The 72089-nt window shown below is 45.1% G+C and overlaps 2 protein-coding genes and 1 pseudogene across 2 annotated transcripts in view; 2 read left to right on the top strand and 1 right to left on the bottom strand.

Annotated features, from left to right (window-relative positions):
* LOC111965490 (phospholipid-transporting ATPase 11C) overlaps positions 1-17532 on the top strand; it is a 71641-nt gene extending 54109 nt beyond the window's left edge. Inside the window, exons 24-43 of the mRNA XM_023989664.2 lie at positions 1838-2002; positions 2349-2546; positions 3841-4011; positions 4443-4642; positions 4778-4849; positions 4954-5027; positions 5122-5225; positions 5506-5687; positions 6104-6370; positions 6610-6781; positions 7031-7133; positions 7253-7398; positions 8669-8728; positions 10962-11089; positions 11260-11461; positions 11544-11647; positions 11803-11959; positions 14288-14390; positions 17086-17117; positions 17478-17532. Of these exons, the coding sequence (XP_023845432.2) occupies positions 1838-2002; positions 2349-2546; positions 3841-4011; positions 4443-4642; positions 4778-4849; positions 4954-5027; positions 5122-5225; positions 5506-5687; positions 6104-6370; positions 6610-6781; positions 7031-7133; positions 7253-7398; positions 8669-8728; positions 10962-11089; positions 11260-11461; positions 11544-11647; positions 11803-11959; positions 14288-14386 (2604 nt within the window). The 3' untranslated portion in view covers positions 14387-14390; positions 17086-17117; positions 17478-17532. The remainder of the gene's footprint in view (positions 1-1837; positions 2003-2348; positions 2547-3840; positions 4012-4442; positions 4643-4777; positions 4850-4953; positions 5028-5121; positions 5226-5505; positions 5688-6103; positions 6371-6609; positions 6782-7030; positions 7134-7252; positions 7399-8668; positions 8729-10961; positions 11090-11259; positions 11462-11543; positions 11648-11802; positions 11960-14287; positions 14391-17085; positions 17118-17477) is intronic.
* Positions 17533-23861: 6329 nt separating this feature from the next.
* LOC111965666 (proto-oncogene DBL) lies at positions 23862-48604 on the top strand. Its single transcript, XM_023989860.2, is given in 30 exon segments — positions 23862-24549; positions 30721-30789; positions 31044-31158; positions 31615-31705; positions 33456-33575; positions 33702-33818; positions 34051-34200; positions 34562-34677; positions 34987-35101; positions 35258-35377; positions 35614-35805; positions 35958-36149; positions 36440-36611; positions 37875-37954; positions 38326-38411; positions 38504-38570; positions 38654-38769; positions 41202-41271; positions 42274-42366; positions 42540-42632; positions 43148-43276; positions 43430-43651; positions 43896-43988; positions 44275-44353; positions 44586-44649; positions 45879-45914; positions 45916-45977; positions 46373-46485; positions 46697-46809; positions 47375-48604. Coding segments are annotated over 30 exon segments (3201 nt in total). The 5' UTR covers positions 23862-24434; the 3' UTR covers positions 47376-48604.
* On the bottom strand, positions 48357-51249 carry LOC139027962 (coagulation factor IX pseudogene; annotated as a pseudogene).
* Between the last annotated feature and the right edge of the window lie 20840 nt (positions 51250-72089).

The raw sequence follows: 72089 nt of genomic DNA, 5'->3' as shown, positions 1-72089 counted from the left end.
AAAGTTTAAACAACGTTTTAACTACTTTGCAGATATGAAACAGACAATCATAATATCAGTAAAAAAAAATATCAAATTCAGTTTCTGCTACAAAATCAACTTTATAAGAAGGTTCTATTTGACTCAGCGTTCCATAACGTACACTAAGGCATTGTTGGCAGAATAGATGGATGCAGTTCAATGCATGATTCATATAATTCAGCATTAGTTGATCTTGTTGTTGATGTGCATAACTGGGGGTGGGGGGGAGCCTACCTTTTCATGGTTGTTTGATCAACGGGACTGTAAAGTTCTCAAATGAAAGAGGACTCCTGTGGTGTTTACATATTTGCATAAATCCACTCGGATGAATTTTGTGGCTTTTGGCGAATGCGTTCTAATGATCTGAAGTCGCGCTGTTGTAACTGCCTGTAAATACACAGTCCTGTTCCAAGTGAATGATGGCAGCCCGTGTGGCTTGTTTGTGTAAAGGCCTACTGTAGTTCTGATCTGGCTATAGCGCACTGGTCTGTGTAGACTGCAGTGTCTATTAATTGTCCAAACGTATGGCCGCTTTCCCACTCTATATTGCTGTATAATTTTCACAAATGCCTTAGAACGTTTGGGAATTACGTATACGAAGAATTTATGAAAATTACCATATCTACAGTGATTTGGTCGCTTGTCATAAAATGTAAATTGTCATTCTTCCTGGGGGTGTATATGAACATATTGTAATAAGATGTAATGTTGTTAAAATGCTGTTAGTTCCACTGTAAATGCAACAATGTTTCACACAAGTTATTTTCAAAGAGATGGCTGACTACAGCAGGCTGCAATAAAAAACAGTTCCACTCACTAGATGATCATTTGAAACTTAACTTCTTGTTGAAAGTTATTCTTGAAAAGGGAGAAGCTAATAAATTAAAAACAACATCCTCTTTGATAACACCTGCTGCAGCCGCTGCACACTAGCTGACAACAAAATCTAGCTAGCTAGATCGCGGGAAACCTACTGCTCGCTATTGCACAGTGAAATGTTGGATTTCAAGGCAGATGTTTTTGTAAAAACGATCCCTTCCATTAAGTCAAAATGTGATTGGTTGATTCCACTGTCACTCCAAAATGTTGTCCTATTACAGTTGAATGGAAGATGCCTTTATCTAGCTTCTGATAGCCAATGGCTGACTTAGCTAGCTAGATTTATCTCCCCGGAGACCAGCAAAGAAAAATCCTGATTCAATCTTTTTTTTTTTTCTTCAGTGTTAACTCTTTCCTTTACAACCAAAAACTCACAAGATTAAATCAGAACATCATTGAAAATAATAATATAATTGTCATTTATTATATGAATCATTATTTTATAAATCCTTAGGCCTTCTCTGAAGGCGTAGGAGGGCTTGTTCCCCACTGTGTTTAGGTTAGTAATCATTTGTGACTGTTTTCCATCAGCGTGCATTTTTTCACTATTTTGAATGTCTAAAGAATCTGTATGTTCTGAAAGATGAACACAGAAATACTGGACATTTTCAACTCTTATGGTGCTGATTTGACAAAGGTTACTCGTGGTCTTGAATTGGACTTCATTTTTCTGGTCTTGACTCGGTCTCGGACCCCTTGTCTCGGAGGCTTGGTTTTGACTCAGACTTGATTTGCTCCGGTCTTGGTCTTGAATTGGTCTCGCTTTAGGTTGTCTCGAACACAGCACTGGAACAACGATCAGTTGAAGGAAGCTGCGGCAGTTTGATTAGGTGTCCATTCACACGGATATCAGAGGAATATGGGATTATATAGGAAGCAGATGTTTCACACAGTGGATGTATATTTTCAGTGTTGCTGAAGGGAGTTGGGTTGTTAATACTCGTGTTTCAGATCTATCAATGCCTTCCTGCTGGTGTACCTGTGTATCCTGGTGAGCAAGGCCCTGGTGTGCACCACRCTCAAGTACGTGTGGCAGAGCCAACCAGGCCAGGAAGAGCCCTGGTACAACCAGAAGACGCAGAAGGAGAAAGATGCCAACCTGGTGAGGCCTTCACTCAGCTAAAAAGACTTTGCGCAGACAAATACAGTTTAGCACTGTATAATGCAATCTGCTGACTGTAGTCAGTCTCAAATGCAACTTAATGCCTTATGTGGTGAGACTTTTAGGCACATTTCATTGACCCAGAGTCACATTACACCGATGGCTCGTAGCACTGCATTATACGAGTGTGTTATTTCTCCAAGGGCACTTCAGTTTGTGGAAGTGTGTTTTAACACTGTTCCCTGTGTTTACCCCTCTCTCCCCCAGTACCTAAAGATGTTTACTGACTTCCTGTTTTATCTGTGTATTTTAACCACGTTTAATTTTTGTTCCCTCTCTCCCCCAGTACCTGAAGATGTTTACTGACTTCCTGTCGTTCATGGTTCTGTTCAACTTCATCATCCCCGTGTCCATGTACGTGACGGTGGAGATGCAGAAGTTCCTGGGCTCCTTCTTCATCTCCTGGGACAAGGACTTCTTCGACCCCGAGATCCAGGAAGGGGCTCTGGTCAACACCTCTGACCTCAACGAGGAGCTAGGACAGGTCAGGCGTTAAAGCTATGGAACCAATTTAGCGTTGATAAGACCCTAAACCACTCTCCCAAAGGAGGTAGTTATCATCGCAGATTCCCACCATATTGCTGTAACTAGTTGGCCAGATATCCACCCTGTTTGAATACTTTGATGCATCATTCCTTTCTCCTTTTCTTGAAGTAATCACTTATCTTAAATGACTGGATTTGTGAAAAAGCTAGCTATATACTGCAATGGAACTCTGTTACCCAGTCATGTTAGATCAGTGATTACCTCAAAGGGAAGAGGGTAAGGGGAGATTACATTTCAGTATTCAAACGAGGCCGTAGGTTTATTAGAGGTCTTTGGTGGAGTGATGACCCTAAACCCACATGAACAACATTCCTCAAATGTCAGAATATGAAATGGTCTAACTGGTCTTAATATGCCTTGAATGGCTGTGCTTTCCCATCTCCAACCTCCGTCTCAAACAGGGGTGTTGTAGATCAGTCACAGTTGGTTTGCCCAATGATTACTTCAATTAAAGATGACGCTTGCTAAACTAGATTTATGCGGTGTAACTCTCAGGGATTAATTGCCCATTCTTATTGTTCACAGTTGTTAATTGTGCCAAGTGTTTTTTTTTTTACAACCCTGGAAGAGTCTCACATGCCTGTCCATTATGCCAATTCTGTTGCAAAACTTTTTTTTTTCTCCAATAGAAACCCTTGTTTTAGTTAAAAATGTTCTGTTTTGCAACTGTTTGGACTAATGAGTACACCCCTGATTCTCACTATAGATCTGAACCTGAAATGTAGTGTACTGGCGCAGATATTTTCTATTCACATTGTCCTCTCCAGCATGGTTCCAGGAACTATGGTAGATGCCTATCCAAGCCAGCCCAGTACAGATTGGCTAGGCTTGGTTTGGCTCGATGAAAAGCCAACTGACATTTACTCCTGAGACACTGACCTGTTGCACCCTCTACAACCACTGTGATTATTATTAGACCCTGCTGGTCATCTATGAACATCTAGAAGAACGATCTGGCCTTAATGGCCATGTACTCTTATCTCCACCTGGCACAGCCAGAAGAGGACTGGCCACCCCTCAGAGCCTGGTTTCTTCCTAGGTTCCTGACTTTCTAGAGTATTTCCTAGCCACCTTGCTTCTACATCGCCATTGCTTGCTGTTTAGGGTTTTAGGCTGGGTTTCTGTATAAGCACTTTGTGACATCTGCGGATGTAGAAAGGGCTTTATAAATACATTTGATTGTGTGAAAATTGTATTTGTCTGACCCTGCAGTTTCACATTGTGTCCTCTAGGTGGAGTATGTGTTCACGGACAAGACGGGCACTCTGACCCAGAACAGCATGGAGTTCATCGAGTGCTGCATCGACGGCTTCCAGTACAAGAACCGTGACTCGAGCACCGAGCTGGACGGCTTCTGTGTCACAGATGGACCCGTGAGCATGCTGCAGCAGAAGGCTGGCAGGGTGGGTGAATGACTAGTTATCTGCCCTCCCCCTCATCACTGTGTCAGTCAGGCATGCCAACATATGGGCATCAAATGGCCCAGTGTGCTGGCGGAATCACAGAGGTCACCTGAAAGAATAACAAGCATCACATGTGACCTAACATAACCTGCGACAGTTTGTGTGATTAATGGGGCCAGTAGTTTGTACTCTGCAGCCCATAGACACAGAGGTTGTTAGGTAGTGTAATAATGTAAACTGTTACTGTGCCATATAAAAGTACATACCAATGGTGTATTCATTCATTGCACACTGTAGAAAAACGTTTTGCAAAAAAACCCAATAGTTTCTGATTGGACAAGTTCAGCCCGTTTTGCATTTGGTTCTTAATGAATGCACCTCTGGTAAATGGCACACAGTACAATAAGTAACATGCGTCTGTGTGTTTTCAGGAGGAGGAGGAGCTGTTCCTGCGGGCTCTGTGTCTGTGCCACACGGTGCAGGTCAAGGAGTCTACGGGTCAGGAGGACGGGGTTGGGGACCAGGTGGACGGTGTCCTGGGGCTGGACGGAGAGATGGTCCACCCTGCAGAGCTCAGGGGCTTCATTGCCTCCTCACCCGACGAGGTGGCACTGGTCAAGGGAGCTATGAAGTAAGGGACTGGGCCTGTGCAACTGTTATTCATCAATCAATCCATCACACAAATGAACTTCTATGTGGATTTGGTTTGATTAGTGTGTTGTGTAATCAGTGCGGCTCACTTTCTTGTCTTTGTCGCCATCTATAGGTATGGTTTCACATTCCTAGGTATGGAGAGCAAGAACATGAGAGTGATGAACAGAGACAAAGATGTTGAAACGTAAGTCAACATGTGAAGAGTTTTGATTAATGTTATTAACGGGTTTAATTTATCATTCAACATTCTCCTTTTGATTGACATGGCCATCTGATTTCCCGTTGCAGGTACGAGCTGCTTCATGTGTTGAACTTTGACCCGGTGAGAAGGCGTATGAGCGTAATAGTCCGATCCAAATGCGGTGAGACAGAGATTTAAAATAAACGTCTATTAGTTTTAAGTTTTGTTTGTTGTAACCCCAGTCCTGACATGTTCCCATTGTGTTGGTTGCTCAGGGGACATCATGCTGTTCTGTAAGGGGGCCGACTCCTCCATCTTCCCCCGTGTCAGGCAGGAGGAGGTGGACAGGATATGCATGCACGTGGAGCGCAACGCTACGGTGGGTCTCTGCCCCATCCGCCTCACTAACTTCATGTTTATACAATGACTTTGTACGTCTGTGCATTTATGTCTAAGGTCTCCCAGGAAGGCTACCATTTTTTGTTTGTGTGTACATTGATTTAAGATGAACGTTTTACGGTCTTAGTTTATTTCCCAGATGCAACGGGTACATTGAAAGTCTAGATTTCGCACATTTATAAAAACGCACAGCGAGAGTGTTGTCTCGTGTTGACTGGTAACTTACGACGTGTGTGTGTGTGTTTTGTACCATATCTCAGGAAGGCTACCGGACGCTGTGTGTGGCCTACAAGCTGCTGAGTTCTGAAGAGTACGCCCAGGCAGACGCAGGGCTGAGGGATGCCAGGCTGGCCCTGGATGACCGAGAGGAGAAACTCATGGCTGTCTACAACCAGGTGGAGACTGGAATGAGCCTGATCGGCGCTACCGCCGTGGAGGACAGGTGGGTGGACACAGTCAGCTCAGGGTTAACTCTCAGGCTGTGTCCCAGATGGCACCCTATGGGCCCTGGTCACAGGTAGTGCACTAAATAGGGGAATAGGAGACGTTTTGGACACAGCCATTCTTTAGAGGCGAACAGATCATTAATGTGCAGAGGTAAAATTGTGGGTGCGGTGGGAGTTATGTGCGTTGGTTTTCTGTTCAATATGTATTCAGTCATTCTGTCAGACAGACACGCGCATTCACTGACTGTCTCACACACCGGSTCTCACACTCTGCYTCRTCTTTCTGTCTCRCTTAATCATCYCTCTCGCCCCATCACTCWTTCTCTCTGMMGYRMMMMKWTWMKWAWMKKKKYRCKKCAAACTGCCACTCATCATTCACGCTCCCTCTTTCTCTTCYTCCCTCTGTCGCCAGGTTGCAGGAGGAGGCAGCGGAGACCATGGAGGCCCTGCAGCGGGCTGGCATGAAGGTGTGGGTTCTTACRGGGGACAAGATGGAGACGGCCAAGTCCACRTGCTACGCCTGCCGGCTGTTCCAGAGGGGCACAGAGCTGCTGGAACTGACGGTGCGAACCCTGGAGGACGGTGGGAGGAGAAGAGAAGAGCGCCTGCATGAGGTGCTGTTAGACTACCACAAGAGGGCAGTGCAGGACACTCCACCGGTTAAGACTGGGATCACCAGGTCAGTGCTAAGTCTAGGGTTGGAGGTTTTGAAGGAGGGTCGTTGGAGTTACTTACAGTACAATGTTACTTCTATTGATCATTTTATTGGTAGTAAATTGATAATCATTGGTAGTAAATTGATGATAATTTGTCGTAAAATGATAACAATTGGGAGCAAATTAATCTTGGAACTATGAAATCGTTTTGCTCTCGTTTCGATTTGTCACAAGAAAGCTCTGCGTTCTCTTTCCCTCCCAGGAGCTGGACTTCAGCTAAGCAGGACTACGGCTTCATCATAGACGGAGCCACTCTGTCCTTAGTGTTCAACTCCTCTCCTGACTCCAGCCACTACAAGAGTCTGTTACTCCAGATCTGTCAGAACTGTACCACTGTGCTGTGCTGCCGTATGGCTCCCCTACAGAAGGCCCAGGTGAGGCGACGTCACGGGCTCTTGCTGATAGATTAAGTAGGTTTAACTGTAGATGGCTACATTAGTTAAAGATAAACCAGGTTGAGGTCTCACAACAAAAAAATCTATTTACCCACATTATACCTGGTAACGATATTACAAATGGCTGAATACGTTTGCATCTAGGCATCTTGTTTCGAACGCAGAACCAAGTGGGATTTCATGAACTTTTTTCCCTTACTCTCTTTCCGCTCTCTCGTTCCTATGTAGATCGTGAACATGGTGAAGAACTCTAAAGGCAGCCCTATTACCCTCTCCATCGGAGATGGCGCCAACGATGTCAGTATGATCCTGGAGGCACACATTGGCATCGGTAAGACGCTGTGATATCACTATAGATTCAAATTAGGAAATGTTTAATATTGAAGTTGTTTCAAATTAAATTCAGTGAGATGCAAAAGTGTGTGTTTTCCCTGGTCTTCCGTGTCTCAGGTATAAAAGGTAAAGAGGGTCGCCAGGCAGTGAGGAACAGTGACTATGCCATCCCTAAACTCAAGCACCTGAAGAAACTGTTACTGGGACACGGGCACCTCTACTACGTTCGGATCGCCCATCTGGTGCAATACTTCTTCTACAAGGTAGGGGGCAGCACCGAAATGTAGGCACCATAACTTACTGTGCTTATGTTAACTGAGGATCATAAGTATAGGTCATGGTTCGGTCATTGTTTGGTCATCAGATGAGGTCAAGGTTCGGTCATTGTTTGGAGCTATAAAACCTAATTCTGTGTTGCTGCCAAAAGAAAAAGCATTAGATATGAGGATTATGTGGAAGTAATATGCAGGGATTTTCCTGCCATTTTAAAACCTTGGGCGGGCCGCCTAAGCGTTTTTTCGGTAAGCCTAAATCCAAAGTGTAAAATAAAACATTTTGTTAATTTTCTGGATGTAAAAACGCTTTGTGTCAAATGAAACTACTAAAACCAGATATAAAGTATGTAGAAAAGATAATGAAACTACATATTTTTTAAATAATACAATCTTTAAGAACTAACAATCACCAAAATAAAAGCTAGACAGTCAGGGTGAATTGAAAATTCCATAAACAATGAATTTAGCAGTACTGATTTTGTTATTATCTTTGAGCAAAAGAACACCGAATTAGCCATGGCGAATTGCAGGAAAGTAGCTTTAAAACGGCAACATTTTCTCTCCGCTTCATGGAGAACTGTGTAGAATTGCAGGACGTTGGCGTAAACATGCTAATATTTCTCTACACCACCATGATGGGGGCCTCTAAAATGTTATSKTAAATTCAGCTGAATAGWGGATGTGAGCAGAGTGGAGTGTGCGTCATTTGACTGGAGCGGATTTTCAAAATGTTGGCGCGTCAGTCTTCTTGCTCCAATTTCACCATGGTACTACTCAGCCATGAACTSTGGGCATGCTCTGCCCAGCATTTTCCATTTCCTTCACCACTGTTCTTTTTAATTAGGYCTATTCTGTTGTATTTATTTATCCTACCCCACCGCTAATGTGCAGAGATGTTGATATGAGTCGACCGAGAAATAGATCACACAGCCTGTGTAATTTGATAGCAAGACGACGAATGAGTCCAGCAGCAGCATCGGACCCGTTTAGATCTTTAAAATAGGCTATTGCAAAAATAAATAAATAAATAAAGAGTAAGTTTGTAACTGTGCTAAAGTTGTATCAACTGTAAAATGTTAGCTCAACAGAGCCACAGATGTACAGAGTAAATCTTTCTGATGTTGATAAAGGACACTGCTCAAGCCCATGTGATTTAGATGACACCCAGACACCAAAGTTCTCCACCACCAAAGAACATGTCCATTACCTTTTGATGTGTCTAACCTCAGGTTCCTTTCCCCCTCTCACTTACTTACAGAACCTCTGCTTCATCTTACCTCAGTTCTTGTACCAGTTTTTCTGTGGATCTTCCCAGCAAGTGAGTACTGTACCGCGTCCTGCTGAGGCCCCTCTCCTCTCTCTGAGATTCAAAGATTCTCTAAACATGAAATAGCAGAGTATCTCATTGAATCCCAGCACCTTCTCCAGTTTACGCCCATATTCTTTCCCTCTGGTTGACCTGACACTCCCTCTCTCCTGGAGTGGCTGCAGTCTTATATTTATTTATTTATATATATATATATATATATGTATGTGTGTATGTGTGTATGTGTGTGTGTATGTGTGTGTATGTGTGTGTGTGTGTGTGTGTGTGTATATATATAGTACACAGTACCAGTCAAAAGTTTGGACACACCTACTCATTCCAGGGTATTTCTTTATTTTTTACTATGTTCTACATTGTAGAATAATAGTGAAGACATCAAAACTATGAAATAACACATGGAATCATGTAGTAACCAAAGTTTTAAACATTATATATTCTTCAATGTAGCCACCCTTTGCCTTGATGACAGCTTTGCACAATATTGGCATTCTCTCAACCAGCTTCATGAGGTAGTCACATGGAATGCATTTCAATTAACAGGTGTGCCTTGTTAGGTTGTGGAATTTCTTTCCTTAATGTGTTTGAGCCAATCAGTTGTGTTGTGACAAGGTAGGGGTGGTATACAGAAGATAGCCCTATTTGGTTTCAAGTGCAGTCGCAAAAACCATCAAGCGCTATGATGAAACTGGCTCTCATGAGGAACGCCACATGAAAGGACGACCCAGAGTTACCTCTGCTGCAGAGGATAAGTTCATTAGAGTTACCAGCMTCAGAAATTGCAGCCCAAATAAATGGTTCAGAGTTCAAGTAACAGGCACATCTCAACATCAACTGTTTAGAGGAGACTGCTTGAATCAGGCCTTCATGTTCGAATTGCTGCAAAGAAACCACTACTGAAGGACACCAATAAGAAGAGACTTGCTTGGGCCAAGAAAACGAGCAATCGACATTAGACCAGTGGAARTCTGTCCTTTGGTCTGATGAGTCCAAATTTGAGATTTTTGGTTTCTAACCGCCGTGTCTTTGAGACGCAGACTAGGTGAACGGATGATCTCCGCATGTGTGGTTCCCGCCGTGAAGCATGGAGGACTTGTGATGTTGTTTTGCTGGTGACACTGTCTGTAATCTATTTTGAATTCAAGGCACACTTAACTTAACCAGCATGGCTACCACAGCATTCTGCAGCGATACGCCATCCCATCTGGTTTGCGCTTAGTGGGACTATCAATTGTTTTTCTACAGGAAAATGACCCAACACACCTCCAGGCTGTGCAAGTGCTATTTGACCAAGAAGGAGATGGATGGAGTGCTGCATCAGATGACCTGGCCTCCACAATCACCCGACCTCAACACAATTGTGATGGTTTGGGATGAGTTGGACCGCAGAGTGAAGGAAAAGCAGCCAACAAGTATATGTGGGAACTCTTTAAGACTGTTGGAAAAGCATTCCAGGTGAAGCTGGTTGAGAGAATGCCAAGAGTGTGCAAAGCTGTCATCAAGGCAAAGGGTGGCTACTTTGAAGAATCTAAAATATATTTTGATTTGTTTAAACCTTTTTTTGGTTACTACATGAAACCCTTGCATGAGTAGGTGTGTATGTATATATGGAGTTCATATTACATGCACGTTATATATACAATATGACTAGTAAATCCCTTGGTTACATCAAGTAAGTCTTTGCCATTTTAGGCAATGTATTCATTCCTTTGGCACATGTTTAGCTCTCGCAGGAGAGGGTACACACCTCTTAGTATACACAGCTAACTTCTGATATGTAAACTCGGTCTAAGCATCTCCGTTTAAAAGATTCCCCCCAGCTTAGACCTGCTCTCTCAGAACCATCTGTGTGCATATATCAAAGGATGTCTTCGGCATGTAGCCACACACCAACAGGCTCGACGCTATAGAGCCCTCTTCCTGTGTTAGGTGGTGGTTGTGTGTTTGCCAATGCGTGTGTGCGAGAGTGAGCTCTCTCCTCTNTAGTCTCTCAGTAGCTCAGTGAAAAATATGCCCCTCATCTCAGTCCTGCTCTCTCAGGTCCGTCTGTGTGTGTATATATATCAAAGGATGGGTTGTTGCATGTGGCCACACGGCAACGGGCTCAAGGCTATAGAGCCCTCTTGCTGTGTAGCTAGTGTGTGTGTGTGCGCTCTCCTCTCCGTGTAATTAACCCCTTGGTTCCCAATCCCTCCACTCCCTTCCCCCTCCCTCCCGTCCTCCCCAGCCCCTCTACGACGCAGCCTATCTGACGATGTACAACATCTGTTTTACCTCAATGCCTATCCTGGCCTACAGCCTCTTGGAGCAGCACATCTGTATGGAGGTCCTGATGAGCAATGCCACCCTCTACAGGTAGGTCCGGGAACTACACTATTCATTCTGCACCTACATAGAAAATGCACTAGCTATGCTTCTAGTGTGATAATGACAACACAAGCAAGTGGTTTCAACCCTCCATCTTTGTGTTCTTGTGGTCCTCCCTTCCTACCCTATTTTCTCTCTCTCTCCTTTTCTCTCCTTAGGGACGTAGCAAAGAACGCCATGTTGCGTTGGGGCCCCTTCCTGTACTGGACCCTACTTGGGGTCTACCAGGGCCTCCTGTTTTTCTTTGGGGTCCGCTTTCTCTTTAGTAACCCCGCCCTGCAGGACAATGGCCAGGTGTTTGGGAATTGGTCGTACGGAACAATTGTTTTTACTGTCCTCGTCTTCACCGTTACGCTAAAGGTGAAGCACATTTGAACTTAATAGTGTTATTGAAATACATTTTCAGACCAGTGATACCACTTTCTTCTGTTTGTGGTTCTAGCTGGCTATGGACACGCGCCATTGGACGTGGATCAATCACTTTGTCATCTGGGGCTCGCTGGCCTTCTACGTGTTCTTCAGCTTCTTCTGGGGAGGAATCATATGGTGAGGACGGGAGCATCTGACACATACGTCAATCAGTGTTAGTGGTGGGCTGGAGCAAAAGCCTGCTCGTTGTGTAGTGCTCCTGAACCGTGGTTGGTGACCGCTCTATTTGGACTGACCTGTGTGAATGTTGTTAACTCTCTCCCTCCCGTCAGGCCCTTCCTTCGGCAGCAGCGTCTCTACTTTGTGTTTGCTAACATGCTGAGCGCTGTGTCGGTCTGGCTGGTCATCATTCTCCTCATCCTGCTCAGCCTGCTGCCTGAGATCCTGCTGCTGGTCCTCCGCAAGCCGCGCTGGCCCCACTCTCGACAGGTACTGTACACACACACACACACACACACACACACACTCACACATCTAGCTCTCGATCTGTATATCGTTTTGATGTTCAAGGGAAAAACAACTGTTCCAAACACTTCATAGTAGTTTTCCTGTGTTCGTATCCTTCATCATTTCTACGGGATATGACTTGCCCTTTGTGTCAGATGCTTAGATATTTCTGTTTATGCATTATAACAGTCTCATAATTGACATTTTGTCCTTGCAAGTAGCCGTTTGTGTCTTCTTGAAGATTCGGGCATGCTTGACAGAGCCCATCGCTCTAAACATACATTAAAGAGCTCCTCCATAGCGGTCTGATTTGTGTTGTTGACATGGATGGAGATCAGCGGAATAATCAAATTTCCCCCCCTTCTCCCCTCTGAGGCCAGTATCCCTGGTATAGCCTGTCTCTTAACTCCCCAAGAGGCAAATTAGTTATCCTTCAAAGTATTAGTAACGGTGTGATGACTCATAATTTGTTTATTCATTTCACAAGTTATATAATATTATCACTCAATAGATTTTTCAACTGACATATCCTCATACAAATCCTTTTTTGTATGACCGATTTATATGTAAATGTTTGACATTTACATTTACCAATGAACGATACTGAACAAAAATATAAACTTGACATGCGACAATTTCAAAGTTTTTGCTGAGTTACAGTTCATATAAGGAAATAAGTCAATTGAAATGAATTCATTATGCCCTAATCTATAGATATCACATAACCGGGCAGGGGCACAGCCATGGGTGAGCCTGGAAGGGTTTAGGCTCACCCACCGGGGAGCCAGGCCCAGCCAATCAGAATAAATGTTTCTCCACAAAAGGGCTTTATTACAGACAGAAATTTCTGGGATCTTCTATTTCAGCTCATGAAACATGGGACCAACACTTCACATGTTGCGTTTTATATTTTTGTTCAGTGTAGATATAGGCACACACACACACACACACACACACACACATATATATATGGGTGCGCTGTTATTTGTGCACCATGGAACTCTATCACTTCTATGGTTCAAAGACATGTAATAAAATGTCATTTATTTGTAGGTTGTTTCTGCTAGCACGTAAAATAAGTTAACATTTCATTTAATTCAGGCCAAGAAAAGTTACATTTAACCCACAATACCAATACACTTCTAATGGCAAGAGTCTAACCTGATACCAATGAGGAACATTGTTGAAAGTTCTAGGGCCTCAGCAGCAAAGGCCAACCCTCTTGCCCCACTTATCTCCAATGCTCTGTTTTAATACATTCGTTCTACTCTTTTTCTCCCTCTGTCTCACTCCCTTTTATTGCCTCTTCTGTTTCTCTCTTTCTATCCTGCCTGCTTTGCCGCAGATCAAGCAACGGCTTCCTTCGTCGGGAACGTCCACTATCTTCATGCTGTCGCAGACCGCCAGCACTCACAGCTTCTCCTGGAGTGACTGAGGTCTCTCTCTCTCTCTCTCTGTATGCTCTTTACCTCCTCTCTCCTCTCCTCCTATCTATCCTGTCCTGCTTGCCAGATTCCTCCCCCTCCCTCTTCCTGCCTTTAACATGACTCAGGTGTTGTCCTATAACACCCAGCATCCGCCCTCCCTTGACAGGTTAGGCCTTCTAGAGGTTCCCAGTTTAGATCATAGTGATATTAAATGGATGCTACTTTTTTTTTTTTTTGAAGGTTCTAACCGCTGTCCAGACTGGGTGGTACCATTTTGCTATGCCAGGACAATTTGAGAATCTTTATGTAAATGCTGGATTGCCCAATGCCCTGCCTTCTGTCACTTACCCAGCAACTGTKGTGTTTGGTTTGGTGCTGAAATCATGGCATCGTGCTATGTCTACTTCAGTATGTCCGAGTGCATCGGTCATTGTGTCTTAGCTGCCTGTGTTGCCCCTGTGCCTGCTGTCTCTGCATGCCTGTCCAGTTGAATGCGGCACGCCAACACATGAGGTTAACCTGCATGCCAGTGTGCCCCAGACAACCCCGTACCCTGGACCCCACCACAACCGCAACGGGCCACTACAGAGATGTGTGTTGCTCTAAATGCGTGTCAGAAGTATTTGGAAGGCTGTACCAATAATGTGTATTAGTCCATTGAGATAGCTTAGTTTGGTCTTTATAGAATAGAGATTAACAGCACTTAAACAACGAGATCTTCCTAAACATTGACTTGTCCCTCCTGACAAACATTAGGTTGAGGAGAGCGTATTCGCCAGGGAGAGTATGTGTGTTTTAAACGACATTACATTGTCCACTTGCTGTCTTGTAAGTCTCTGTCAGCACCGAGGTGTCATTAGTGTCTCTTGCCTGACCCTTCCAGAAGAAGCCGGTGATTCAGTCGGGCGAGGGGGAAACCCGCTCTTCAGCCAGGCCCCTGCTAATGCGAACCTTTTCAGACGAGTCCAATACTATGCTATGAACAGGTACCAGCCCCAACTCTGCGGCCTAGTTAAACCAATCAGATAACCCCCGAAACAAACCCTTTAGCAGCCTATATCTGCCGGGGCCCATTACCCCTTAACTGTAACCAGAATCGAGTATTCTACTCCAAATCCTGCTTTCTGTGCCTTCAAGAATGAGGATCCTTTTTTAAGAACTCGGTTCAGCCCTCTATCACTTACCATAACCCATACTTCCTGTGTGTTGAACTCTTATTGGTTGGCTGAAAAGTGTGTTCGTCATAATGTCTGCGTCATATTTTGCTTGTGATATGTGTACATACAGGTAACTGCCAAAATAAAGGAATCACTTGAGTAAATGAGGGACACAAAGTATATTGAAAGCAGGTGCTTCCGCACAGGTGTGCTTGCTGAGTTAATTAAGCAATTAACATCCCATCATGCTTAGGGGCAGTTATAAAAATTCCCAGTTATCCATTCTTTTTGCTACCATGGCCAGAAGAGAGCTCAGTGACTTGTAAAGATGGGTCTCAAAGGAGCGTAGGGGGATTACAGCATTTTTTTTTAAAAATAGGTTTCGTTAGATGAAATAATCCGGTTTTCGGTTTCCCTGAAATGCATTGTGGGTTGAATGCTTTAACAACACAGAAGAAAACAATTAATCAATGTCGATGGTAGTGACTGCCCATTACAGTTTTAACCATTTATTCACATTACTTTAATATATACAACAGAAATATTTTATTTGACTTTATTATTTCATTCCAAGTCATCTTATCTCTATAGAGCTACTGCTTATGCTGTCTGACAAAATCACTATTTTAGTAGTTCTTCAAAGTAAATAAGGCAAACTTTAATGACTGCTGAATACCAACTATCACACTTGGATATATTTTCAGGTTGACACCTCGCAGAAGCAACTGTTCTCTATCCCCCTCAATCAAGCATTCTTCTATCTCTTCTCTCCATGTTTGCCCCTCACAATTTTTTAMATTTTATTTAACCTTTATTTAACTAGGCAAGTCAGTTAAGAACAAATTGTTATTTTCAATGACGGCCTGGGTTTAAGAATAAATTGTTATTTTCAATGACGGCCTGGGTTAACTGCCTTATTCAGGGGCAGAACGACATATTTTTACCTTGTCAGCTCGTGGATTCGATCTTGCAACCTTTCGGTTACTAGTCCAACGCTCTAACCACTAGGCTACCTGCTGCCCCTAACCTAATGTAGCAGGTGTAAAATAAACACAGACCGGACACGTAGGCACAATGGATTGTAGTTAATTATCACGTTTTCTGCTCTAAACTATTTATAATATTTGCTCGTTGGAAACTACAACTCCCTACTACGTCGCACAGTTTGGCCTTGATCTGATTAATCTCTAGAGAAACTGCAAAATATTGACATTGAGCTCACAGGGAAAAAATAATTTAACTGACATTAGTCAATTAGTTTGAAATCCCAAAAAGGACCAACTTTTCAGATAATCGCTCAGCATGTGTCTGTCACCATATCTCAGCCCAACTGAACACTTCTGGAAGAATCAGGAGCGGCGCCTGAGACAGTGTTTTCCAACCTCAACAAAACCTCATTATGGAATTTCTCATGGAAGAATGGTGTCCCATCCCTCCAATAGATTCTGAAGTGTCTGGAACTCTATCCCAGGGATGGAACTGTGGCGGGGTCACAACTTACTGTTGCGAGTTAGAATAGTAGAATACACGAGGTGCAATTTCAAAATTGGTTGCTGCGGGGGACCCCATTGATTTTGTAAGTCAGTCTCACTCTGAAATAATATWAAAAACTGCAAACATTTCTCACTAAAATGTTTTGCTCACAGTGGGGGTGGGGGTGTATGGATTTGGGGTCACAGACCCACGAGCAACTGCGACCCCTCATGATGAGTTTATATATTGTGTCCCCCGCCCCATGAAAGTTGCCCATCCYTGATCTGTATCAAGGCACATTGAAGCTGTTCTGATGGCTCGTAGTGGCCCAATGCCCTATGAAGACACTATGGTGTGTCCTTTAATTATTGCAGTTACCTGTACATGCTGTACGTCCTTATGGACAAAGTTAAGTCAAAAGATTTAGATTAACATTCAGTCAGTTAAGTTTAAGGCGTCGCCAGGACAATGATGAATGCTCCTTTCAGCCTCCAAGTAGACAAACTGCTCATTTGTGTCCTTGCATGTGCTCTTTTTAATGATTTCATGTTACCTTTTTGAAATAAAGTATCAAGTCTCCCGTGGATGGGGATTCGTCTGTGTCATCAGTTTGTGTGCATGTTAAAAGGGTGAATGTGAGTAAGTCTGTTTTGGTTTTTCTTTCGGCTCCATRTATGTAATTAAACATTGCAGACCTCGTCATCTGCCATTTTTATTTCTCCCCTCATGGCGTTGTCATTTATGTGGTGGTTGTATTATATATWTTTTTTTACCCTGGTTGCATGTGCAATAACATGCTTGTGTGTCACTGGCGCCTGGTGTTTTTTCATTTGCAAGTACTTCATTCTAAGTGGCGACTATCGAGCTTAGCTGACTGCATGTTATGCCATTGCTTTGCCAGGTATATTAAATGWTGAGCTTACTACGTCAACGAACTGGCCGTCGTCTGAGGGGTTGGGTTCCATTTATTGGAATGGCAGTGAAGTGTTAACACCAGGCTTTACGCTCCCATCCCTCATCTTCATTTAACCTGTTTATCTGTTCTTCCCAGCCTTCAGAGGACGGACTCCTACAGACATCCAGGTAAAACAAGGGGCTAATCTCGCATGTCTAACCCCTCGGTTATTGCTCATGGTCATGGGTGTCTTGGGTTCCCGTCACTTCACCAGAATCCTGGTTGACGATCACGTTCAATCAGAGCAATAGACATTCAATGATAGATTCCAGCTGATCTCTGTTTTCAGGGGAGGTGTGTCCAATCGATTTTGTCTGGGGGTATGTTGTCAATTCTACCTGGGGAGGGCATCCTATCCTTTTAATGCTGTCGGTGTCATGGTGTGGCTGGGTCTTGCCACCATCCAGTGGTTGGCAATTGGCAGGAGCAGGTTTCTGTTTATAGAGGTGGACTGACTTCTGTGTGTGTGTTTTGTATGTCCTCTCCAGATCGCTGCCGTCACGCCCTTGTCCTACAAGCACCTGAAGGAGCGGGAGTAAAGGGCACGAAGGAGGATCAACTACCCTGCCCATGGCACTCTGGCTGCCTGAACTTTTGCCTGATCTAAAAAGAAAATGGAAAACAACTCAAAGAAAACTACGTAATAGAAATGATAAAAGACCCAGGGATGACCAGCAGTGTTTTGAGTACCTCTGTTCCACTGCTCCCTCCGTCCTTCCCCCTCTTCCTGTTTCCCTCTGCATGTCTGCAGTGCAGATTGCTGCACCACCGGCCCACGCAGCACAGGCCATTTTTACCACGTTTTTACTGGACTGTTCAAACATGAGAGGCATGAGTTTCCGGAGTTTATTTTTCTGTCCTTTGAATACTACGATTGCGGGGGGGGGGGGRAATGCGTACACGGCTGCCCTGTCAGAAGTACTCCTACGGTCGGCTGTGTTCTAACATACAGCCAAACCTCCACTGTCCCAGAATGATTCATCTGCATGAAACAAAGGAGGCCTCATTCCACTTGTTATTTGTATTTTTCTGCAAGGTTTGTATTTTTTTTAAGCAAATGTCACCTAACTTTCTGAAACAAAAATTCCACTGCACCAGATCCAAATCATAGTTTATAAGTTACATGATTCCAATCCAGTCAAGTCCAATGCAAAGAGAGCATATTCACTCAGGGCAGACTGCACTGAACACAGGTTACTGGATGTCTTCAAAATGTCTTTGCCTTGAATACTGAGTGTTTAGAGCACAACCCCCTACTGGGTTAAGTCTCTATTTTCCCATCTCCCCAAAGTGTGTGATGAATCGAAATGACTGGTAATGAGTTGTGCTTGCCAACATTTCTACCTGGTTCGGKGTTTGTTGCATGACTTGAATCTTCCCACCTTAAGGCCGGTGATCGTTTAAGAAAAYCCCAAATGTATTGAAAATTAATATATGTGCTGTGTATCGCTTAACCTGTTTGAATATCTAAAGCTTGATGCCAAAAATGTGTCTGAGCTGGGGAGATGCAAGTGTCATGCCCAGCGCCGTCCAAATGATTTCAAACTATGTTGCTGAGAGAGTGTGTGTATCTGTGCCCAGCAGCACAATTGTACTGGATGGGAATCATGGCCTCAAAGCAACCTGTGTGTGTTACATTGAGACACGTTTAACCAGGATACCTGGATCTACCTTGTACATTTAGCATGTGGTTGTCATGACCTGTCCTCTAAAGGACTTCAGGAGTTCTGTGGAGCGCACACACACACCTATGGATCCAAACATGCACTAAAAGCCTAAAATGAGTGATATATGTCCCATTACCAGTTAGTGTTGTTTGTCAAAGGTGTGCTGATGTTGGTGGGTAAAGATCCCAACTTCAGACTTCCTCTTTCTTGTCACCATAGGTAATGCCACTGACCCTAACCTGCTACCATAGATGTTCATGTATCTCCATTTACGATGTCTGAGATGGGTTTCTTACAGAAAGGCGGTTCTGACTTCTAGCGTTAGTGCTTCATACATTCCATTTCTACACGCCATGATTTTGAATCACTTTTAGACACTATATGGGTAGATGTTTTGGAACATGTGAAAATCTATTTGACATATTTATTGTTCTGTGTAATTTTACTCACAAATTGTATATTTTTATTACGTGAATCTTTTTGTTGTAGCGAATGATCAGCGTTGTGCTTCTTCAGTATGCCTGTGTCACTTCAGACCAGATGTGTGCCCAGTGCTAACCCATATCATCTGTATCTCGCACACGCACCCTGCAGGTATCTCCTACCTTACACCTCTACTATATCCTCTCCCTCCACCGGTTTGGTCGCAGGTCAGATCAGAGCACTGGTTAAATCAGTTCAGTCATATCCAGGCTTGGAATGGAGCTTCTTCAATGTTTACCAAAGAGGGATATGCCTGGGAGTAGGTGTCCTATTGGCACCTCTTTAGTCTCTTAAATGCCATAACAGGTCGTGTACAGCCCTCATGTAGCTATTACAGTATCTCCTCATATGATGATTAGCATCACTGATGGTTGTAGTTCCTAAGTTGAGTATCCTTAGTCCAGATGGGCTCCATTCCAGCTCCTTAGTGGTTGGAAATACTGTAATAGCTACATGAGGGCTGTACATGACCTGTGACATACTGAACATGTGCAGCCTGGTGCCCCCTCCCCTCTGTCACACTTGGCAGAATTCAAGACATGGCTCCCATGCCAAATGTGATTTACCGTACTTCCATCAACCTCATATTTAACTTAACTTTCAGTTAAGAACAAATTCCTATTTTCAATGACGGCTTAGGAACAGTGTGTTAACTGCCTGTGTCACATACTGTACCATCTTGTGGAGGAGAAAATGATATATTTACCTTGACTTCAAGGGTCTAGAGTTTCCAGAGGGTTGTCTACACCAGATGGCTGTAATACGGGGAACTCTTTGTAACGTTTCCTTTTGAAACACTAAAGCTATGAGGAGTATGGACTGTGCTCAGACTAACGTGAAGACGCCGGTGGACTTTCACCTACCTGGGCTCTGTGTCCTAGGTCAGTCGGGTAGGAGGAGGACTTTCTGTATGTTTAAAAAAAACAAAAACAAACCTTTAACATTACATCAGAGATGCTATTTTAAAATGCTTTAAAAAAAGTATTGGATACTCATGTTTGGCCTGACAAAATACGTAAAATAATTGATTGTATTTTAAATGCAACCTTTTTCTAGCTACTTTTTGTAAGAATAATCAAAACGTCCAAAAAAAGCACGAGAGGCTGGGTGAATGTGGAGAATGACCCTGTCCGCGGGTGACTGCTGTGGTGGGGTGCCTTAGGTTCAGGCGGGCACAAAATGGGCACTTCACATCTGGCCCCTCAGTCTCCAGCCTCGGCACTCTGAACGGCCGATCTGAATGTACCACTTTAAGACCAGTATGTTCAACAGTTTTTCTGCAATAAAACACTGTTTTGAAAACTTGTTCTGTTTTTATTAATGAATTTGTGGTATGTTAGTCATCTTGTGTATCAACAAGCATACTAAGATAGGTCTGTTGGGGGGAGGGGGGGTGTGCGTGGCCAGACTAGGCAGATACTCTGTGGTAATGAGGTAGATGAGAGGCTTAACTGGAACGACCGTGCTGCGGCTGAAGGCTAGAACCCCACGGTAGAGTTCAGACCACCGCCAACTGCACCCCGCCACCACAGCACCACCCGACACACCACATCCCTGTGAGTGACCTACTCTGGGTTTGTTTGTATAGTTGTGTGTACTGTACTCCCTCTGTGGATATATGTGTGCCTGAGTCCTGATTTGGTTGAGGGGAGATGTAGGGATGAGTGAAGCGCTGTCACTATGTGCACAATGACACCTGTTCATTTTCCTGTGTCTTTTGTTTGAATGTGTCCGGTGTGTGCACTTGCATGGGCAGAACAATTTGTTGGCTTAGAGCAAGGGAGAATAATGTGCTGTTTACTATGCCTCGATTGACGCGTTAACGTGTAGCACATGGTTCTGTGTGTGTATCAGAAGGTTAAGTATGAGGGCGCATTAAAAGTAGCAGGTTCCACCTCAAAAAGCACGAGAGAATTCGACATCCGTCATCTCGGGTTGTTCTGAAAGCGTTTGTTAGATACAGATAAGATTAGCATTCCTGCAGCATTATTTGATCTATGTTAAATTAAGCTAATTGATTGCATCCAAATTGGCCATTTACATTTTATAGGATTTGTATAATATACAATAAATATACAGTTGRAGTTGGAAGTTTACATACACCTTAGCCAAATACATTTATACCCAGTTTTTCACAATTCCTGACATTTAATCCTAGTAAAAATTCCCTGTCTTAGGTCAGTTAGGATCACCACTTTATTTTAAGAATGTGAAATGTCAGAATAATAGTTGTGAGAATGATTTCTTTCAGATTTTATTTCTTTCATCACATTCCCAGTGGGTCAAAAGTTTACATACACTCAATTAGTATTTGGTAGCATTGCCTTTAAATTGTTTAACTTGGGTCAAACATTTCAGGTAGCCTTCCACAAGCTTCCCACAATAAGTTGGGTGAATTTTGGCCCATTCCTCCTGACAGAGCTGGTGTAACTGAGTCAGATTTGTAGGCCTCCTTGCTCGCACACACTTTTACAGTTCTGCCCACAAATCTTCTATAGGACTGAGGTCAGGGCTTTGTGATGGCCACTCCAATACCTTGACTTCGTTGTCCTTAAGCCATTTTGCCACAACTTTGGAAGTATGCTTGGGGTCGTTGTCCATTTKCAAGACCCATTTGCGACCTAGCTTTAACTCCACCTTTTTCCTCCAAACATAACGATGGCCAAACAGTTATATTTTTGTTTAATCACACCAGAGGACATTTCTTCAAAAAGTACAATCTTTGTCCCCATGTGCAGTGCAAACCGTAGTCTGGCTTTTTTTAATGGCGGTTTTAGAGCAGKKGCTTCTTCCTTGCTGAGCGGCCTTTCAGGTTATGTCGATTATAGGACTCATTTTACTGTGGATATAGACACTTTTGTACCCGTTTCCTCCAGCATCTTCACAAGGTCCTTTGCTGTTGTTCTGGGATTGATTTGCACTTTTCGCACCATAGTACGTTCATCTCTAGGAGACAGTACCCRTCTCCTTCCTGAGCGATATGACAGCTGCGTGGTCCCATGGTGTTTATACTTGCGTACTATTGTTTGTACAGATGAACATGGTATCTTCAGGCGTTTGGAAATTGCTCCCAAGGATGTGGACTTGTTGAGGTTTTTCTGAGGTCTTGGCTGACTTTTGATTTTCCCATGATGTCAAGCAAAAAGGCACTGAGTTTGAAGGTAGGCCTTGAAATACATCCACAGGTACACCTCCAATTGACCCAAATGATGTCAATTAGCCTATCAGAAGCTTCTAAAGCCATGACATCATTTTCTGGAGTTTTCCAAGCTGTTTAAAGGCACAGTCAACTTAGTGTATGTAAACTTCTGACCCGCTGGAATTATGATACAATGAATTATGAGTGACATAATCTGTAAACAATTGTTGGAAAAATGACTTGTGTCATGCACAAAGTAGATGTACTAACCGACTTGCCAAAACTATAGTTTGTTAACAAGGACTTGTGGAGTTGTTGAAAAACGAGTTTTATTGACTCCAACCTAAGGGTATGTAAACCTCCGACTTCAACTGTGGTACTTAACATCAGATATGGGACCAAACTTTTTACTAACAATGAGTTAGACATGAGGAATTCAAAGGAATGGTCAAAAGCCACCAACGAACCCCCCCAACATCCCACCCCAACAATGAGTTTATATAGTATCAGTTCTCTGTCTGACAAGTAGTATTTTTATTTATTTAACTACGCAAGGCAGTTGACAACAAATTCTTATTTACAATGACGGCCTACTTGTGAAGCCCACCCCTCCAAACCCTCCATTAACCCAGCCGACTCTGGTGCCAATTGTGCACCGCCCTATGGAGCTGTTCAGAGTATTGCTTCTTCATCCTATGTAATGTATTCCCAGTGAATTTGGTACAAAAAAGTTAGAAGATTGGCTGTCATACCTTGCCAATAGACTGTTTACAGGGTAAGAGAACCAATATGTGGTTTGGGTGACTTATCCCTTTAACATTGAGGGGGATTCTTAAAATGTATCACTTAATAGCAAGAACAGCACCATCTAGTGGTCAGAACCTGGTATGATCAGGATGTAGGATGGGACATAAACCTAACAGCAGTGCCTAATTTCTCTGAACAGTTGGRTGGGGGGAACCATCACCAAATTCACTGAGAATACATTACATAGGATGAAGAAACAATGCTCTGAGCCGCAGCTCCATACTACTTGTCAGCCATAGAGAACAGGTATACTCGTTGTTGGGTTGGGTGGGTGGTGTTTGACCGTTTGTTTAGGATTCCTCATGTCTTACTCATCGTTAGAAAAAAAGTTGTCCAAATCGGATGTAAGGTACTATATTTATTAAATAAATGAGTCAATTACATTTAAAATTGCCAATTTGGTTACAATCAATTAGCTTGACGTTTCAGAAATCAAATTATATTTGAACAAAATAATGTTGCAGAAATGCTAATGTTTCTAACCATGCAAGACAATTGTCATGGCTTGCTGAAATGACATGGAATGACTCTAGTGTCCGATAGCCCAGCATGATACTGTCTGCATCAAGTCAGTTATTCAGAGCTCTGCGGCATCAGCCCACATTCTGCTACAGGAATCTAACGGCCACTAAGACGAGGAAAACAGAAAGGAGGAGTCTTAAGTGAGCGAGAAAGTTGGGAGGGAGTTGGCAGTGTGTCAGGACTGGAGCCACTGTGCAGCGGCAGCGGCAGAGCTGACGCACTAAAACCCAGACGGAGAGGGATAAGGGGAGGGCACAGAGAGAGAGAGAGAGAGAGAGAGAGAGAGCGGGCGAGAATCCCCAGTGGCCATACGGATGGGGCAGTGTTTATTTTGACATGGCAGACTGGATTTCATTAGGGGTTAGTGGCTGCAGTTTAGAACAAGGCACTCCCCCACTGGACTCTGGATGTGAGTGTGTATTTCTCTCTCTGTCTCTCTGTCTCTGTGTCTCTCTCTGTCTCTGTGTCTCTCTCTCTGTGTGTGTATGAGGGAGAAGTGCTTCGTTGCAGCAGGACTCTGCCTTGTACACAGTAGCCAGAAAACCTACCATATATTTCACTTCTTCCTCTGTGCGGTTCTGTGGATGCGCTCGATGCGGCTCAAGGTGACTCAGGATTCCCGAGCCAGCGCCAGGGAGCATCCGGACTGGATCCCTAGACCTCCAGGGACAAGTGGGCTGAAGCTTCGTCTCTACCTCCACCTGGAAATGGTGTTGGACTGCGGAGAGGACCGTAGGATAGTCGGGAGGATGTGAAGCCTTGACAGCAGCCGTTATCCACCACCAGGCCTACTAGTGTCCAGTCCAGCCCTGTGGGGGGGCAAGGGAATGGGCCCGGTTTCACTGCAGGTGGAGACTGAACAGGAGCAGAAGCCAGAGGGAGAAATGGAGTGCTACCATAGCCTTCTACAGGCTGGCTCTCAGCTGGAGAACACACTGCAGCGTGAGTACCTCTCCTGTACTGCCCGTACATCACCCCCTCTCACTGGCATACAAATCGTGGTGTATGGAGACATACAATGCAATGTTAAGTATGGTATATGGAAACATAACGGCGTCATAATAGAAACTATTTCAAGCATAATGGCAGTTTAAGGTCTATATTGTGTGTTATTGATTGGATGGTTTCTGCTGCATTCCAGCAGTGGGTCCCAACGTAGCCATGCAGGGATTAGTTGGGGGATAGTTTTCCTCCATAGCGATCATACGTAGAGGAGATATTTGTAAGTACACTCCACATCTGGGTGTGTTTGGTGAAATRCCAAACAAACCGTTCCGTCAGTGAAATGTAATAAGAAACAGATGTATTGTGTGACTGAGTTGATTAGGGAAACTATCAAGGCAGAGTTCTGTATGGTTGCTCGCAGCTTTTTGAAGTGTCGTCRTGAACAAGGGCAGCCAGGTGGACAGATTGGAAAATGAAATAATGAAAACGAGTGGCACTGCATCCCTGTCATGGCCCAGATGCTACAGAAGACAGACAAGGTGATAAACAGTGCCCATGTCTTTTACACCATTCTCCTCTAGCCTTTAGTCTCTATTGGAATCAAGTGCATGAGGAGGAAAGGGCTATTTTCTTTGGAGATGTAGTGACAGTTTGTTGGACTCAGTCTGGGTACTGCTCCTGGATGGTGGTGATTTGTAGCTGTAGTAAACTGGATACTCTACTCTGTAGAGGACTAGTAGGATTGGGTTGGTAAACCCTCTTTGGCACTGCTTTGTTGGTGTGGAGCCCTGCTAGCTTGTTTACTGACCCTGTACTTCCTCTGGGAAGCGGGGTTGTCCCCAACCCTGTCCCTGCACTTTCCCTGGGAAGCGGGGTTKTCCCCAACCCTGTCCCTGCACTTYCCCTGGGAAGCGGGGTTGTCCCCAACCCTGTCCCTGCACTTTCCCTGGGAAGCGGGGTTGTCCCCAACCCTGTCCCTGCACTTTCCCTGGGAAGCGGGGTTGTCCCCAACCCTGTCCCTGCACTTTCCCTGTGTGGTGGTGTTGTCCCTGTCCATGTGTGAAGGTGTTGTCCCTGTCCCTCGTGGGAGTGTTGGCTGTGTGTGAAGGTAATGGGGACATTGGGGGGGGTGGGGAAAAGGCCATGGAAAAACCTGCAGACGGACACAGTCTCACTCTCACACACAGACACACACACACAACTGATCAGTTACCTGTATGTTTAAATCTTCACCTCCCTCCACCTGGTTGTATTTTAACATGTCTATAATTTACTTCTGTGTGTGTGTGTGAAGAAACAAGGCATACAGGGTTTCCAATGAGTTGTTAGAAAAATTTATAATTTTAAAGCCCCAGAATGCTTCCTGCAGGTAATCCTGAACCTTCACAGTAAGTAATGTGGTCTTTAGGCTGAGAGACAGGTCCATAGCGACGCCATAACACACCTCTTCAACGATACCTGTCGGCACATGATAAACAGACTCCAATTGGTAAGCGGTATGTTTCATATAAAAAGTAAGCTCTGTCTGTGCAGTTGTTGAGCTATAAAAATATATCTGTCCAAGTTCACAACAGAATATCACAAATTAAATTTCATTTCCACCCACATTAGCTTTGCTGCATATTGATGCTAGGGCAAAAAAGAGCAGCTTGAAACCTAAATGATAAATCGGACAAATCACGTTCACATGTGCCCAGATGGTCGTGTGAGGAATTCCCTCCAACACTTTCCCTCTCCGTAGCCCACCACTATAATCCCCTTAACGCKGAAAGCCCTGGTTGGTTAAAAAATATCTGCTGACTTCAAAACAGTCATGGCCCTTGTAAATATGTGTGCGGTGTGTGTGTGCGGTGTGTGTAAACCTGAGGGACTGCATGTGTGTGCTTGTCTCCCTATGTCTCAAGAGCTGTGGACAGCGTATGCAGTATATTACTCTCTCTCTCCACACAATGTAGCCTCTGAGACATCAGTGACTGTTGGCTGAAGGAAGAAGTCTCTGCCCTCATCAGCCCACCCAATATGCCCACAACCTGGCCTCACGGCATGGGCAGTGCCAGTCATGTGTGATAGCACTGAAATTGACTGGCTGTCTGGCACCCTTCTTGTCAGGGTCTTACCTAGGCAAAATGTGTCCCATGCATGTCTAAATGACTCAATCCCTTTGCAGAGAACAACTAATTAAATTCTGTTGATGATCATCTATTTGGGGGGGGGGGGGGGTTCTTGAGTAAATGAGTACGGGAATAGAGGGAGGAAAAGAACCAGAATCTGCAGGTTGGCTAATTCTCAGCAAACGACACAGGACTATCACAGATCAACCACTACAGTATGTCATCAGGATGGACAGGATGCCTGGCCACAGCCTGGCCAGCCCTGCTTTACCCTGAGCCTTTAATCTGTCCAGCTGTCTGGGAGTCTGTCTCAGGACCCACTTATGCTTAATAGGGAATATCATTTTCTGGGCCAGGGCAGAACGAACACAGGTTATTTGCGCTTTGAAGCACTAACACTACTCAGTGAAGTCACCTGACTAGGCTTTGGTGCTTGGATGCTTTGATGAATCAAGTCGGCGGGAATAATTATTTACTAGCTGTGTGGCTGCAAAATAGAAGGCGTGTTTTGGAGGCTGGGTGTGTTGTGCAGACATCTTGTTTAGCATGCCAGGCAGAGACCGAGTGGTTTACACCATGTGATGAGTGGTGCAGAGTGCTGATTGGAGAGGGCCGTGGCGGAGTCTCGTCCTGGGATCACAGACTAGCACGCATATTAAAAACACTGCAGCCTGCCTGCCTGCAGCACAAGCATTCTGCCGCGGCTCTTCTGTATAGTATAATGTCTACAGTAAGGAGCAGGCAAGGCGGCTGCAGTGTGTGTGCTGTTAAGTCTCTCAGTACTGTTTTGGTTGCCTATTATCATACAGTGCATTCAGAAAGTATTCAGACCCCAAGACATTTTCCACATTTTGTTACGGTACAGCCTTATTCTAAAATTGATTGAATTGTTTTTTCCCTCAATCTACAAACAATACCCCATAATGACAAAGCAAAACCAGTAAAAAAAACAACAACTGAAATATCACATTTGCATAAGTATTCAGACCCTTTACTCAGAACTTTGTTGGCAGCGATTTCAACCTCAAGTCTTCTTGGGTATGATGCTACAAGCTTGGCACACCTGTATTTGGGGAGTTTCTCCCAATCTTCTCTGCAGATCCTCTCAAGCTCTGTCAGGTTGGATGGGGAGTGTCGCTGCACAGCTATTTTCAGGTCTCTCCAGAGATGTTCGATTGGGTTAAAGTCCGGGCTCTGGCTGGGCCACTCCAGGACATTCAGAGCCTTGTCCTGAAGCCACTCCTGTGTTGTTGGCTGTGTGCTTCGAGTCGTTGTCCTGTTGGAAGGTAAACCTTCACCCCAGTCTGAGGTCCTGAGTGCTCTGGAGCAGGTTTTCATCAAGGACTTCTCTGTACTTTGCTCCATTCATCTTTCCCCTAACCCTGCCTAGTCTCCTAGTCCCTGCCACTGAAAAACATCCCCACAGCATGATGCTGCCACCACCATGCTTCACCGTAGGGATGGTACCAGGTTTCCTCCAGACGTGAGACTTGGCATTCAGGCCATAGAGTTCAATCTCCAATCATCAGACCAGAGAATCTTGTTTCTCATTGTCTGAGGGTCTTTAGGTGGCTTTTGGCAAACTCCAAGCGGGCTGTCATGTGCCTTTTACTGAGGTGTGGCTTCCATCTGGCCACTCTACCATAAAGGCCTGATTGGTGGAGTGCTGCAGAGATGGTTGTCCTTCTGGAAGTTTCTCCCATCTCCACAGAGGAACTCTAGAGCTCTGTCAGAGTGACCATCGGGTTCTTGGTCACCTCCCTGAGCAAGGCCCTTCTCCCCCGATTGCTCAGTTTGGCCGGGCGGCCAGCACTAGAACGAGTCTTGGTGGTTCCAAACCTCTTCCATTTAAGAATGATGGAGGCCACTGTGTTCTTGGGGATCTTCAATGCTGTAGAAATGTTTTGGTACCCTTCCCCAGATCTGTGCCTCGACACAATCCTGTCTCTGAGCTCTACGGACAATTCCTTCGACCTCATGTTTTGGTTTTTGCTCTGACTTGCACTGTCAACTGTAGGACCCTATATAGACAGGTGTGTGCCTTTCCAAATCATGTCCAATCAATTACCATAGATGAACTCCAATCAAGTTGTAGAAACATCACGAGGATAATCAATGGAAACAGGATGCACCTGAGCTTAATTATGAGTCTCATATCAAAGGGTCTCTTCTGTTTCTGTTTTTTATATTTAATAAATTTGCAAACATTTCTAAAACCTGTTTTCGAATTGACATTATGGGGTATTGTGTGTAGATTGAGGATTAATAAAAATAAAAATAAATCATTTTTAGAATAAGGCTGTAACGTAACAAAATGTAGAAAAAGCATCGGGGTCTGAATACTTTCCGAATTCACTGTATCTGGTTGCCGGATATTACTTCCCTGACGACTCATCCTGAATTTAATTCCGCTGCTCTATCGATTGCTACATACATTGTCTAAATCTGCAATCCTGGAACTAATTTGTGTGACGTCAAAATGAGGGGCGTTGTACAAAACAAATTCATCAGCGATTGGATCGTCTCTAACGAATTTAACCAATCAAAGTTGATAACGTCATCATGTAGGCTGGCTCTGGCCCAACCCATCATTTTCAGGGACCAATCAGAACGTTCAGAATGTGTTTGCGTTCCAAAAGACGTTGGGGAGGGGGGAAAATCCAGACCCATCGTGGAGAAGAGTGGGCGTGGCGTTTTTCTGGAGCGACATGGATGTGTAGCCTGACAAGGATATTTCACCTTTTCTCATTAGATTGCCTCTAAATTACAGTCACAAATTGCATCTTCTGTCATATGCTGTGCCGCATTAAGGGATGACAAAATCATTGGTTGTGAAGCTGCATAGTAGACATTGTTGACGTCAGCTGTACAAGAGATGCAGTGTGTCCAGTAGTACATCCACTATCTACCCCCATGAACTATTTAGAAACTGCCTATGCATACTACATGTCGCCTTTCCAAGYTCGCTGATACACTCGAGCCATGGAAACATTAACTATTACACAACCAGTCAAGGATATCCATCTTCAACCTGACACTAACCAGTACCTGACAGTAACCCTATACGCCATGGCTGTGTGTGAATGGCCCAGCCCAGTACAGCCCATGTCTGTGTGTTCGTCAGTCACACTCCTGAAATATTGACCAGAGATCTGCGGCGCTCATTACCCCTCCACTCGCTGACTCCCCGCCAGACACATCGATGTGGAAAAGGACACTCTCTCCCTCTCTCTCTCTCTCCCTACACAACTCCTCTCTCTCTCCTTATACGGCATCTCTCTGCGTGTATGAAATCCTATTCATATTTACTAATACTGTGTATTATTCACAAGGAGACTGAATCAAGTGATCGGTTGCATAAACTAGTCGACCACAGAGCATTATATATGACTATTTACGACTTTTACTTTAAAGTTATATAATGCCTGATAGTGGAGTTTAAACTCAATCTTCAGTGTGGCTTCAATCATCCCACTATATCATTGTATATTTATGTTACATGCAGTGTAGAGTCCTTTCAACATTGTGGAATGTGGAATGAGGAGTGAGTCCGTGCTGCCTACCACCACAGCTTGGTGTACACCACAGGAGGCTGGTGAGGGGAGGACAGCTCATACCATGTGTTTGACGTATTCGATGCCATTCCACTCCAGCCATTACCACGAGCCCGTCCTCCCCAATGTAGGTGCCACCAGCCTCCTGTAGTGTAAACAGTATATGACCCCCTGCTGCCTCACCTGGTGACGGGAGAAGGGCATGGAGAGGTAAAGTGACTGCCTACTGCTGTGCTAGCCTGGATGACACAGTGGACAGAAGGGGTCCAGACCCACCTCAGAACGACTGACTGACTTGAACCAAACAGCTGAGTCTGATACCTTTCTTACCACTGTAATGTTGTTTTACATATGACCACTGGGAGGCAGTATTTCTGTCTGCTATTTCATCATTCTTATGGGACAAGTTATGAATGATAACCACTGTGTGACAGGTTGAATGAGGCCTCATTGGGACCTGTTATTCTAATCTCTCTCTCTCCCCCCCAACCCCCTTCCCACAGAAGTGTCAGTCTCTATGAGTATGAAGGAGGTGGACGGCTACATTGAGAAGCAGGTGGCCTACCTGTCAGGTGGGGGCTCTTTACTTAGTCTTGTCCCACTACTGAGGGTTCATAACCTCTGACCTGTGTTTACATTGGTTGTATAGATTCAGGGGGCGTCTTCGAGCTGTAAAAGTAGTAGTGACATGTTGAAACTGACACAGCTGTGCTCAGTTAATCCAAAGCGTCGACTATTTGAATGCGACGTCCGCAAAGAACGTATTATCATTGTTTAATACATTGTTGAGTGTGATTGTTCATATGAAAATCATTTTTCTTTGCAGGGGGGCGTGGTGAGGACTCTAGCGTGATCGTAACCCTCCCAGAATACTCTGCTTTCAGCGACATTCCGGAGGAATCTTTAGCCAAAGTCTTAACATACCTCACCCTCATACCTCGGTGGGTGAACCACCATAGTACACTCCCTCCTAATATTCATCTCTGTAGCCCTCCCTCTCTCTTCTCACAACTCTCTCTTTCTCTGCAGTGCAGTGTGAGCCTGCTTTAGTCCAGAGTTAGCATTCTTTGCACAGATGGCACTAGATGCTCCCTATCCCTCATCTATTTTGATGCCCTAGTGATGTCCTCTATGCCAGCCCAGAGCAGGTATACCCTAGGGAGGGATCATATCATTGGATGAGTACAGGTCACAAGAGTCGATGAATGTCCCTGTAAACATATCTAATGTATTCACTCTGCAGTCCTTCTTTCTATACCAAAAAATATAATTTGTTATCAAATKAACTTTTCGGTACTATACCTGTACATTTTACCAGTAAAAGTATACATTTGTTCAGTGAAAGGTACATGTGAAATGTACATGTGTTCAAATACTTTTGGTGCTTGTGTTTGCAGAGCAAGACAGCCAGGTGTAAAATTCATCATCATTTTAGACAGAAGACTGGATACATGGACCTCTATCAAAACAGCACTTGCCAGAATTGCGGTGAGCCARTTAAGTCATGGCATTTTTTCCCCCGCGTGCATACATGCGCATGTGGAAATGAAATCAAACGTTATTGGTCGCATACACAGTTTAGCAGATGTTATAGTAGGGTGCTGTGAAATGCCTATGTTACTAGCTCTTAATAATGCAGTAACACGTCAAACAAGTACACTAAATAATCATTTTTTTTTTTTTAAACACAAGAAATCAAGAAAGGTCGGAACGAAACCAAATCTACTGTTGAAGTATGGTAACGATACTAGTTTAGGCCTGGCCCTATCCTACTAAAGAACGGATGATTTGCTTCTGTGGGAAAAAAAAACTGTTCAGAATATCAGTACTATCAGACGATGTCAGAGTGGGGAGTTGTCCATGGTGCTGAATTATCCCCACTCAGTTCCTGCTGTTTTGGGATGGTCTCTTGTGCGGTTTTGTTCATTAAAATACTTGATCGTGCCAATATCTGTCAAATACTGCAGTTGTTTTGTCACCGTTTATTATTGCGCATACATAATTTTCTAATAAATTGTTCTGTATTCACTGTATGAAAATAAAGTCCCGTCGTGAGGGAATCGAAATGCATGAGCCAGCACTCCGATACTTTGATATTTACCTGATGACGCTATATTTGGCGGAAAAGGAGGGAGAGCGAGAAGGCTAGAGGAAGGGAGAGCTTGCAGACAGCGAACGTTGATGCAGCGGAGTAGAGGGGCCAAGTAACTTGGCACCAATTTGTTAGCGACGGGACGGGCGAGGTTTTAGCGTTATCGCATAAATGGCTGTTAACACGATGGCTGAGAGTTACCAGCGCCGAGGATTGCACAGGACACGGAAGAGCCCGGTAACGCGCTTATTACATAGTTTGATTACGTGCTAAAATAGTTGTGCTCGAGTTTGGGTGTGCAGCGTGAATGCGGCATCGCTCACTGACAGCAGCTTGCTAAGCGTAGCACTGCAGTGCAGAGCCTGATTTGAGTTTAGTCATAACATTGATGCAATGAGACCGAGAAAGATAACTTGCTTATATGAATGCAACCTGGCAGTGATATTTTTTTAGCAAGTTGAGCTTGAAGGGCAGAGTTTGCGGTAGCCTGAAGCTAGATTTAGACAGCGGGGACAAATGAATGTCAAAGAGCTCTATAAGCGAATGCGTCGGTCTTTTTTGGAATAATCAATTTCCCACTGTTTTATGTCGATGTTCTGTGCTGCACATGTTCACGCTTTAACAGCTGGCAACTTCAATTGAACCAAACCCATTTGTTAGTTAGCAGTCCTTCACCACCGCAGTAGTGTGATAAAAATGGTTGTGAGCATTCTTTTTCAAATGTAGCTAATCAGATTGTCATCCTTAGCCTCCCGCTTTACTTGTGATCTGACTCTGAAAATCACCTCATCCCTAAATAAAATACAGACGACCTACTATCTGCTCTTGTTTAGTGAATCCATTTGATATTGACTGCGACTTCAATACACCTGTGATAGGCACCAGCTAGCAGGATATGTCTGGCTTTCCTTATCTGACTGACAGTGGGTGAGCCTGAGGCTTTGTCCGACTGCGGATGATTGCATGTTAGTGCAGTCAATATTTCCTGTCAGTGACAGATGCTGGCTAGTGCCTATCCCTCTATGCATCCAGAAGTGTGAACAGACTCTGGCCTAGTGTTGGGTAAAGACATGGTCCAGGAGTTGTCAAAGGTCAGAGCTCACTGTCCAACCCCGGGGGTGTGATTGTGTCCCTCCCCGTCTCCAGGCCTCCTTCCCTGGGAACCTCCACCTGGTGCTGGTGCTGAGACCCACCAGCTTCTTCCAGCGCACCGTCACAGACCTGGGCTTCCGTTTCAGCCAGGAGGACTTCATGCTCAAGATGCCAGTAAGGCAGATCAGAGGCCAAATCCAACACTTCACCACACGGCATCGGCATCTCATGTTTGAAGAAGCGTGCCAAGTACWACACACAGTCGATTATGTGCAGCTTATTCTAGCTCTCCTTCATTAGGTGGTGATGCTGAGCTCTGTGACAGACCTACTGAGATACATTGATGAGAACCAACTGACCTCTGAGTTTGGTGGAACCCTGGACTACTCCCACAGTGACTGGATCGTCCTGAGAACAGTACATACATACTTTACACTTACATAGCATTAACCATGCAGCCACTMAGAACCCCCAACACTTATATTACAACATATATGATGCAGAGAGACACATTCAAAATTGGCCTGTATGTTTGCACAATCCTGAGTGATGACATCAGAGTATACATTTAGAAACACTGTGACGACTTCCGTGTGGTGTGTGTGTGTGTGTGTGTGGTGTGTGTGTGTGTTCTCTGGCTCCCCTCCAGGCCATAGAGAGCTTTGCAGTGACAGTTAAGGACATAGCTCAAATGCTGCAGGCGTTTGGCACAGAGCTGGCTGAGACCAAACTGCCAGATGAGGGCACCGCCATCATGCGCCTCCTCTCAACCCACACTGACAAGTACAGGAAACTCAAGGTATACTGCAACCCTTTTAGGTAGATAGAGGACTCATCTTTGTATCTGTGCCGTTATAGCATCTCTGGGTAGTGCCATTGAAGTAATAGATTTTCCTCTTCTTCATTGGCTGATTTGCTCCCAACTCATAGTAATCCCTACCCAGTTGACTACCTTAAAATGGAGGAAGCCCTCAATGGCAATGTCCATGYTAAAATGGGTTATATCTATGATGAGTCCTCTATCACTATGTTTTACACTAGACTCTATCATAATATGTTACAATTCTATATCAGTGGCAGACTAACTGACAGCCAGTCTACATGTTCACCCTGATATGTTAACCATGTTGTCTGTCTTGATCGTTGTCTGTCTTGTACAGGAGGCGATACGGTCAGTATCAAAGGAGGGTCGTCACCTGCTGGCTAGCCTGGAGGCCTCGGGGAGAGAGGAGGATTCACTTTGGGATGTCAGGCTGGACTGGGAGACTGTGCAGAGGTGTGTGTGTGTGTATAACCTCCGAGAGATAATCACGCTACGGTCTGCCTAAAGAGTGGCCACGGGGCTCCTGAGTGGCACAGCGGTCTGAGGCACTGCATCTCAGTGCTGGAGGCGTCACTACAGACCTTGGTTCAAACCCGGGCCTTATCACAACTGGCCGTGATCGGGAGTCCCACAATTGGCACAGCATCGTCCGGGTTAGGGGAGGGTTTGGCTATCATTGTAAAATAAGAATTTGTTCTTAACTGACTTGCCTAGTTAAATAAAGGTAATTCTTTGATTATAACCTCTGTCTCTGGTCTTCAGGCTACTAGCCCAGCTGAGGGGCATGGAGTCAGCCTTTGACGGCTTCTTTGAGAAGCATCATCTAAAACTGCAACAGTACTTACAGCTGCTCAGATACGAACATCGCTTCAAGGAGGTGAGACTGATCAATTGCATAATTGATGATTCATTGTCGAGAGGCAACTCTTAGAACAGGGAGGACACGGGGCGTACAGTTCAATTTGAGGTCGGATGGGACGTTTTGAAGTTGGGAGTGGTATATGTCTCTAACWAATGTCTCTCTCGTCGTCAGATGGAGTTGTCTCTGGAGCGTCTGGCGTCCCAGGAGAGAGAGATGTCATCGTCAGGGGAGACGCTGACTCAGACAGAGCAGACACTCAGAGACCTGGACAGCCTGGAGGCTCACGCACAGGTCAGTGTTTACTAGGGGACACTTCCCTCATCAGATCAACGGACCAGGGCTACACATACTGTGTACTGTGGTTGGCAGAGATTGTCTTCTCTGGGACTCGTGCTTTTGGTAATAGCATTGGTTGTGTAGCTCGGATTGAAGTGTATTTTCCGTTGTGATGCTGTGTGTATGTAGGCCTCCTGTATGCCATGTCTTGTTGTATGTAACTGACTGTGGTTTCCTGGTTGTGTTGCTAGGAGGAGATGGGACATGCCCAGATCATCATCCTCCATGGGCACCAGCTGGCAGCCAGTCACCACTATGCCATGGCCCTGATCGTGCAGCGCGGCAACGAGCTACGTCACCGCTGTGACACGCTCAGTAATGCTCTGAGGGTGAAACGCACACACCTCTCCCAGGCCCACCGGCTGCTGCTACGCCTCGGCCAGGTAGAGGACACACACACTGTTTACACTATTGCACACAGATGAGTACAAATCTAACATCATACACAAACAACCACGCTGATACTCTGTGAAGTGCTATCGTATATCCGAATATGACTGGTCGGTGTGACATCGTTGTCTCGTCCCCTCCATAGGCCCAGAGTTGGTGTGACGAYGGGGCCTACCTGTTGGCCCAGCAGCTGGTGGGTAAGTTCCAGTCGAAGRAGGGGGCCCAGGCAGCTCTGAAGGACATAGACAGATTCCTGGAGGGGGCTCCGTCTCTCCTCAGCTCAGGACCTGACCTCCTGGCCGTGGAGTTTGAGTCTGTCCTCACCCCAGAGATACAGGTTCAACACCAAGCCAGTGTCTCTCACTGACAAACAGCCTTATGGTTTAAAGAGTAACCCCCTCTGTAATGCTTCTCATGACCCATCTGTGTCTAATCCATTCTCTATGTTTTCTATCACCCCGTAATATATTTAATATTACAGGACTTATACAAGCATTCCTTTCTGGTCTTGGCACCTTCAGGCAACCTTCAAGACTGCATAAAGGCTATAAACACCTGTTTAACTAACACTCCATGCAGGTTTTGGGTCRATATAAATGTCCTAAGCTCCTCTTCCATCCTCCACAGGTCCAGATAGGGAAGGCGTTTGAGAAGCACACGGTGGTGCAGGAGATGATCCACAACAGGCAGGTCTGTCTGAGGAAGCTGGCTGATAAACACGTCCGTCCCATCCAACAAGTGGCCCCCAGGGCGGAGAGCCCGCCCCGCTCCAAGTCCCCACTCTTTTCCCCCAAACATGGTAAGAGGAGGCAGTGGAATATATATACACACACACACGCACACATTCAATCACACACATTCAATCACACTTGATACAGTACATTAGCATTTGTCACAGTAGATTAAAGAACATCAGACTACAGTTGACTGTTTGGGGTTATAGAGGCTTACAGCACACTTTAATTATCCATCTCCGCTAGGCCTCCACCCAGGGCTCTGCTGTTTCCCAGGCCCTGTATATGCAGCCCTCCCCTGGCCTCTGGCCTGACAGCCGTCCCTCTCCCCTGGGTACTGGGTGTCGTCTGTGTCCTCAGCCTAGGGCTTCACACACCTTCCTCCAGGCCACAAAGCAGTAATCAAAACAGCAAACCACATGCTCCAGTAATGAGGAAGCCCAGGGTCTTTGTGCTCGACCTCAGTTAGAGGTCCACCTTAACCAATGAGCTAGCTGTTAGGGCCCAGCACTATAATCAGTCCTGAGGGGATACTCTGTTAGCCGTGATGCTAGCTGTTAGGGCCCAGCACTATAATCAGTCCTGAGGGGATACTCTGTTAGCCGTGATGCTAGCTGGGTACTGTATGGTAATAATGTATATGAACCACGTACGGCAAAGACCCTTTCATCTCCCACTCGCCTCCAGGCAGGGCTGAACAAAGCTAGCCATACCGCACCCAATTAATAATGAGGTGCGACGTGTGGGTGTGTTTCTCACACACAGAAGGAAGCCCCTTTTTAAGAGGGGAGATGAAGATAAATGTGTTGGCTCTGATTTAGTGTGATAATGCGCACGCGCACACACACGCGCTGATCTTAGGGTATGTGCGGAGCGCATGATCAAACGGATACAGTCAGTCAGTTACACCAGACAGTGCTTTGGGTGATGTGTTCTTAGAGGATATAGTAGTGTTGGAGTTCCACTGCAAGCTGCTTATTGCCAATGATTAACTAGCCGTCCATCAGAAGAGAAGTATCAAGTGTAAACCCAGGACCAACAGTCATCCCAGGGTCAAAGACCGGACATCCTGGTCCCACAGGACCTTTCAAACCTACTGTCATCGTCAAATCGCCGCGAGCATCTACTCATTGTAATGATGGCTCTATCGGGTGACGTTAGTGTTAGCTACTGTGCCGTATACCACGTCATGGCTTCATCAAAGCATATGTGGAGACATGTGCTATACTTAGCCTTGTTAACATGTTGTCCAGACAGGTCTTGTGTTTCATCAAACGCATAGAAACCTACAGTGTCATCGAGTTCAGCTGAGAGGTCGTGTGTTGCAGGTGTCGACAGTTTGAAGTTCTCCTTCGATCTGTCACTCCCTGGGAAGAGGACGTCCCGGAAAAGCCCCGCCTCCAGAAAGGTGAGATGGTCGAAGAAGGACGTGAGAGATGAAAGTCGAGTATAGCGCAGAACAGTTCACACACGTCACTGTGGCTGTGATGATGACATGTACGAAAGGAATTTTATGGCAACTGAACATGCTTGAGGTGGATTCCCTCCATGTAGGGGCGGCAGGTAGCCTCGTGGTTAGAGCATTGGGCCACTAACCGAAAGGTTGCTAGATCGAATCCCCGAGCTGGCAAGGTAAAAATCTGTCGTTCTACCCCTGAACAAGCCACTGTTCCTAGGCCGTCATTGTAAATAAGAATTTGTTCTTAACTGACTTGCCTAGTTAAATAAAGGTTAAATAAAATGTAAATCCTGGTTGTCTGTGTGTCCTGGCCGTCTCAGATCGAGGTGATGCATGACTACCAGGAGAATAGGAGCTCCCTGCTCGCCAGCCTGGAGGGAGAGGACAGCCCAGACCTTCTCAAACGGTCTGTCTACGCATCCTCTATATAATCCCTCTGTAGTCTTCCTGATTCCTTATGTTCAGACAGAATACTAATGAGGCCCTGTGTCTCCACAGTCACGTGATGAGGGAGCTGATTGAGACAGAGAGGGTCTATGTGGAGGAGCTGCTGTCAGTGCTGCTGGTGAGAACACAGCAGCGTTTTCCCCAGTTATTACTGGATTACTACAGTGAGTTTTGTATACTGATTATGTGTGTATTGTGTAGGGTTACAGGGGAGAGATGGAGAACCCGGCCCTCGCGGGGCTCTTGCCCCCCATCCTGCGCAGTAAGAGGAACGTCCTGTTTGGCAACATGCCTGAAATCTACAACTTCCACAGCAGGCAAGGAAACATCAGTTGGCAAGGGCAAACATGCATGCTTACACACGCATATATATATACATATACAGAGCATTTGGAAAGTATTCAGACCCCTTGACTTTACTACATTTTGTTTACATTACGGCCTTATTCTAAAATGGATTCAATTGTTTTTCTTCCTCATCAATCTACAAATACTCCATAATGACAAAGCAAAAACAGGGTTTTAGATTTTTTTTGCTAATTTATTAAAAATAAAAAAAACTGGGCCTCCTGAGTGGTGCAGCAGTCTAAGGCACTGCATCACAGTACTAGAGACGTCACTACAGACCCGGGTTTGATCCCAGGCTGTGTCGCAGCTGGCCGCGACCGGGAGACCCATGGGCGAGGCACAATTGGCCCAACGTCGTCCGGGTTAGAGGAGGGTTTGGCCGGCCGGGATGTCCTTGTCCCATTGCGCTCTAGTGACTCCTTGTGGCGGGCCGGGTGCATGCACGCTGACTTTGGTCGCCAGCTGTACGGTGTTTCCTCCGACACATTGGTGCGGCTGGCTTCGGTGTTAAGCGAGCAGTGTGTCAAAAATCAGTGCTGCTTGGCGGGTCGTGTTTCATAGGACGCGTGGCTCTCGACCTTCGCCTCTCCCGAGTCTGCACAGGAGTTGCAGCAATGGGACAAGACTGTAACTACCAATTGGATATCACWAAATTGGGAAGTAATAGGGGTAAAAAATCCCCCCCCCCCCAAAAAAAGGCAGAAATACCATGCTTCACCGCTGGGATGGTGACAGGTTTCCTCCAGAAATTATGCTTGGCATTCAGGCCAAAGAGTTCAATCTTGGTTTCATCAGACCAGAGAATCTTGTTTCTCGTGGTCTGAGAGTCTTTTTTAAGTGCCTTTTGGCAAACTCCAAGTGGGCTATCATGTACCTTTTACTGAGGAGTGGCTTCCGTATGGCCACTCTACCATAAAGGCCTGATTGGTGGAGTGCTGCAGAGATTGTTGTCCTTCTGGAAGGTTCTACCATCTCCACAGAGGAACACTGGAGCTCTGTCAGAATGACCATTGGGTTCTTGGTCACCTCCCTGACCAAGGCAATTCTCCCCCGATCGCTCAGTTTGCTCGGGGGGCCAACTCTAGGAACAGTCTTGGTGGTTTCACACTTCTTCCAWTTAAGAGTTATGGATCCAATCAAATTGTAGAAACATCTTAAGGATGATCAATGGAAACAGGATGCACCTGAGCTCAAGGGTGTGAATACTTATGTAAATAAGGTAATTCTGTTTTTTATTTTTAATACATTTGCTGACATTTCTAAAAACCTGTTTTCACTTTGTCATTATSGGGTGTTGTGTGTAGATTGAGGATTAAAACATGTTTAAAAAAAATWAAAAATCRTCACCAGAGTCTCTGGGTTCGCGCCCAGGCTCTGTCGCAACCGGCCGCGACCGGGAGGTCCGTGGGGCGACGCACAATTGGGCTAGCGTCATCCGGGTTAGGGAGGGTTTGGCCGGTAGGGATATCCTTGTCTCATCGCGCTCCAGCGACTCCTGTGGCGGGCCGGGYGCRGTGCGCGCTAACCAAGGGGGCCAGGTGCACGGTGTTTCCTCCGACACATTGGTGCGGCTGACTTCCGGGTTGGAGGCGCGCTGTGTTAAGAAGCAGTGCGGCTTGGTTGGGTTGTGCTTCGGAGGACGCATGGCTTTCGACCTTCGTCTCTCCCGAGCCCGTACGGGAGTTGTAGCGATGAGACAAGATAGTAATTACTAGCGATTGGATACCACGAAAATTGGGGAGAAAAGGGGATAAAAAATAATAATAATAAATAAAAAAAATCTGTTTTAGAATAGAGCTGTAACGTAACAAAATGTGGAAAAAGTCAAGGGGTCTGAATCCTTTCTGAAGGCACTCTGTATGTATGTGTGTGTGTGTATGTATATATATATATACATACTATCTCCTGTAGTTTAGGGGAAAGATCAGCACTGTCATTGACTTGTGAGAAGTCAGTCATGTTTTCTATATCTTAAAAACAACCATCTCTCCAGTACAGTAGCTACTAGCCCGTTTCCTCTTGCCATCTGTGTGATTTTATGTACAACTGTTTGAGTGGCTCTGTCTGCATCCTATATATCCTGCCTGCTGGGATTGCTCCCCTGCTGGGCTGAAAGGCAAAACTAGATGACTGCATGAGGCCCTAAGCCAATTAGAGCCTCTCTAACTAGTGTTAAATGCCAGTTGCTCTAACAAGCGTTTGATTATGCCAACGAGAGAGGAAACTGGCAGACACTGGGGGCTCAGTGGCATGGCTGTGTGGGTGGCTAGTCATTAACTAAGGAGGAGTGCTGGATAGGGGCCTGTGTGGTGATGGTGTTTGCTGCTCTGTGTGGTTAGGGTGTGACCTATTGACCTTATCTGTCTTTGACCTCTGACTCCTGACCTCTTGGGATCTACAGGGTGTTCCTCCATGACCTGGAGGGCTGCCTAGAGACCCCAGAGGGAGTAGGGGCCTGTTTCCTGGAGCGGGTGAGGAACTTCTACATGCCCTCAAACTCATCTCTGGACTGTGAAGCCAGTYCCACCGCATTTTTTCATTGTTCCCCTCTAATCAGGGACTGATTTAGACCTGGGACACCAGGTGGGTGCAATTAATTATCAGGTAGAACAGAACCAGCAGTATCCGGACCAAGTAGGGTGAGATTTAAATACCCCTGGTAGTTTGTTTGTGGTTGTTTCTGAAGAATGTCTTTACCTATATCAGCTGAGAATTCTCAACGATACTCAGAGTTATGTGGCGATGAGTTTTGGCGGAGTGTCCCTCCGACTACGTCGAGTCGGTGTCAGGTGATACTTCAGCAAAAATGTCAATTTTTAAGGTGTAACTTTTACCTATGTTTGTCCTGTGTAAAGGCATTATATTCTTTGTGTGCCGCAATCCGTAGTTTTTAATACAAACGTTCTTCTATGTAATCCAATCCTATGTAATTCTTCTGAGTAATCCACTATTTTCCAAAGGAGTATGAAGTTAACGACTTCAAACATGCACTACCACGCTATACTTTTATAAATATCAGTTGTTTAATGTTACCTGTCCTGATTGTTAGAGAGTTGCTAGGGGGAGTTGGAATCAATTGTTTTTTTAATAAAAAATGTCMTTCTATGCATCACCTGCCAAAACAAAAAGCTCTGCCGTGCTATATGACGGGGCTGCTCCTTCTCCGTTAACAAACACCGCTTACCTTGGCAGAGGCACCCAAAGAAAATAACTGCTTTACACAGGACAAACATAGGTACAAGGTACGCATTAAAGGATTTGGGGAAAGTGAAGCTGATCCTAGATCTGTGGCTAAGGGGAACTTCTACCTGGAACATGTCTGATGAGGTTAGGCAGTACAGAGTTCATTGTGTCGTGTCGTCTCTCTCCACGTGGAAATCGTTCTGACACCGAGTCGATGTAATCGGCATAGCACGTGTTTCACAGTCTTGCATGGATGGTGTGTCATTGGAAATGTATGTGTGTATTTCCAGAAGGAGAATTTCAAGGTGTATGAGTGCTACTGTCAGAATAAGCCTCGCTCAGAGTCCCTATGGAGGCAGTACTCGGACTGTGCCTTTTTCCAGGTCATGCTTATTTTTTCTATTCGTGCCCAATGTTTGTACTCAGCGAYACTACTACACCACAATACCAGACATATTCATTATTTTAATAGCACAAAATGATCGATTATTTATATTAGATTCCCTGTTATAACCGTAACAAATGCTTCCCAATATCTCCTTGCCATATTCTACAGGAGTGTCAGAAGAAGCTGGAACACAAACTGGGCCTGGACTCTTACCTTCTGAAACCAGTCCAACGCCTTACCAAGTACCAGCTACTCCTGAAGGTCAGCCCTTAGTGAAACCAGCCGACATACACGCCTCTACGCAGCACACCGTGCCAATATTGCAGCATTTATATTAGCTTTAACTATGCTGAAACGTTATCATAATTCAACGTCCCCAAAATCCTGTCAGTGCTGACAGCACTATGACATAACCTTGGCCTACCTAGGGGCATTTATTTCAATGAGTTGAATGCAGGACGTGAAGGATTACAGATTAAACTAGAGAGAAATCCTGTCTGATTAATGGGGATTGCTCCCCATTTTCTGTCCCCTGATTCTCTGTTGTTATCTGACAAAATAAGGAACATCTTACATGCAACACAAGGACTATTATAGTACAGCTGGAGAATTTCAGGGTTTCTTTGTTCCCAGATATTGATCTCTACCAGATATGAATTGATGTGTTGCGTGTGTGTTGCGTGTGTGTTGCGTGTGTGTTGCGTGTGTGTTGCGTGTGTGTTGCGTGTGTGTTGCGTGTGTGTGTGTGTGTGTGTGTGTGTGCGTGCATGCTGTAGGAGCTACTGAAGTACAGTGCAGGAGGCTGCGAGGGGACCTCCGAGCTACAGGGGGCGCTAGCAGCCATGCTCCACCTCCTCAAGTCAGTCAATGACTCCATGCATCAGATAGCCATCACAGGCTACCAGGTGACTTGTCCTGTGTGTCTGTGTGTGTGTGTGGTTGGCTGTGTGTGTCTTTGTGACACAGTGTGCTGTCCTGTATGTGTGACAGTGTGCCATCCTGTATCTCTGACCCTGTGTGTTTACCTGTGTGTGTGTGTGTCCCCCCCCCCTCCCTAGGGAGAGTTGTGTGACCTGGGCCGGGTGCTGATGCAGGGCTCCTTCAGTATGTGGATCAGCCATAAGAAAGGCCCCACCCGTATGAAGGAGCTGGCCCGCTTCAAGCCCACGCAGAGACACCTGTTCCTGTATGAGAGAGCCCTGCTTTTCTGCAAGCGCAGGGAGGAGCATGGAGAGGGAGCAGACAAGACCCCCTCCTACAGCTTCAAGCACTGTCTGAAGGTGTGTGTGTAGGCGGCACACTCTGACACATGCTCCCTGTTGCAAGGATGTTTGTTTTGTTTTGCGTGTCAAGGCGTCAGTGGGTGTGTGTCTGTTTATGGGGCGTGACGGATGGCGTCACCACCCGCTGCTCTCCTCTTGATGTACGCTTGAGCTTCCTGCCTTCACACAGCGGAGGAGTGTGTGTCCGTGGCATGTCCTTGTATGCCCCAGGTGCAGACTGTGTGCGTGTGTGTCCTGGCAGATGAGTGCGGTGGGGATTACGGAGAACGTCAAGGGGGATGTGAAGAAGTTTGAGATCTGGTACAGTGGCAGGGAGGAGGTGTACGTCGTTCAGGTAAGGATCACCCCTGCTGTGAAGTGACTGTTGATGCTATTCATGCAGCATTATGTTCTTCGAACTAGGACAAAGACAATAACTACCACCCACTGGCTTGTTCATTGTCTGTGTGTTGTTCTGTTCTTTGTTGTGACAACTTCATGCCATGTATTGCTACGGTACAGTATGTGTTAAGCTACTGTAGTGCCATTTTGAAATCATGCCTGTAAGATGCAAAGAAAAGTGTGTTTCCTACTATACGTTGACTGCGTTCTAATCTGTCCTGATCTTATCCATCTCCCAGGCTCCCACAGTGGAGGTTAAGACAGCTTGGCTCGGGGAGCTGCGGAGGATCCTCACCAACCAGCAGAAACTCCTCAAAGGTTTGGACGTCACTCACATCACTCTCCAAAGCGCACTCTGCAAAGAGCTGGTTTAATTCATCTCATYTCACATCAATAGTCCTAGCCTGCACCTAACTTGAACATCCTCTTAAATGCGGGGAGACACGTTTCAGTTGAGTACGTTCAGTTRGACAACTGACTAGGTATCTCCCTTTCCCTCTCTTGTTTCAAACAATCTTTTTGCCTCTTCCTCTTCCCCTTCTTTTCTCAGATGAGCGTTGTGTCGACATCCAGATGCCAGACCACATCCGACGGTCTCCGCCCATGTCTGAGAGGTCAGTCTTGTTGGGTATTGTAGGACACCCAGTTGTCACAGCAGCTCCCCACTTGGTGTGAGTGTGGCAGGCAGTTCAGTGAGCTGTTCAGATGGTTATGATATATGGTGTTGGGGGAGCATATCAACAAAAAGGTATAAAGCTGGAAAATGAGAAGGAGTAGGAGGTTGAGGAGGAGAAGGTGGTGTGTGTGAAGAGATGTGTGTGTGAAGGCCCCGCTTTTTCCTTTGCTCTCTGGTTGCTGTCCTCCCCTCCCTCCCCCCTGCAGGGGTGTGCGGCCGTCCGGAGGGGCTCCTACGGGCTGTCTTTCGGGGCTGGACTTTGTCTCGCTGTCCGCCGATGTCTTTATGTGTCTGCGTTCCCGGAGTCCCCGCCCCCGAAGCCCCCGGCAACGCCCCCGGCCACGCCCCCCCAACAGACCCCGCCCCCAGCGCCACTGACCCGTCCTGACGCTCAGTGGTAAACTCAGCCCAGCTCCGCATGCCCCGGCCCGGCTTGGCATGGCTCAGCTGACCTAAACCACCCACAAGGCTGCTGTGTTTGCATACTGACCGTCATCTGCAACTCCTTTACTAGGCGACTCCATTTGGCTCATACATTCGCCAGATGCACTTTTCCTCATGTCTTTTGATGTCCCAGCAGACCTTCCATCTCAGACATGCTACCCAAAATGACTACACCCATCTTTGCATGGGATTTGCAATTTTGCATGGAATGCCAAAAAAAATCAAAAAGGTTTGGATGTTTTTAACTTATATATTTTTTTATCTTGATTTCCTCATGCTTTCAGCACGACAACTGCTTCTTAGATGGGGCTCGCTTTTTGAGAGCTTATTAAATTAAAATGATCCTAAGTTATTTATTTTAAAATATAGACAAACAATACATTGATGAACCAGGAACTTTGATAAATCGAGACGATATCTTTCCATGCTCCGGCACGTGTCTGCTGTGTACCAGGCCAGAGCCCACACTGTCTTTGTGTCAGCTTGGTTTGCACTTGGTCACATTGTTGCTTGGTGTGGGGCCTTTTGGCTGGCATCTGAAAGATCAACATTGTGGTGTGAGATGAGTTTGAGGTAGAAATTGTCCTTAACCACAGATCTAAGGTCAGTTTTGCATTTGCGAACGTTAAGCTGATCTGTGGCTAAGGGCAGCTTCTACTTGGAGCATGTCTGATGAGGTTAGGGAGTACGGAGTTAGTTTGTTCATTGTGTCGCTCCCCACAGCAAACAGCAGAGGGCGTCGTTCAGCTCAGAGGACACAGTCAGGGAGGAGCAGTCCAGACCCACAGTCCCTCTCCCCAAAGCACCAGCGCAACCGACACAGTGAGTACACCACTCCCTCATACATATACCCATAACATAATCATGTAGATACCTGGTAACTACTTGTAATAATGGTGATTGGGTCATGAGAGATGGTACATGAAACTACCTTGACTTGATATTGGATTTAGTTTGGTACATATTGCGACCCTTATTACCTAAAGACTCAGGTGTTTCACATGAAAGAGCACCGGGTGTATGAAGGAGCTCTGGGGGAAAAGGCACAGCTACTCATATTATCATTTGATTCTACCGTCTTGTTAACGACTCCGTAAGTGCCGCACATCAGGATTTGAATTGGCATTTATCGCTATAGTTACCAAGTATTTACCTTGTTTTTTTCTGGCAGCATATAAGAGGAACAAGACCAAAAATGTGTGTTTTGTAATCTCCAGGCTGGCCCGGCACGCCTCACTCAATGGACATCTGCCTGGGTCTGGAGGAGTGGGGTGGAGGTCAGGACCCCTCTCACCCGTCAGACACCGAGGAGGAGGACACTGCTCAGCTGGTGCGATGGGTTCTCCACAACACCAGTACAACCACTCTCACTTACTGCACACCGTGTGGCCTCGTTCCTCACCCACAGCCTTTTAGATATGCTGATCAGAATATCGAGAGGAACCTCTTGAGGCTCCTAAATGTTTGAAAGGCGTCCTCTAGTAGGATACAGCGCTACACGTCCTTGGTCCAGTCTAACAGAGGTGTTTCTGTCCTCCCAGGCTCCAGGCAGATATAAGGCCTTGGCTGAATGTCCACGAGACGGCCCAGATGACCTCGCCATCGAGAGCGGTGACGTCATCCAGCTGCAGCACGTGGACAGCGAAGGCCACTGGTGAGTGTGTCGTCTCATATGCCTGGTGGTAAATTTGGTTGCCGRTGGCAGAACCCTATTTGACATGGCTTTTATATGGGCTCTGTGCCGATTTGTAAACTTAGGGAACCTAATAACGCCGGTGTAAAGACATAAGGACAAAACTGACCGTGCAGGAAAATGGTTAAAATCAGCAGGTGGCCATCCTATCGGCTGTCATTTTCTTTTAATTTCTAAGCAATTCTGCATGTTGAATCACCAATGTTCATCAACACCCAGCAGGTAATCTGCCACACAAAGCCGCCGTGAACGGCCAACGTTCATTAGTGTGTCGCGTCCTTCACCTTAACCTCTTTTATACACTCCCTCACACCATCTCCGGGCTGGTGAAGAACCTGAGTCACAGGCAGAAGAGCCTCATCCCAGTCCCCAACCTGCACGTGGTTCTGGGACACAGAAGACTAGGCGGTATGGTTACAGTACAGGGGAAGAGGTTTCTAAAGACATTTGTACTCTCGATCCTCCTCTCTGACATGTAGCTCATTTGATGGGTTTGCTTGAATAATTTGTCTCCTCTCTCATGCAGATCCAGGGAATCTGAAGGCCAGAAAGCTCAGCTCCCCTTAGAGGACAAATGCTGCCTTCAAGTGCTTGTGGGAACTGGGAAACTTTACAGTATGAAGTCGTAACTCTGGAACAATTCTTCAACCAATGGCAAGCTAGAGGATCTATCTAATGATCCAGTTAGTTAGCGTGATTAAAGGTGACAATATGGTAAAACTAGCTACATTATACACATTGATACGTTTGACAATGTCAAAAATGGATTTGCTTTAACATCTTTTGGTTGAAAAGGTGAAAGGTCAGTGATGAAAAGTCACAACTTGGAAACTCTGGTATCAAACCCTATCTCTGACTTTCCGACTTGGGAGGGTCATTCAAGTGGTAATTTCCCACTACAGAGGAGCATTTGAAGGCAGCAATAGAACAGCTTTTGTGGGACCTTTGCACAGATTCAGTCTGACCAGACAGACTGTTATACATTAGACACTATGAGGTCATGACTGATAGAATATCTTAAAATCTGCTTTCTCAAAGTGCTCTGATTGGCCATGATGAGAGACAACTATCCAATTGAAGAAGGACACAGGAGCTTACATTTTGGATTATTGATTAACATTTTTCTGGGCCAATAACATGAAGACCTGCTTTTGCCCACCTTGATGGACAGTGGACAAACTTAATGAATGTTACCTTAACTTTGGACAGCACAGGGCTCCACCAGCACACATGCACAAGGTTTTGAGGAAGGACAAGGGACATGTGAAAAGATTTGGCACTTAAAGTTAATTCCCTCACTTCCTCTTCGAACCAGCCAATGGCCTTTTCCGTTGGGTTGCTGTAGCTGGATTGGGACTGTTCTACACCCATGGACTCGGCCTCTCGACTGAGGGATTCTTAACCATTATTGCTATTCAGTGGGAATGCAGTTGGTGGGTGTTTGTTTGTGTGTGTGAGTGTTTTTATGGATCATTATAATCCAGGTTTCGCTTGAAACATTTCTTTAAAATATACTTTTTTTTAAACATTTTTGATGTGTATACTTGAATGTCGACCTGTTGTTTGGTTCCATGTTCAGTTATTCTACATGCTCATGTTGTTTAGGAATCCATGCTGTCTTGTTCCTTAAGGCACCCTTCTCTTACGCTCTCCAAGAGTTGAAATGCCAGAACGTGCCGTGCCATAATGCCTTTTTATTCCTGCTGTTTTGGAATCGGTCTCCTCTTCAATAAATGTTTGCTCAGCAATAACAAAACACAGTCTTGCTTCTACCTCACCTCAGACCTATACACAACTGGCACTTTATTGGGGTGGAAGGTCTACAAGAGAAAATGCATGCTGAAAGAAAACAGAACACTTTACTATATTTTCAAAGGCTCTATAGAAGCTGAGTTATCGGTGAATGCGATACCTGCTTCATACCTATGATTAACTTACCATTTTATTTCCTAAACTCATTGTCAGTGGAGATGAGATCACGGTGATTGATATAAGTGTATTAATCAGGTCTTCAGATGTGACTTTGGAGGTCTGGGGAGGAGCTGCTACCAGCATGGAGCCAGCAAATAGAGACTGCTGTAATTCTCCCCAGGATTTCATGCTCTCTGTCTCCCTCAGCCCTCTTTGAGAGAGTTCCTCTCCTCCTCCATCGCCTCACACTTAATCTTAGGTTTCCCATTAAACAGGATCATACAGCAAACATGAAATATACCCACTGTGTCGAACGCTTAATTAAATATTGATTGCGGACTTATAGGAATTTACCACGTCAAATCGGAGGCCTGCCTTTGATATGCTGCGTTTGATGTGGAAATTAGCTTGGAAAGCAGCACGTTTTTTTGTGTTATTTATTTAAGTTCCGTCGCTGTGTGAGGCAGCTATGCATCACCGTGAAATGATGTCTATATACCCTTAGAGTCCTGTTTGACTGCCATGCATTGCGTCAGGGGGATTCTTTCATCTTAAAGTAAAATCGGTCTAAAAAGCTACACATTTTGCACTGAACTGTGATGTAAAAAAATATATACACTGAACAAAAATATATATGAGCTGAAATAAAAGATCCCAGAAATGTTCCATAAGCACAAATGTTTACATCCCTGTTATTGAGCATTTCTCCTTTGAAAAGATAATCCATCCACCTGACAGGTGTGGCATATTAAGGTGATTAAACAGCATGATCATTACACAGGTGCACCTTGTGCTGGGGACATTTAAAGGCCACTCTAAAATGTGCAGTTTTGTCACACAACACAATTCCACAGATGTCTCAAGTTTTGAGGGAGCATGCAATTGGCATGCTGACTGCAGGAATGTCCACCAGAACTGTTGCCAGAGAATTTAATATTAATTTCTCTACCATAAGCYGCCTCCAACGTTAAAGAATTTGTCAGTACGTCCAACTGGCCTCTCAACCACAGATCACATGAATTGGGACTTGTGGGAGAGCGGTTTGCTGATGTAAATGTTGTGAGTGGAGTTATGGTATGGGCAGCATAACCTACGGACCACAAACACAATTGCATTTTATCGATGGCCATTTGAATGCCCAGAAATACCGCAATGAGATCCTGAGGCCCATTGTGAGGCCCATTCTTTTTTAATGTATCTGTGACCAACAGATGCATATCTGTATTCCCAGTCATGTGAAATCCATAGATTAAGCCCTAATAAATATATTAAAATTGACTGACTTCCTTATGAACTGTAACTCAGTAAAAYCTTGAAATTGTTGCGTGTTGAATGTATTTTTGTTCAGTATATGCTTGAAAGTGCTGTGCGTCTTTGAAAAGCGCCGTAAGCTTGTTGCTGAATGTTTTTCAATAGAGAAATTGCATGGCAAACTGAATATTGACTGAACATGGCGGGTTTCAGGTTATTGTTTTACAGTCACTGTCATTGTTTGGCTGCATTTTGTATATAGGCCAAATAAAGTATTTATTAAAATAATACATTTGTTCTGCACCTTGTTTTAATCTGTGCTTCTCTATAGTAAATGACCATAAAGCAATTGTTAGTTGTTTGCAGACAGCCAATTGCCTTCGTCCCTTCATCCGTCAGTAAATTACTCGTATTGTTTTATGAATAACCATGATGTGCAGTAGGCACCTGTTGGACATACAGGTATCTGCCTTGCATCGTCTTCCTCCAATCTGCTGGTGAGAACACGTTTCACAAGGAGACGCTTTCTCTTTGAATACAACATTGACTTATGAATTGAACCCTGAAAACGAGACCTGAAACAAGACAGGGTCCTGAGGACCCCGAGGGTCAAAGGTCAAGCGTTAGTCGTCCAGGTCATCATGCAGCATGTCCTTGGTCACCGCCATAACTTGACGYATCCATCTATAGTAATGCTAGTCTGGTGTACACTCTGATATACACCCCATACTTCCCCTACTTGGCACACTCCTCCCACCAGTTCACAATCCCAGTCAGGAACCAGGTGTCACGGTAACGGTTGGTATGGGGACCCCCGCTCTCCCCCGGCGCAAGTCTTTGGCCACGTCAGCACAGCTGGCCGTGAAATACATACTTGGTGATACGGGCACTACTGCTATCCTTACACTGCATCCTCTCTGTAAATGGCACCTCTACCTTCTGTAATGTGTGCGACCCCAGCCGCTGATCGTAGCCGGGGACTCATCCTTCACCAAGTCTTCAGTGAATACCCCGGGCCCCAGGCAGATGGGTCTGGCGTGGGAGGAGAAGAGGATGGGGGTGTGGACGCGCAGCAGGGCGATTATCATGATTGTACAGACTTCGCTGAGAGTCGTAGAGAGGGTGTTTGTACTGCTTCAAAACCTCGTAGTCCTGCTCTGTGCCCTCTTTGGCATAGATGTTATGCTCCCCTGGAGGAGTACAATAAATTAAACAATCTAGTAATCCATCTGTAATCAATCAAAATGTATCATCCTAGAATGTAGTTTTCTATTAGGGATGTGTCATGAAAACAATTTAAGTCCTACACAAAGAACATTTTGTAAAAGTAGTGACAACTTAAATGAGCTAAAAAATAAATAAACTCTGCAGCAGAGGTAAGTCTGGGTCTTCCTTTTCTTTGGCACTCCTCATGAGAGCCACTTTCATCATAGCGCTTGGTTTAAGGAAACTCATTAAGGAAAGAAATTCCACAAATTAACTTAACAAGGCACACCTGTTCATTGAAATGCATTCCAGGTGATTACCTCATGAAGCTGGTTGAGAGAATGCAAAGAGTGTGCAAAGCTGTCATCAAGGCAAAGGGTGGCTACTTTGAAGAATCTCAAATAGAAAATATATTCAGATTTGTTTAACACTTTTTGTTGTTGTTGGTTAACACATGATTCCATGTGTGTTATTTCATAGTTGTGATGTATTCACTATTATTCTACAATGTAGAAATAAAGAAAAACCCTGGAATGAGTAGGTGTGTCCAAACTGATGACTGGTACTGTCTGTATACATGCAAATCCAAAGTTAGAAAGGATGGTGGTTGCTAACACTTGACATCAAGTTCCTCTATACACTAATGTAGTAACATTGTAGTCACACTACTGTAATAACATGTTGCTACACAGTACTTTAAGTAAGATTCTGGTAAATGTGTAACCAGATGTGTGAAATATTGGGGTTACCTTCAGATTTAAAGTTGACTCCATTCTGCGGCAGCTTGTAGCCCTCTGCACAGCTACATTGTGCCCCATAGGTGCCACAGAATACATTCTCCGTTATTCACCTTACACTGCCTGGCTGTTACTGTGAAGAGAAACATGCATCATCAACCCACGTCTAAAGAGACTATTAATATGTAATGGGTTCAAATTGTTATGATTGACATCTGGTTTCCCAACAGTGTTATTACAATGTTATAGGAGAAACGTCCAGGCAGCGATGGCAGAGCGACCTTAACTGTCRTGACCTGGGAAAAACTTGCCAGGAACCAAGTGAAACGGAGGACATTCGTCAAGGCCTATGCTCTTTATAAGGGCTTAAGTCAAGTAAGTGGGCAGTGTGTTTTACGACTCTCCTACCTCACAGTTCATCCCAGTGAAGCCTGGTAGACAGGTACAAGTGTAGGAGCCCAGCTAGTCATTACAGGACGCCTGGTACAGACGGGGACGGCTGGACGACGCTGGTCCTCATCTGAGACATAACACTCATCATTATTGACATATTACACAATTGAGATGGTATACCAAGATTCATAGCGCTAAACACTACAGTTTGTTACCCACAAAGCACACACCACCCACAGACACACAGCTCTGTGTCACATCTTAGTCCTCTCTGTTCGTGCCAACACGACAGTTAATCATTAAGCAAAGACTTGCCACCATATCCGAACCCAAAACTCAATCTGAAAAATCCATACAGAATCTTACAAAAAAATCAATCATAAGTTAACTCAATCATAACACAATACCTTATTCAAGGAAGACTCTAACCCCCATAGCCCCCCCCCCCAAACAAAACACACATGTCCACACACACTCACTGTCTTCTCATCGTTCTCGAAGGCCTCCCTGGCCTCCTCCAGGTCACACTTTTCCTCCAGACACGCTCTCTCCAGGTTCCCCAATAACATGTCCTGGAACACCCCAGTGTTGTGACGCCTCTGTCTCTTCAGCACACAGTCTGTTGCCTGGCCCGACAGGAACACTGGGGCTGGAGGGCCAGAGAGAGAGATGGTAAGGCTGCAACAGTTACTGCTGGTGTATAACTGTAAGAGTGGTATACTTGTTACTAGTGAGAAACCTACTAAAACCATCAGCAGAGAGAGCAGGACTTACCTCCCTAGCACAGCCGGCAGTCCAGCAGCATCACACACCATAGAAGAAATGGGTAAACTGTTGCCATCTCTGTCTGATTCTCTGGTATCACTATATCCCAGTGGAGAAAAAAACAACACACTTCTATCATGGACACGCACCCACATTCCAAAGTACAGCAGTCTGTTTACTCTTGAACGACAGAGATACAGAGTAGGTATGCTACTTGTTAGTTTAAAGGCGAAGCTTTGAGGTACTCTGGTGGAAGTTCCCATGTGTGTAAATCATTTTGTAACTGATTGTTTTAAGGTTTTTTCTTTGAGGACTGTTATTTTTGAGTCTCTGTCTTCCTCTAAGTTTGGAATGGAATCAGAAACACACTTTAGCAGAGAGCTCCACCGTCTACAAAAAACCCAACATGCATTTTAGGTAATATACCACTAGATGGCGSACACGTCTAAAACTGTCTACCAATGCTTTGATCGAACATCACATAATTCTCTCTCACACACACACAGCGATGAAATGCTAAGGCCCAGAGTTTTCACTGATCAGCTCACATGGCCAGTACACACTCCTGGTCCTAAGGTTAACCATAGACTCACAACAGGGTAATGCAGCTCTCCTGGGTTCTGTGAGGATAGTGCGGATTAGGGTTGTAAAATTCCATGAACGTTCAATAAATTCCCTAGTTTTCAATAAATCCTGGATGGAAGATTCCGGATTCTCCTGCTTATTCCTTATGGAAAGTTCCTGGAATTTTGCAACCTTAATGCTGATGCAGCTTATTGCTGAGGGTCGGTGTCTGTGGAGCCCCAGTGTCATTATGTGGTCTGGTCTGGAAAATACAAGCCCTGCCCTGGCCCCATCTCCCTCTCCATGGGAGTCCCCAGGCTGCTCTGATGGAGTGCTGTATTGACCCAGACCATTTATATTTCATTGAGTCGTTAAAATGCTAAATAATTCATACTTAAGTAATTAACACTGGGCCTTTTGATATACAGTCGATTAATCTCATGTCATAAAATCAAAATACAGTGTTTAGAACTTTATGAGAGAGGTTAGGGTAGTTCAAACATGATGGCTTTGTTTTGATAGCCATCACARCTCAACACAGCTGCTGTTGCTGCAGCTACACCTTGAGGAGTTTGCATTCTTTTCCCAACGTTATTCAAATGCAACATGCACTGGGGGTTGCGCGCCTGCATTTATCCATGTAATCGCCTCAGACCTGTGAGAGAACAGGCATTTCCGGGCCAACGGCAGCATTTAAATCAAATGCACAATGTACATTCTCAACAGTGGATACGCCCACTCCCTCTGTCCTAGCCGTCTGATTCGCAGCCCTGTTGGTCACACTCAGGTGAGTATGAATGGTCTGGGGAGACATCCAAACAAGGCTGTGTAAGATCAGTGGTTCCCAAAAAGGGGTCCTAGGACACCTGGGGATACTTGGCCTATCCACATGGAGGACTTGAGAAAACTCATGAGACCTTAGGCTTACTGGTGAAATGCACATGAGGGGGTACTTCAGTGGTATTCCAGAGCAAAATTCAGCTGGTGGTACAGTGACAGACAAAGGTCGGGAACCACTGTGTTAGATGGGGGAGGGGAGGACAGAGAAGCAGTGTGATTTATAACGCCAGGACATTGATTCCCTTGAYGTGCCTCTCTCGGCGTCCAGGGCACAGTTGGGAAATGGTTGCCTGGTCCAATTAGATTGTTCACTACAATTGGGGATCAGAGCCGGGCCCAGCAGATAATTCAAACGGATGCCTGCGCAGTGTCATCGATTGTACAGTAGCTCTTGGGGAAGGCAAGGTTGGTTGGGAGGGAGGGATGGTGTGGCACATTGAGGTCCTGTGTTTATAGATTACACACACGCACAGCCTTTTCATCTCTTGGTGACTGTCAATACACTCAGAATGCTTTCCAAGGAATTCAACCATGTACAAACAATCGGATCAGATAATGCGTGGAGTTTGAACGTTTACACTCTCCTCCAGCTCTGTTAGTCAATAGATCAAATCAAAAAACATCCAATCAAAGTGTATTGATCGGGTACACAATGCAGTCAAATGTCAAACAAGTACACAAATAATTAATACAATACATTAAAAAAATGGAAATCAAGAAATGGTGGAACTAATCCAATTGACAACCAAAATATCCCTGTAACAGTAATCCTAATGTGTAACTAACAGGTAGTGAGTGTGCATCACCTAGTAGACGCTTAGTGATGGCTGTTCAACAGTCTGATGGCCTGGTGATCAAGCTCTCTCTCGGTCCCGGCTCTGATGCACCTGTACTGTCTCTGCCTGCTAGACGGTCGTGGTGTAAACAGTCAGCGGCTCGGATGACTGAGGTCCTTAACGATCTTCTTGGCCTTTGTGCTGTAAATGTCCTGGAGGGCAGGCAGCTGGCCCCTGGTGATGCGTTGGGCTGACCGCACCACCCTCTGGAGAGCAATGCGGTTGAGGGAGGTGCAGTTGCCGTGCCAGGCGGAGATGCAGCCCCACAGAATGTTCTCAATGGTGCATCTGCAGACGTTTGTGAGGGTCTTAAGGGCCCTGATTCATTTCTTTAGCCACCTGAGGTTGTAGAGGCGCTGTTGTGCTTTCTTCACCTTGATGTGGTGACGATTTCAGGTCTTCAGTGATGTGCACGCTGAGGAACTTTAAGCTTTTGACCCTCCACTGCAGCTCCTTCAATGATATGGGTGTGCTCACTCTTCTGTCTCCTGTAGTCCATGACCAGCTCCTTCTTTTTGTTAACATTGAGGGAGAGGTTATTTTCCTACCACCCCTCTGCCAGGGCTCTAACTTCCTGCCTGTAGGCTGTCTCATCATTGTTGGTAATCAGGCCTACCACTGTCTTGTTGTCAGCAAATCAGCCCGACCACTGTTGTGTCGTCAACAAACTTGATGATTTGAGGTGGTGTCATGCGTGGCCACGTAGCCATAGGTGAACAGGAAATACAAGACGGGGCTGAGCACACAACCCTGGGGGGCCCACTTGTTGAGGATCAGCGTGGAGGAGGTGTTGCCTTCCCTCACCAACTGGGGTCGGCCCATCAGGAAATGTAGGACCCAGTTGCACAGGGAGTAGTTCAGACCTAAGGCCCTGAGCTTAGTGATGAGCTTGGAGGGCACTATGGTGTTGAAAGCTGAGATGTATTCGATGAGCAGTATTCTCAGATAGGTATTCCTCTTATCCAGGGGGGAAAAGGCAGTGTGCAGTGCATTGGCGATGGCATGATCTGTTGGTGCGGTATGCAAATTGTAATAGGTCAAGGGTGTTGGGTATGGTGGAGGTGAAATGGTTGTTGACTAGCCATTTGACTCCATTGCACTCCACACTGCCCTTTCCCACCTGGACAAAAGGAACACCTATGTGAGAATGCTATTCATTAACTACAGCTCAGCGTTCAACACCATAGTACCCTCAAAGCTCATCACTAAGCTAAGCTAAACACCTCCCTCTGCAACTGGATCTTGGACTTCCTGACGGGCCGCCCCCCAGGTGGTGAGGGTAGGTAGCAACACATCTGCCACGCTGATTCTCAACACTGGAGCTCCAAATGGGTGCATGCTCAGTCCCCTCCTGTACTCCTTGTTCACCCACGACTGCATGGCCCGGCACGACTCCAACACCATCATTAAGTTTGCAGACGACACAACAGTGGTAGGCCTGATCACCGACAACGACGAGACAGCCTATAGGGAGGAGGTCAGAGACCTGCCCGGGTGGTGCCAGAATAACAACCTATCCCTCAACTTAACCAAGACTAAGGAGATGATTGTGGACTACARGAAAAGGAGCACCGAGCACGTCCCCATTCTCATCGACGGGGCTGTAGTGGAGCAGGTTGAGAGCTTCAAGTTCCTTGATGTCCACATCAACAACAAACTAGAATGGTCCAAACACACCAAGACAGTCATAGACTGTTCTCTCTACTACCACATGGCAAGCTGTACCGGAGTGCCAAGTCTAAGACAAAAAGGCTTCTCAACAGTTTTTACCACCAAGCCATAAGACTTCTGAACAGGTAATCAAATTGTTACCCAGACTATTTGCATTGTGTGCCCCCCCCAACCCCTCTTTTACACTGCTGCTACTCTCTGTTTATCATATATGCATAGTCACTTTTTAAAATGTTAACATTTATTTCACCTTTATTTAACCAGGTAGGCAAGTTGAGAACAAGTTCTCATTTACAATTGCGACCTGGCCAAGATAAAGCAAAGTAGTTCGACACGTACAACAACACAGAGTTACACATGGAGTAAAACAAACATAGAGTCAATAATACAGTAGAAAAATAAGTCTATATACAATGTGAGCAAATGAGGTGAGATACGGGAGGTAAAGGCAAAAAAAAGGCCATGGTGGCGAAGTAAATACAATATATCAAGTAAAAACACTGGAATGGTAGATTTGCAGTGGAAGAATGTGCAAAGTAGAGATAGAAATAATGGCGTGCAAAGGAGCAAAATAAGTAAATAAATACAGTAGGGGGAGAGGTAGTTGTTTGGGCTAAATTATAGATGGGATATGTGCAGTAATCTGTGAGCTGCTCTGACAGCTGGTGCTTAAAGCTAGTGAGGGAGATAAGTGTTTCAGGTTTCAGAGATTTTTGTAGTTCGTTCCAGTCATTGGCAGCAGAGAACTGGAAGGAGAGGCGGCCAAAGGAATAATTGGTTTTGGGGGTGACCAGAGAGATATACCTGCTGGAGCGTGTGCTACAGGTGGGTGCTGCTATGGTGACCAGCGAAGTGAGATAAAGGGGGACTTTACCTAGCAGGGTCTTGTAGATGACCTGGAGCCAGTGGGTTTGGCGACGAGTATGAAGCGAGGGACAGCCAACGAGAGCGTACAGGTTGCAGTGATGGGTAGTATATGGGGCTTTGGTGACAAAACGGATGGCACTGTGATAGACTGCATCCAATTTATTGAGTAGGGTATTTGAGGCTATTTTGTAAATGACATCGCCGAAGTCAAGGATCGGTAGGATGGTCAGTTTTACAAGGGTATGTTTGGCAGCATGAGTGAAGGATGCTTTGTTGTGAAATAGGAAGCCAATTCTAAATTTAACTTTGGATTGGAGATGTTTGATGTGACTCTGGAAGGAGAGTTTACAGTCTAACCAGACACCTAGGTATTTGTAGTTGTCCACATATTCTAAGTCAGAACCGTCCAGAGTAGTGATGTTGGACGGGCGGGCAGGTGCAGGCAGCGATCGGTTGAAGAGCACGCATTTAGTTTTACTTGTATTTAAGAACAATTGGAGGCCAAGGAAGGAGAGTTGTATGACATTGAAGCTCGTCTGGAGGGTTCTTAACACTGTGTCCAAAGAAGGGCCAGAAGTATACAGAATGGTGTCATCTGCGTAGAAGTGGATCAGAGACTCACCAGCAGCAAGAGCGACATCATTGATGTATACAGAGAAGAGAGTCGGTCCAAGAATTGAACCCTGTGACACCCCAATAGAGACTGCCAGAGGCCCGGACAACAGGCCCTCCGATTTGACACACTGAACTCTATCAGAGAAGTAGTTGGTGAACCAGGCGAGGCAATCATTTGAGAAACCAAGGCTATCGAGTCTGCCGATGAGGATGTGGTGATTGACAGAGTCGAAAGCCTTGGCCAGGTCAATGAATACGGCTGCACAGTATTGTTTCTTATCGATGGTGGTTAAGATATCGTTTAGGACCTTGAGCGTGGCTGAGGTGCACCCATGACCAGCTCTGAAACCAGATTGCATAGCGGAGAAGGTATGGTGGGATTCGAAATGGTCGGTAATCTGTTTGTTGACTTGGCTTTCGAAGACCTTAGAAAGGCAGGGTAGGATAGATATAGGTCTGTAGCAGTTTGGGTCAAGAGTGTCCCCCCCTTTGAAGAGGGGGATGACCGCAGCTGTTTTCCAATCTTTGGGGATCTCAGACGACACGAAAGAGAGGTTGAACAGGCTAGTAATAGGGGTTGCAACAATTTTAGAAAGATCATTTTAGAAAGAAAGGGTCCAGATTGTCTAGCCCGGCTGATTTGTAGGGGTCCAGATTTTGCAGCTCTTTCAGAACATCAGCTGACTGGATTTGGGAGAAGGAGAAATGGGGAAGGCTTGGGCGAGTTGCTGTGGGGGGTGCAGTGCTGTTGAGCGGGGTAGGGGTAGCCAGGTGGAAAGCATGGCCAGCCGTAGAAAAATGCTTATTGAAATTCTCAATTATAGTGGATTTATTGGTGGTGACAGTGTTTCCTATCCTCAGTGCAGTGGGCAGCTGGGAGGACTTTACAGTGTCCCAAAACCAGGTCGATTAGAGGATTTACAGGATACCCCGGCCAGGTCGATTAGAAAGGCCTGCTCGCTGAAGTGTTTCAGGGAGCGTTTGACAGTGATGAGTGGAGGTTGTTTGATTGCTAACCCATTACGGATGCAGGCAATGAGGCAGTGATCGCTGAGATCTTGGTTGAAAACAGCASAGGTGTATTTAGAGGGCAAGTTGGTTAGGATGATATCTATGAGGGTGCCCGTGTTTACRGCTTTGGKGTGGTACCTGGTAGGTTYATTGATAATTTGTGTGMGATTGAGGGCATCAAGCTTAGATTGTAGGATGGCTGGGGTGTTAAACATGTTCCAGTTTAGGTCGCCTAGCAGCACGAGCTCTGAAGATAGATGGGGGGCAATCAGTTCACATATGGTGTCCAGAGCACAGCTGGGGGCAGAGGGTGGTCTATAGCAGGTGGCAACGGTGAGAGACCTGTTTTTAGAGAGGTGGATTTTTAAAAGTAGAAGATCAAATTGTTTGGGTACAGACCTGGATAGTAGGACAGAACTCTGCAGGCTATCTCTGCAGTAGATTGCAACACCGCCCCTTTGGCAGTTCTATCTTGTCTGAAAATGTTGTAGTTAGGGATGGAGATTTCAGAATTTTTGGTGGTCTTCCTAAGCCARGATTCAGACACGGCTAGAACATCCGGGTTGGCAGAGTGTGCTAAAGCAGTGAATAAAACAAACTTAGGGAGGAGGCTTCTAATGTTAACATGCATGAAACCAAGGCTATTACGGTTACAGAAGTCATCAAAAGAGAGCGCCTGGGGAATAGGAGTGGAGCTAGGCACTGCAGGGCCTGGATTCACCTCTACATCACCAGAGGAACAGAGGAGGAGTAGGATAAGGGTACGGCTAAGAGCTATGAGAATTGGTCGTCTAGAACGTCCGGAACAGAGAGTAAAAGGAGGTTTCTGGGGGCGATAAAATAGCTTCAAGGTATAATGTACAGACAAAGGATGTGAATACATTGGAGGTAAACCTAGGTATTGACTGATGATGAGAGAGATATTGTCTCTAGAAACATAATTGAAACCAGGTGATGTCATCGCATGTGTGGGTGGTGGAACTGAAAGGTTGGTTAAGGTATAATGAGCAGTGAAATAAGCCAATAAACACTAACCAGAATAGCAATGGACAAGGCATATTGACATTAAGGAGAGGCATGCTTAGTCAAATGATCATAAGGGTCCAGTGAGTAGTGAGGTTGGTTGGGGTAACGGCGATTCAGACAGCTAGCCGGGCCATCGGTAGCAAGCTAGCATAGGATGGAGGTCTGTTTTTAGCCACCTCGTGCGTTTCCGTCGGTAGATTAGTGGGGTTCCGTGTGTTAGAGGGGWTCAATCCAATTGGCAAAATAGATATAGTCATAGTGACCCAAGAAAAATTGTACGATAGACCTATTCAGATAGCAGCCGATAAGAAAGCTAACGATTAGCGGGCCGCAGATGGGCGTTCAGGTAACGTCGCGACGGAGGGGCCAGTTGGATAACTACCTCGTGCAGATAACGTCGGTAGTCCAGTCGTGAAGGCCCGGTGGGGCTCCGCATCGGCAGTAAAAATGGTCCGGATAGGTGATTGTAGCCCAGGAGTGACTGATGGAACTCTTCAGCTGGCTAGCTCCGGAATAATTGATGTTTGCTCCGGGATCGACGTAAGCCAATAGTCACACGGGTAGCAGCTAGCTAGCTGTGAAATCCAGGTGTAAATGTCCAGAGCTTGCGGTTGAAATCCGGGGATATGGAGAGAAAATAGGTCCGGTATGTTCTGGTCTGAGTCGTGTTGTACAAAACTGGCGATAGCTTTTCGAGCTAAAGGATAGCTGATGACCATAAACCGTGGTTAGCTGAATATTAACGTTAGCCAGTAAACTGGCTAGCTTCTGGCTAGCTTCTGGCTAGCTTCTATTGTGGATTTCAGATTTGAGGTAAATAATACTTTTWWWAAAAATTATTGGTGAGGCGGGTTGCAGGAGAGTGTTTTGAAGTTGAGTTTTTGGAAAAGAAAATATATAAAAGATATGCGAAGAAAGATGTAAATATATATATACACGGCACACGACAAGACGAGGACAAAGGACGTCTGACTGCTATGACAACTTTAACTATACATTCATGTACATACTACCTCAATTGGCCCAACCAACCAGTGCTCCCGCACATTGGCTAACCGGGCAATTTGCATTGTGTCCCACCACCCGCCAACTCCTCTTTTTACGCTACTGCTACTCTCTGTTCATCATATATGCATAGTCACTTTAACCATACCTACATGTACATACTACCTCAATAAGCCTGACTAACCGGTGCCTGTATATAGCCTTGCTACTGTTATTTTCAAATGTCTTTTTACTGTTTTATTTCTTTACTTACCTACACACACACCTTTTCTCCGCACTATTGGTTAGAGCCTGTAAGTAAGCAATTCACCTGTTGTATTCGGCGCACGTGACAAATAAATTAAATTTGATTTGAAATCTGCTCTCTGATCTCGCAAAGTTTATTGTCCAGACACTGTAAATTAGCAAGTAATATACTAGGAAGCAGAGGGTGGTTTGCCATTTTCATTGTTTAGTTTGGAATGCCAGCTCGCATTCCCGTTTTCTAGTGGCTTCTTTTTGGAAAATTGGCTCCCATGATGAATGGAACTGCTTCAGGTAATCCAAGGATCCAGCTCCTGAAAACCGAATTTGTGGTGAGTAATCTCCGATCTGATGTCCAGAAGTGCTTGTCGATCATAGGAAATAATACCAGAAACTTTCTGAACAAATAAAGTAGAAAATAACAAAATAATATACAAAAGACTGCAAAGTTGGCTGGGAGCAAGCAACAGGGCGACCATCATCAGTGCCATCTTGTTCTTCCACCATCTTGTTCTTAGATCTAAAATAGTTAGAGTGACCAAAGCCAACAGACTAAATTACAAGTAATATCAATGAGTATTAATTCTGTTTAATTGCATTTCCTTAGTTCAATTATCAGTATCTGATCAGTAACTGAGTACCACCACCAGGGGGGAGAACTAACGACCGTTCCGGTCAGAGGCGGCAGTCTGTCTAGGGGAGATCTCAATTGCAAACTCCTCGCATCCTCTTTCCTCGCCTCCTTCTCAAAACCCATTGGAAGAGAAGGTCCGAGGTGAGGGACCTCTGGCTTTCTCATCCTATGGGTTTTGAGAAGGCGATGAGGAGAGAGAAGAGTGCAATTGAGATCTTCCCTATCAGTTTCGACCCTCCTATCAAGCCATATCACACAGGAGAGGGGAACCGATTTGGGGAAGCCAGGAGTCATGGGTTGGAGACCATTGGTACTTGCCCGTGAAGCAGCAAGAGGAACAGCCCCTCCCTACCTTCAGACTATGCTCAAACCCTACACCSCAACCCGAGCACTCTGTTCTGCCACCTCTGGTCTCTTGGCCCTCCCGCTCAGCCCAGTCCAAGTTCTTCTCTGTCCTGACACCCCAATGGAGGAACCAGCTTCCCCTGGAACTAGGACAGCAGAGTCCCTTCACATCTTCGGAAAACATCTGAAACCCTACCTCTTCAAAGAGTATCTTAAATAATCCCACAGCACCCCGAGCAACTGCTAAATAATTCAAATTTCAATGTAAAATGTTGGAGCCTCGGCTGTCCTGTACAATCCAATATGTTTGCCCTGTTTTCTCTGTGTCGATTAGAGTATAGACTTCTGAAACTGAATTACGCTTCTCAAGGCTCCTCTCCAGACTCTCTGTTCAGTGTAAAGGCCTTAGCAGCAAAGCTCTGCCAAACCTATCACTTTGTCTGTCTGGGAGTAACTTCTCCTCTCTGTAAATCCTCTCCCCGAGTCCTCAAAGCGCCCACATCTCTCTTTGTGTTAAAGTATTAATCTGAGCAGGCTCTGTATCTGAGGTACTGCTTCCATCTACAATATCATTCATACCATAGAATTATATATGATTTCTAAACATGACTTATCTGTCCTCATCTCACTGGTGTAGGAGGAATCAGAGCTTTGTGTTGGTGCCAAAGTAATGGACTTGAGGGCAAGAGGAAACATTTTTATTTCAAAGAGTTGAGAAACGTGTTGACATTGGACAAGGGTGACATTTGATGGCTTTCTGGTTGGCATTGTGACATTGAATAGGACAGAGATTCCCTGGAGGGAAATAGCCAGGACTAAACATTAGGGACATCTCTGATTCATAATACCTGACATTGCTCTGCCTGGGGCTCTTAAAATATAGTAATTCACAAGCATACAGCCTATTTAGGTTAGTTTCCTCTGCTGATCCTCCATCCTCCTCAGCAAGACAGACAGGCCTTACATAATCAGCCCAGGAGGACAGCCAAGATGACAAGGTTATGCCTGTCAGTGTGTATTATAGCAAATGTCTGAGTGGGGAGAGTACTCTGCTGTGCTGTGCTTCTTAGTGATTAGATCAGATTTTTCTGATCTAATCAATGCCAAGAGTGTCCAAAGCTGTCATCAAGGCAAAGGGTGGCTACTTTGAAGAATCTGAATTATAAAATATATTTTGATTTGTTGGTTACTACATGATTTCATATGTGTTATTTCATAGTTTTGATGTCATTCTACAATGTAGAAAATAGTAAAAATAACAAAAAACCCTTGAATGAGTAGGTGTGTCCAAACTTTTGACTGGTATTGTGTGTATATGTGTATATATATATGTATATGTGTATATATATATRTGTGTATGTGTATATACAGTATGTGTATATATATATATATATGTGTGTGTATGTGTGTGTGCGTGTGTGTGTATAAAAAAGAAACGTCCTCTCACTGTCAACTGCGTTTATTTTCAGCAAACTTAACGTGTAAATATTTGTATGAAAATAACAAGATTCAACAACTGAGACATAAATTGAACAAGTTCCACAGACATGTGACTAACAGAAGTGGAATAATGTGTCCCTGAACAAAGGGGGGTCAAAATCAAAAGTAACAGTCAGTATCTGGTGTGGCCACCAGCCACATTAAGTGCTGCAGTAATTCTCCTCCTCATGGACTGCACCAGATTTGTCAGTTCTTGCTGTGAGATGTTATCCCACTCTTCCAACAAGGCACCTACAAGTTCCCRGACATTTCTGGGGGGAATGGCCCTAGCCCTCACCCTCCRATCCAACAGGTGCCAGACGTGCTCAATGGGATTGAGATCCGGGCTCTTGGTAGAACACTGACATTCCTGTCTTGCAGGAAATCACACACAGAACGAGCAGTATGGCTGGTGTCATGATCATGCTGGAGGGTCATGTCAGGATGAGCCTGCAGGAAGGGTACCACATTTTATTGTATTTATTTAGATTTTTTCACCTTTATTTAACCAGGTAGGCAACTGTGACCTGGCCAAGATAAAGCATAGCAGTTCGACACACACAACAATACAGAGTTACACATGGAATACATAAACATACAGTCAATATTACAGTAGAGAGAAAAAAGAAGAGGATGTCTTCCCTGTAACGCACAGCGTTGAGATTGCCTGCAATGACAACAAGCTCAGTCTTATGATGCTGTGACACACCGCCCCAGACCATGACGGACCTTCCACCTCCAAATCGATCCTGCTCCTGAGTACAGGCCTCGGTGTAACGCTCATTCCTTCGACGATAAACGTGAATCCGACCTTCACCCATGGTGAGACAAAACTGTGACTCATCAGTGAAGAGCACTTTTCGCCAGTCCTGTCTGGTCCAGCGACGGTGGGTTTGTGCCCATAGGCGACGTTGTTGCCGGTGATGTCTAGTGAGGATCTGCCTTACGAGAGGCCTACAAGCCCTCAGTCCAGCCTCTCTCAGCCTATTGCGGACAGTCTGAGCACTGATGGAGGGATTGTGCATTCCTGGTGTAACTCGGGCAGTTGTTGTTGCCATCCTGTACCTGTCCCGCAGGTGTGATGTTCGGATGTACCGATCCTGTGCAGGTGTTGTTACACGTGGTCTGCCACTGCAAGGATGATCAGCTGTTTGTCCAGTTTCCCTATAGCGCTGTCTTAGGCGTCTCACAGTACGGACATTGTAATTTATTGCCCTGGCCACATCTGCAGTCCTCATGCCTCCTTGCAGCATGCCTAAGGCACGTTCACGTAGGGACCCTGGGTATCTTTCTTTTGGTGTTTTTCAGAGTCAGTAGAAAGGCCTCTTTAGTGTCCTACGTTTTCAAAACTGTGACCTTAATTGCCTACCGTCTGTAAGTTGTTAGTGTCTTAACGACCGTTCCACAGGTGCATGTTCATTAATTGTTTATGGTTCATTGAACAAGCATGGGAAACAGTGTTGAAACCCTTTACAATGAAGATCTGTGAAGTTATTTGGATTTTTACGAATTATCTTTGAAAGACAGGGTCCTGAAAACGGGATGTTTATTTTTTTGCTGAGTTATATTTATTAACACACACACACATTTACAACTGTAACAATGATTCATGTCCATTAAGGGGGGGCAGGAGGGGGACAGGGTGAGCAAGTAGCTGCTTAGTGGTGGCTTTTCAGCAGCCTGATGGTCTGGGGGTAGAAACTTTTGGCCAGTCTGACAGTTTTTACCATGATGCTCCTATACTGCCCGTGTCTGAGTGATGGAAGCTGGGAGAACAGGCCGTGACTCGGTGTTTGAGGTCCTTGATGATCTTCTTGGCCTTCTTGCGACACCTGGTGTTGTAGGTGTCCTGGAGGGCAGGCAGTGTGCACCCAAGGGTGCATTCGGCTGAGCGTACCACACTCTGTAGAGCCTTGCGGTCAGCGGCGGTGGAGTTGCCATGCCAGCCTGTGATGCAGCCCAAAAGTATGCTCTCGATGGTGCTCCTGTAGAACACTCAGGGCCCTCAGGAACAGGCCAAATGTCTTCAGCATTCTGAGGTTGAAGAGTTGCTGTTATGCCTTCTTCACCATGGTGTCTGTGTGTTTTGACCATTTCAGCTACTCTGAGATGTGTACACCAGAGTATGTGAGTAGAGCTGGAAGGAGCGAGGAGCAGAGCTCGCCCAATTTGACTGGAGCAAGGAGCCAGTTTCAAAAAGGCTGGTGCTTCGGCTTTCTCGCCCGCTCCAGTTGCCCTCCAGGAGCGCTCACTTCACGAGCTCAGGGCATGCCTGGCCCAGAATGCATTTGTAAGCTACTTGTGTGCTGCTATAGCCCCTTGCTTTAGCTACTGTCATGGAGGTCGCTAAATATCTTCATAAAGAAACAAATAAATCAATGTGCCTTACAAAGATGAGGACCAAGTGCGGGAGTGCAGTTATGTACTGTAGTGTCCACAACTAAAGAATCATTGTGGAATATGAAAAGACACGTATCTTGAAAGCATGATGGTGTTCTTAGTATGTGCACATGCAAACAAAAAAGGAATGAGATGGTTAGCTAGCTGTGTCATTTTAGCGAAGTCTTTATAAACTAAAAATCTGATCTCTTAAAGGTTTCATTCATTTTTGTTCTATTGTCTATCATTGATTTTGGCCCAACAGGTCTGACATTTTATCTCTTTCATGGAGCTTGCTGTTTTGATAGGGTTATTTATCCTAAAAGCCTTTAAGCCTACCTATTGAAAAATAAAAATCAACTCCACATCCCTGCCCAGCCTGGCAAGAGTGGCCTAAAGGGTGTTTAGCATCCCCAGTGGCTCTGCATGTGTGGAGAGGATATTCTCCACTGCTGGCCTGCTCCCCATCACATAAGCCTGAAGGCATAGACTCTGGCCAAATGTTTAAAAGTAAATTCAAAGGCACTGTAGACTAAGCTAATAAGGTATTTATCATTGAATTGTTATTGAATTCTAAGTGAGTCACAAACTATATGCACAATTTATAGAATATACTGTAATGATTTAATACAACAAAATGCTGTTTAAATGTTGAGTGCTTAATGTCCCTGCCAGCCTAGTGTCAAACTCGCAAATGCTTCCCAATTTATTTATTTGTTGGCTATAGCCTTGAAATGATAGGCTTAGAAATATGTAGCCTATTTAAAATACGCACTTCTTACAGTAACCTTTTCATGTTGTTTATTAAAATACTTTTGATTCAAATCATATGGTTTGGTTTCAATACTTTAATAGGTCCAAGTAGTCACAAAAATAGATTGGTCTTGGTTAAATTGTGATTTTAATGAATGAATTTTGAGTGTCAGTTTTTTTTTTTGTGAGCGAGGAGAGATTTTTTTTAGGAGAGGTTTATAGCAGAGCGGTTGGAAAGGAAGTGGAGCCTCTCTGTGAGCTTGCGCACCGCTCCGTGAGCGATGAGCGGGATTTTCTGAACTTTTTGACCACCTCCATGGCGACCAGTTGATGAGGATGGGGGCGTGCTCAGCCTAATTCCTTCTGAAGTCCAAAATCTGCTCTTTTGTTTTGCGGATGTTGAGGGAGCAGCTGTTTACCAGGCGCCACGCCATCAGAGTGCATACCCCCTCTCTGTAGGCCGTCTCGTCGTTGTTGGTAATCAGGCCTAATACTGTTGTGTCATAAGTAAACTTGATGATGGAGTTGGAACTGTGTGAGACCACCCAGTCATGGGAATACTTGAAGTACAGGAGGGGACTGAGGACGCACCCTTGTGGGGCCCCCATGTTGAGGATCAGTGTGGAGGAGGTAATGTTGCCTTCACCACCTGGAGGTCCAGGGCCCAGTTGCATGGGGGGGGGGAGTCAGAGGCGTGAGCTTTGTGGTGAGCTTAGAGGGCACTATGGTATTGAAGGCAGAGGTGTAGTCAATGAACAGGATCTGTCAGGGCGGTAGGTGAATTGGAGAGGGTCGAGTGTGTCAAGGAGGGAGGAGGTGATGTGGTATTTGACTAGCTTCTTGAAGCACTTCATGATAATGGAAGTGTGTGCTAAGTGTCGGTAGTTACTTTCTCTATTTTGGGCACGGGGATGATAGTGGACATCTTGAAGCAGGTGGGGATAACGGCCTGAGCTAGAGAGAAATTGAAAATGTTAGAAAACACAACAGCTAGCTGGTCTGCACGTGTTCTGAGGGCACGACTAGGGATACCGTCTGGGCCGGCAGCCTTGCGAGGGTTAACACGATTGGATGACTCGCAAGCACATAGACCTCATTGTCCTCAGGGGCTCTCTTTGGGTCTTTCTTTATTAGAGCCTGATAGCTGCAGAATGACTATATCATGCCCATGTTGCTGGACAGAGGCCTGGGCATCTTCACCTCAACCTGGTCTCAGAGCATTTCATATTATTCTGTATGTAAATCCGAGACAATCCATTTAGTATGATATGTTACGTTTCGTATGGTATATATTAATTTGTTGATGTCCATCACTCATTTTGTTTGATTATGCTACAAATTATAATTCCTATTATATGTTACAAATATGCAAAATGTATATGTTACTAATTATAGCTAGGTTGCTAACGTTAGCTAGCTTGTAAAGTTAGCTAGGGGTTAAGTTTAGGAGTTAGGTTAAAGGGTTAGGGTTAGGTTAAGGGTTAGCTGGAAGGGCTAAGTAGTTGCAAAGTAGTAAGTAGTTGAAAAGTTGCTAATTAGCTGCTAAACTCGCAACCTTAGATTGTTACTTAAGTCAACCCAATCTTATGGAACCATACCAAACATATCATACTTATTTGAGTGTTCCGGATTTCCTTTTACTAAGTTCCATCTAGTCTATGTGACCAGGCTGTTCACCCACATACACTCCTGCCTAGACACAACCGTTCAACACAGAATTAGCAATGAGTTAGTCTTGCAGTGCCATCCTTCTAATTGTTGTTAATCACTCGGCTACTGGAGGAAGCCTGGAAATCGAGGATAGCATTGAATTCAACACTTATTGTACAGTAGCAACAAGGGCAGATGAAACAGTGGATGCAATGCTCCTAAGGCCTCACCACTTTTCCTCTGTGTAGGGGATGGAGTCGTAGGACTGCTTGTAGAAAGCCACGAGCTGGGGCCCAGGAAGAGGTTACGATAGGGAGGGAGGGCAGCATAAAAATTAGATTTCTTTTTTTTAATTTTTTTTTATTTTTTTACAAATGCTGTTGAAAAAACACAACTTTATGCACTGTGAATTTATCAAAGATGTGCATGTTATTTTTTTTGCATGTTTTCTACAGTGAATAGAATGATACATTTCCACTGTTTATGGCTAATACAAGTTTATTCTATTCTCTAGAGTGTGTGGTAGCAGTCTCCATGTTGGATTTCCATGCCCATGGTACAGTATAGTTGAGTGGAGTGAGACAGCCTTTAAGCTGCAGGATCCTACAGGCTTCCTGGAGGAACCCCGTCTGGTCAAACCAGTGGAAGGCAGACATGGTCGTCGCCAGGTCCACTGAGCTGTCTGCGAAAGGGCAGCTCCTCAGCTGGACACTGTCTATAGACCCAGACAAGAGCCACGCAATGATCGAGAGACACACAGATTGAGGCTACATAATACAGGCTATACTCAAGTTATTTGCTGGTCTCAGATCTGTAAAGATTTTTTCTATCTTGGTACCAGATCTGTTTCTGCTCTCTTGCCAACTCCTATGGTCATTGACACTATATCCCTGGTCTCCTTGCCGTGTTTGTAAGTAGCATCTCTGTCCTTCAGTTTCCCGACAAGGCTGCCATCAATCCACGGTTTTTGATTTGGGTATGTTCATCTATGCATTTTTTTTTCATCTGGTTAATGAGTCTGTGTATTCATTGATGTTATCACAAGAGGCGCCCCAGAACATATTCCAATCCATGTGATCTATACAGTCTTGGAGCATGGATTCTAATTGGTCTGATCAGCATTGTACAGACCTGACCACCAGAGCTTCCATCTGGAAGTAGCTACTGTAGTGTGTTTATCACGGGAGCTGTGTTTAGGGGTTTGGAGTGAGACAACAGTACGACACACTCCCACTCTTAAGGTAGAGGGCAAATGAATCGAGAGAGAGATGCGGGAACACACTGCGAAGCCAGCCATCAGAAGACTGCAGTCCTCTCACAGAGCAGGATGAAATGAAGATTAGAGTCAAGCGGGTGTTGAGGGAGATGCTATAATTATGTTCACTCGTGTTYGAAAGTGAATATTTTGGGAGACAAGGTAAAGAGAGGAGCGTCAAAAAATAGAAGTCTACATCACTGAGAGAATAGCAAATAGTGTGAGAACGACCTTGAAGGAACTTTTGGTTTATTTTGTTTCTCAGGTTTTAGGAGTGAAAAGTCATTGATCTTCCACCAAGTAGTTTTTTTCCCTCCCTAAAACTACAAGGGAATTAACAGATGCTTTTCTGGTGGGGCCACGGCATGTTCTGTCACCCCAAAACTATTCAAGGGTGGTAACAGTGTTCTACTGCTCACTTGCTACCCTACATGACTGCAACACCAGGGCTGTGGTGGTATCAGGCGACACGGGTTTGGAACGTACTAGGTATAGGCCAGCATATGCCTATGAATGAGCAATCTTCTATTGCAAGGACACACTACATAACCTTACAACTAGTGAGCTTGTAATATCCACAGGGATACAGCTCTTCTGATCTCAAACTAGGGACTGCAGCCTTCAAAGCTCAGCCCCCTCCCTCCTCCCCTGCCCGCTGGATATGGTCACTGACATTAATGTGATATTTGAGAAAGTATAGCTCTGTTAATTAGCTACAGTCATTCTTGAGTCTGAAAGGGTMATGTTTCACACCCACACCCCTTATATCCACCCCCTACCCCCTTCTCTGCCAAACCCAACACACTGACATTTAAACAAGCTGCTTGTTATTTTAAGACAGAAAGAAGGGAACACTTGACACACAACAGTGATCACAATCCATTTGACTTGAATAGACTCTGTTGGAAGTGTTTTCAGAGGAAGTTCCACCAGCACAAATGCTCTGTGTATGCGACGGGTTACAGTCTTCATTAATGCTGAGATTCTCCATTAAGAAAGCTATTAGTTTGGTCTGGAAGATAAAAACCAGGGGTGGGGAGGTGGGGGTGTTCCTAGTGTTTGGTGTTTGGTATACTCCGTGTAGTTCTTCACTGTTATGTGGCCAACTTTACATTATTGATGCACGGTGTTGAAGGGCTGTTTTGCTCCTCTGACTCCTTTCTTGTGGTTCCTCAGCTGTTCCGCCGTGTTGCTGCAGCCCTACCTGGGATGGATAGCACACCAGAGAAGGGCAAAGAGGACAGTATCCTTTCACAAGGGGGTTAGCCCCGAGGCAGAATGGTTTGGAGCATGTTTGAGCTCAACATCTAATCAACACTTCAGAAATGCTTCAGTAGCTAGATTTCCAACCAATTGGAGACCAATTTTCATGCGACTATGACAAAATCCAGAAATAAACAATATGCTCATTTTCCCATGAGATGTTTCCAGCAAATGGTCTTGTTGCGGATAAAAGGCTGTGCGTGATGGCGTAGTAGTGCACAGAAAAATAACTTTTGTGGTTAAATTCCCGTGTACCAAATAAAAAATACAAGTTAAATGGGTTTCCATCGCATTTTCAACTCTAGTGATGGTTTTGTCACAAATTGTGTTGTATAGAGATTTTGCCCCCTGGTTTTGGCTCGTGCACTCTAGCCAACAGCTTGCAGATACTGTGCGGATAGCCTACTACATGATGACGTTATTATGGACGAAAGAGCAAGACTATTTTTATTTGTCAAACGGCAGCCAAGAATCATCATGTCACCAGAATAAGACCCTCAATATTTATTGGAAAGGACAAATTGGTTCATTTTGGAGGTAAA

This window comes from Salvelinus sp. IW2-2015, linkage group LG6.2, assembly GCF_002910315.2.
Source record: "Salvelinus sp. IW2-2015 linkage group LG6.2, ASM291031v2, whole genome shotgun sequence".
Taxonomy (NCBI): Eukaryota; Metazoa; Chordata; class Actinopteri; order Salmoniformes; family Salmonidae; genus Salvelinus; species Salvelinus sp. IW2-2015.
The sequence above is the reverse complement of the archived record's forward strand: the minus strand, read 5'-3'. Positions and strand labels throughout refer to the sequence as shown.